The sequence below is a fragment of the Carcharodon carcharias genome, chromosome 21 (assembly GCF_017639515.1).
Source record: "Carcharodon carcharias isolate sCarCar2 chromosome 21, sCarCar2.pri, whole genome shotgun sequence".
NCBI lineage: Eukaryota > Metazoa > Chordata > Chondrichthyes > Lamniformes > Lamnidae > Carcharodon > Carcharodon carcharias.
This window is the reverse complement of record NC_054487.1, coordinates 52,811,276-52,883,364: the sequence shown is the minus strand read 5'-3', so window position 1 is coordinate 52,883,364 and position 72,089 is coordinate 52,811,276. Positions and strand designations below refer to the sequence as shown.

At 41.3% G+C, this 72,089-nt stretch overlaps 1 protein-coding gene and 1 long non-coding RNA gene across 5 annotated transcripts; both read right to left on the bottom strand.

Moving 5' to 3' along the window:
• Window positions 1-18,584: 18,584 nt before the first annotated feature.
• On the bottom strand, window positions 18,585-28,377 carry LOC121293027. The gene is made up of 3 exons (XR_005946436.1): window positions 28,317-28,377; window positions 24,700-24,832; window positions 18,585-18,701 (listed from the first exon to the last, which is right to left on the bottom strand). It is a non-coding gene; the product is annotated as an uncharacterized LOC121293027 (long non-coding RNA).
• A 9,162-nt stretch (window positions 28,378-37,539) lies between these two features.
• ifrd1 (interferon-related developmental regulator 1) lies at window positions 37,540-68,730 on the bottom strand. 4 transcript variants are annotated; one of them, XM_041215944.1, is made up of 12 exons: window positions 68,447-68,730; window positions 56,466-56,570; window positions 50,733-50,817; window positions 49,808-49,932; window positions 49,284-49,441; window positions 49,152-49,202; window positions 48,879-49,057; window positions 48,265-48,373; window positions 45,508-45,642; window positions 42,180-42,308; window positions 38,422-38,517; window positions 37,540-38,127 (listed from the first exon to the last, which is right to left on the bottom strand). In XM_041215944.1, exons 1-12 carry the CDS (start codon window positions 68,484-68,486, stop codon window positions 38,038-38,040), a joined length of 1,302 nt encoding a protein of 433 aa, XP_041071878.1. In that variant the 5' UTR covers window positions 68,487-68,730; the 3' UTR covers window positions 37,540-38,037. The 4 variants fall into 4 exon arrangements, with proteins under 4 accessions (XP_041071878.1, XP_041071880.1, XP_041071881.1 ...); XM_041215946.1 differs by having other exon boundaries at window positions 68,553-68,730; XM_041215947.1 differs by lacking the exon at window positions 68,447-68,730 and adding an exon at window positions 67,773-67,793.
• Window positions 68,731-72,089: the final 3,359 nt, after the last annotated feature.

Genomic DNA, 72,089 nt, shown 5'->3' with positions numbered 1-72,089 from the left:
AGGCCAGTATCCCCCATGGTTCAAGCTAACAGTGTAGCCTTGCAGTGCAGGTTAGGAGAATGCCCACAGCAGAGCTGAGAGCACAGCATGCAGTCCAGTGGGCAAAACTGTCGCCAATTGGTTGGGTGGAGTGGGGTTTCACGCAGCCATCCAAGTGGTGGTCAGCACTCTCCTCGATGTGTTAAGGGGCTTTCACATTTAACCAGGACAGGTTCGTAGTACACCCATGCTACCCCACGTATCTCTCTCTTTCATCCTGCAGGCGGAGTACATCAGGGTCATGAAGCCTGGTGAGCCAGCTGTATGCCTTGTGGTGTACAGAGAGCAAAGGCGACGGAGAAGAGAATGACTGAAACGCCTGGCTGCGCAAAGGGAGGAGCAGCAACCTCTGGAAGAAGGGGTTGGCTGGGCTCCTGCGCACGCCACCAAAGAGCCAAAGTGAGCCATCGCTGGTCGGTGTCTAGCTAGACCCAGGGTTTATAGACACCGCTTTTCGTTCCTGCAGATGACCAAAAACCAGTATCGCCAAAGACTGCGCATGTTGAGGGAACTGGTTGATCACATCTGCCAGCTACTGCAGGATTTGGTGCCACGGGGATATGGAGGCCACCCACTGCCAGTGGCCGTGAAAGTGACTGCAGCGCTCAATTTCTACGCCAATGGCTCCTTACAGGGCTCCATAGGTGACCTCTGTGGGATCTCACAAGCCTCCACCCACAAATGCATCCATGAGATCACAGATGCCATCTTTGTGAGGGCACACAACTTTGTGCATTTCGCCTGGGACCAGGACAGCCAGGATGCAAGAGCAATTGGATTTGCCCAGATCCCAGGTTTCCCTCAGGTGCAGGGTGCCATCGACTGCACCCATGTGGCACTCAGATCTCCGCCTCAACAAGCAGTCAACTGCATCAACCACAAAGTTGCAACTGGTGTGCAACCACCATAAACGCATCCTGCAGGTCTGAGCATGGTTTCCAGGAAGTGTGCACGGCTCCTACATTCTCAGTCAGTCACAGGTTACTGACAAATTCCAGGGTCCACAGAAGCTGCATGGTTGGCTCCTCAGGGACAAGGGCTACACACAGAGGACGTGGCTGATGCCACCCGGGAGGCAGCCTCAGACTGCAGCAGAGCGAAGGTATAATGAAGCTCATGCTGCAACTCGCAACTTGGTGGAGCAAACCATCAGGATGCTGAAAATGAGGTTCTGGTGCCTGAACTGGTCTGGCGGAGCCCTGCAATACAGTCCACAGAGGGTGTCACGCATCATCATCACCTGCTGCGCCCTTTACAACCTGGCGCTGCAACAGGGAGAGGGGCTGGCTGAGGAGGAGAAGGAGGAGCTGGAAGTCTCCTCAGATGAGGATGCCAATGGGGTTGAGAATGAGGAGGCCCTCAAAGGCGGCGATGACAAGGATGAGGCCCTCGCACTGGCCAGATGAGGCAGGCACGCTCGGGAGGCCGTCATATCTGTTAGATTTGTGAAGGATAACGATGGCATGCAGTGACATGACCCCATACATCCTCACTTTGTATCTGTGAACGTTTGACTCTAGTCCAGCTTATGGCGGCGCGCACACCCTCTGTGATAATGCTCTTGTCATGGAGGCGCAGTGGGGACTCATTTGCAGAAGGATGATGACAACATGCAGTGAGGATACTCCATAGGCCTTTACATAGCCTCTGAAAATGTCTGACTCCTGTCTGGCTGAGGGCAGCTCGCTTGTGCTCTGTGATCAGGGTCATATCATGGAGACACGGCCATGAAACTTTAGAAGCACCTGATCCTTTGTCCGCCTTCAGCACCTGAGCCCTTCAGGAGCACAGTGTCACTGGCAGCCCACTTGATGGCAACATATCCACAAACATTCACTCGTTCCACCGACGCACAGTAGCAGCAGTGTGTAACATCCACAAGATGTACTGCAGGAATTCACCGAGGCTCCTTAGACAGCACCTTCCAAATGCACAACCACTACTATCTAGAAGGACAAGCACAGCAGAGACATGGGAACACCAACGCCTGGAAATTCCCCTCCAAGTCACTCACCAACCTGACTTGGAAATATATCGCCGTTCCTTCACTGTTGCTCGGCCAAATCCTGGAACTCCCATCCTAACAGCACTGTGGGTGTACCTACACCAATTGGACTGCAGCGGTTCAAGAAGGCAGCTCACCACCACCTTCTCAAGGGCAACTAGGGATGGGCAATAAATGCTGGCTTAGCCAGCGAAGCCTACATCCCGTGAACAAATAAAAAAAATGCTGAAGAGATGGGGTGGCCAGTCCCGCCTTAAAGATGCTGAGAGCTCACAGAGAGAATGGTGGAACTCTGTGACACATGCCCACGACATTCTGACAGCAATGAGGAGCACCGTCGAGGTGCAGGTATCAGTAATGTGTCCCGGGAATGTGAGGCCAGACCATTACTTTGGTCTGAAGGCTGCACAAAGCACAGGGAAGAGGCCCTGGACTGAGACACCTGCCTTTATCTTGTGCAGAAAGGTTTCACATCTGAATGACATGAACACTATTCATCAGAACAAGGAGCCATAGGCCGGGAGACATTCTTGGGAATCTATTTATAATAGTGAACATTATGTACAAGTGATCAACACCCATCCCCAGGCAGTGCAACTACATCCTTCTTAACTTTCCTAACCCTACAGCTATGTCTTGGTGCTCCTGCAACATCCACAGCAGAGATGGAGACAGCCTGCTGACTACTACACCTTGTCTGTGATGACATTGATGGGCGTTCTCTGGAGGGCTGAGACCTGGAGGTCCCCAGCCTACTTTCAAGGTCCTGCTGTGTGGTAGGAGCACTTTCCTTGGTCTGTGGAGCTGGAGCTGCTGGGATCACAGGAAGGGGGGATCGGATACCCAAGTCACCTGGGTGGATGGCCCCAGTGTGTGCACTTTCTGATCTTCCTCCCTATGGGTGCCCGAGGGCCCCTGGCTGATTCTTTGAGGAGAAGGGGTAGATCGAGCTTCCTTGCACCCCTCTCGCGTACACACTGTTAGAGGCCAACAGTGGCATCAGCAATGAAGTTTAGCCTGTGAAGCAGTGCTGGACTGATGTCTTGAACCAAGGTCTTCATGGCAGCTGCCATTCTACAGTGTTGACCTCAGTGCATTGGCATGACGGTGCTATCACCTCAAACTGAAGGCAGACAGACTACTCCATCATGCCTTGCAATCTGAGGAGTGCAGTGGACATCCCTTCCTGATGTTCCCGAGCTTGCCTTTGCAACTCCACTAACTGTGACATGATCGAATCCAGAGGCTCATCATCTGACTCAGACTCAGCAACGTTCTGGCCTCCAGCAGTCCCTGAGTGCTGGAAACCTGGGAAGACCCTGCCGTCATCTGCTGCAGATCAGACAGTGCGACGTGCTCACCAGATTGTAATCCCGAGGCTATTCTAAAGCTAGGTCCCACTGAGGTCTGTGTCTCCACACTGGTGGAGGGTGTGGGTGAGCGCTGTGACAGGGCTTCAAGGAGGGCGCCTCCAGATTCCTCTTCAGAGGTTTCTTCGGGGCTTGATTGGAGGCCCTGGATGTTGCACTGCTGGATCCTCCCTTGGTGGAGCAGCGCCCACCTCACCATCAGCACAGGAATGGTCCAGATTGTCGTCGGCCAGCTGGATGGCTCTGTTTTCAAAGTCCATGAGGGCTTTGATTTCAGGCATTCTGCCACTGGTCTGCGACGTCTCCCTCTTGTTGTGTGCCAGCTTGTCCTGCATGAATAGAGATGGAGAAAGTGTAAGCAGGACGCCTGCCAGGCCAGATGTTAAGTATTCCTGGCACATATGGGTGGTGAGTGGTCCCATAGATGGGGTGAGGACAATGACGGCGTGTGTGAGAGAGTGAATGGTGATGTCCCTTGAACTGGCAGTGAGTGAGGGCCCTCTGTGGATGTGTGATGGGTTTGTGAGTGTGAGTTGAGTGATGAGAAGAGTGACTTTCCTGACGGAACTGAGGAGATCATTCATCATCTTGCAACACTGGGTGGCTGTCCTCTTTTGAAAGGCATTGGCACTGACCACAGCTGCCACTGCCTCCCAAGTCTGGTTGGTCAAGCCACTGCCCATCCTGCGGCCAGAGTGGCAGGCTTCCATGGTATCTAAAAGGTGTTTTGGGATGATGTTGCCAAAGGGCACATTTAGATGAGAAACAGGAAGGGGTCAATGATAGATCATTGAGGGACAACAAGAGATAATGGTACAGGAACAGGAAGAGAAACAATTGCAGGTGATTCCCTGTCTGCGACTGAAATGATAACAATGAAACCAGTTGCATGCAGCCTCACGCAGCCTCACAGCAGTGGAGCAGCATTGGAGAAGAATTACATGTTCAACCATGCCAAGGTTGCAGAAACGTCACAAAGGATGAGGAGGAATAGCTCACATAGAACGTCATTTGTGACTTTGCTAAGTGCCATTTTGGTACCATGAATTGGAGGGTTTCAGATATGAAATTCCAAGGAAGGTCGAGATTGATTTGGGAGCGACAACGAGTTTGAGAACTTTGGAGAGGAATGGGATGTTAGAGATGTGGGACAGAATTTTCCATCCCCCAAGGTTTGTAGGCAGTGGGTTGTCGTAAAATTCTACAGATGCCTTCCCTCTGGGCTCTTGTCCAGCCCGACCCCTCCGCAATTTTACAGTGGAATGGGTGACGCCTAGACTGCACACCACCCCCTGCCCCCACCATGTCCCAGCTGAGGCCCTTCTCTGGCCAATTAATGACCACCAGAGATAATGGTACAGGAACAGGAAGAGAAACAATTGCAGCCACAGCCCAGCCTCAATTTTTGCACTGATGGGTGGAGTTCAGGAGATAGGGGGAGATACAGAAAGTGACCCTGTTCAGGCCTCAGGTGGGAAAGGTGGAAGTGATGTGGGGGGGGGGGGGGCCTCCATCAACAGCCTCCTTTAACATTGGGCGCACCCCCCCGCCCCCCCAGCAAAAGGTCTGGCCCCTTTGGGTGCTTCCTACCCCCAACGGCATCTCTACCCCCACACCCGTCTGCCCACCCTGCCCAACCTGAGCCTCACCTATCCTCTCCACCCTGAGATCCCCAAAACTTACCTGGGACTTAGACTCTGGAGGCTGCTTGTAGTCAGCATTGCAGCTTCTGGCATTGACAGCTGCCAGCTAATCAGATTAACCAGTGGATCTCTGAGATGGCTGTTCCTCCCGAATGAAGGAACAGTACTTGAGGGAAGACAACTGTTAACAATATCGGTTGGCATAGGAGACAGGAAGGGAAGTTTGGTGGTCAGCAGTTTTGTAGAAATAGGATCAATAAGATGAGATCAGAGAGGGCATGAGGAAAGTTTGGAAAGAAACTGGTGAAAGTTGTGAATTCAGGGTCAGGATTGGGGGAATCTTAGAGGAAGTCTGTCTCAGTGAGCTAGGGAAAGGGAGGGAAGCAGTCAAGGCAGCTGGTCAGGAGTTTGCGATCTTTGTAACAAAAATGTTCACAAGCTCCCCAAACTTATTGGAGGTGAGGGTGGAGGATGCAGTGGAAGGATGATATAAGATGGTTTGTATAGACAAGATACACTGAATGTTAGCTGTTTTCACAGAAAATTTTTGAATATTGGGCACTTTTAGTGATGGAGGACAGGACTTGATAATGCTTTTTGTGATCTAGCCAGATCTGGCAATGGATGATTAAACTAAGTGTCCGCTAGTTGAAATCTACATCTCTTTGACCTAAGGGAGTGGTGATGGAGGTATACCAGGGGAAAACCTAGAGTGAGAGGGTGTAATGGTTTTAGTGGAGACAAGGGAATTGAAGCTGGTGGAGAATGGGTGATTTATGAAATGAGTAGCTGCAGAAATGTCAAGGTGAATCACAGGCCAAAGGCTCATCGGGCATTTGAATATGCAGTGGTAAGAGACCTGAGGTAGAGGTTTTTTCCAGGGATGGACACAGAAAGAAGAGAAGCAGGGAGGAGGAAGAGGAATATGAGTAGAGAGTAATCTAAGGAAATGATTGGAGATTGCCTTATCAATGATAGTTACAATGGCAGTAGTGAGGCCATGTGAAATAATGAGATGAGGTGGGTGACCATGTATATGGGTGGGACAGTTTATATAGGAGAAACTTAGGGAGAAAAGGAGGGCAGTAAACTGAGGTAAGAGCAAGTAGAGTTGAAATGGAAGTTGAAATCATTGAGAAGAAGAAGTCACTTATTGCAGAGGCAGAAGAAGGAAAGCAGAGAAGTATACCTCAGTGAAGAGCTTGGTGTGATACTTGGGTGGGCAATACTGAGCAAGGATTTTAAAATCCTTGATACTCTGATCCAACAGAGGGTGGTGGTGAGAAGTGACTGAGAAGCATTCTGGCAGAAGTCAGCACAGTCATCACAACTCAGAAGAGGATCGAGGAGGACCCACTGTCAAAGAACGGAACTTCAACTATCCTAATATCAACTGGGATTCAAACAATATAAGGGACACTGAGGGAGAAAATTCATGCAGTGCATCCAAGAAAATTTTTTCAACCAATTAGTGACAAACCCAAGGAGAGGAGATGCAATTCTAGACCTAGTCTTGGGGAACGAAGAAGGGCAAATGAGAGAAGTGACAGTTGGCGACCATATTGGAGACAGTGATCAAAATTCAGTTAGATTTAGCATTACCATGGAAAAGGACAGAGATAAGGCAGGAGTAAAAGTCTTGAACTGGGGGAAGGCAAATTTTGCAGAAATGAGAAGGGACTTGGCTGAGGTGGACTGGACAGCACTGCTGGAGGATAAAACAGTGGAAAACCAGTGGGAAGCACTAAAACGCAAGATCCTAATTGTACAAAGTAGACATGTCCCCGACAAAAATAAGAGTGGTACTGCCAAATCTAGACACTTCTGGTTGTCTAGAGGAATACAGGGGAAGATCAAACAGAAAAAGAAAGTGTGCAATAGGCACAAAGAACTAAGCACTGCAGATAGCCTAAACGAATATAGGAAGTGTCGGGGCGAAGTAAAAAAGGAAATAAGGAAATCAAAGAGAGGACATGAAAAAAGATTAGTAAGTAAAGTTAAAGATAACCCAAAGATGTTTTACCAATACATTAATGCTAAAAGGTTAGTTAAGAAAAAAGTGGGACCTATCAGAGATGAAAATGGAAACTTGTGTGTAGATGCAGAGACTGTGGGAAGGGTCTTGAATGAATATTTTGTCTCCGTGTTTACAAAGGAAAGGGATGATGTAGATATAGTAGACCAGGGGGAACACTGTGAGATATTGGATGGGATAGTCATAAAGAGAGAGGAAGTACTCGAAGGGTTGAAATCCTTGAAAGTTGATAAGTCACCAGGGCCAGATGGATTGTTTCCGAGGCTGCTGAAGGAAGTCAGGGAGGAGATAGCAGATACTCTGAGGATGATTTTCCAATCTTCACTAGATACAGGGGAGGTACCAGAGGACTGGAGAAATGCAAACGTAGTTCTATTGTTTAAAAAGGGATCAAAGGAAATGCCAAACAATTATAGGCCAGTTAGTCTTACATTGGTGGTGAGCAAATTAGTAGAATCAATCTTGAGAGATAGGATTAACTGTCATGTGGACTAGTCAGGGATGGTCAGCATGGATTTGTTAAAGGAAGGTCTTGCCTCACATATGTGATTGAATTCTTTGAGGAAGTGATGAGAAAGGTTGATGAAGGTAGTGCAGTGGATGTTGTGTACATGGATTTTAGCAAGGCATTTGACAAGGTCCCACATGGCAGATTGGTCAGGAAAGTAAAAACCCATGGGATTCAGAGTAATGTGGCAAACTGGATAAAAGGTTGGCTTTGTAACAGGAAACAAAGGGTAATGGTTGATGGGTGCCCTTGCGAATGGGAAGTTGTCTCAAGTGGTGTTCCACAGGGCTTGGTGTTGGGACCGTTGCTGTTTGTGTTATATATTAATGATTTGGAAGTGAATGTGGAGGGCACGATTGGGAAATTTGCAGATGACACAAAGATTGGCCGAGTAGTGGATAGTGCAGAAGATAGCCATAATCTTCAAAATGATATACATGTGTTGGTGGAGTGGGCGGTAAAGTGGCAGATGGATTTTAACATAGAGAAGTGTGAGGTCATATATTTAGGGAGGTCAAACAGTTTACACAATAAATGAGTTTATAGTAAGAGGGGTAGATGAAGTAAGAGATCTAGGCATACAAGTACACAGGTCCATGAAGGCAGCAGTTCAAGTAGACAAGGTTGTAAAGGAGGCAGGTGGAAAGCTCTCCTTCATTGGCAGAGGTATAGAATATAAAAGTAAGGATATAATGTTGGAATTGTACAAAACACTGGTGGGGCCACAACTGGAGTATTCTGTGCAGTTCTGGTCACCACATTACAGGAAGGAGGTAATGGCTCTGGAGAGAGTGCAGAGGAGGTTTACAAGAATGTTGCCAGGGTTAGAAAAGTGTAGCGGGAAAAGTGTAGAAAAGAGGAGAGATTGGATAGGTTGGGGTTATTTTTCCTTAGAACAAAGAAGGCTGAGAAGTGACTTGATTGAGATTATGAGTGGAATAGATAGAGTGGACAGGATAAAATTGTTTCTCTTGGTGGAGAATTCTAGAACCAGAGGACATAGATTCAAGATAGTGGCAGAAGGTGTAGGGAGGACATGAGGAAGAACTTTTTTACATAGAGGGTAGTGGGTGTCTGGAATTCGCTGCCCCAGTTGATGGTAGAGGCAGAAACTCTAAACTCTTTTAAAAAGTACCTGGATCTGCACCTTAAGTGCTGTAAGCTGCAGGGCTATGGACCAGGTGCAGGAAGGTGGGATTAGAAAGGGCATCTGGGTGTTCTCAGGCTGGCATGGACAAGATGGGCCGAATGGCCTCCTTCTGTGCTGTAACTTTTCTATGGTTCTATGGGTGGAATAAGGCAAAATGCTCAAAGGGCAAGAAGTTGAGGAGTAGGGAAGCAGACCAATCTGTGATGTAAAGACAAGGCAATCCACCACCATGGAAGTTTGAGAGGGGCAATTGATAGGAAGTATAGCCAGACAAGGAAACTTCATTGAGGAGAACGGTGTCATCAACCTTCAGGCACTTCTCAGTCAAAAAAGGGCAGAAATTGCACAGGTGCTGGGCACAATCTTACAATCCTCCATTGATACAGGGGCAGTGCCAGAAGACTGGAGGATTGCAAATGTTGTACCCTTGATCAAAAACGGTGAGAGGGATAAACCTGGAAAATACAGTTTAACGTCAGTGATGGGGAAGCTTTTAGAAACAATGATTCAAGAGAAAATTTACAACCACTTGGACAAGCATGAGTAATAAAGGAGAGTCAATGCTGATTTGCTAGGGCAATTAACTTGATTGAGTTTTTGATGAGGTAACAGATGGTGAATGAGTACAGTACAGTTTATGTTGTGTAATCAGGACTTTCAAAAGACTTTTGATAAAATGGGAAAATTGAAATCTATTGAATAAAAGGGGATGTCACAACATGGATTTAATTTAGGCTAAAGCGTAGAAAACAGTGGCGTTGAAAAGTGAGTTTTTGAACTGGAATGAGATATACAGTGATTCGGGATTCAGTTCTAAGACTGCTGCTATTTTTAATGAGTTTCACTTGCACAATTTTGAAATTTGCAGATGATATGAAACTTGAAAGTGAAGTAAACAGCAAGCAGGAGAGCTGTAGGGAGGAATGCTATGTGCTCGGCGGGGTGCCCAAATCTGCAGTGAAAGCTGATCTCCTGGAGCCCCAGTGGAATCAAGTTCCTAATTGGCAGTGGGACCCCTTCCTACTGTGGGACTGAAACCCCATCACTGAGAGCCGCAGGCCAATCAGAGTCTGGCAGTCTGTAGTACCAGCAGCTCCATGGGGAATGGTGTCTATTGCCAGTATTGCACTGGGACCTACGCAGAGGATCATTGATGCATCCCTCAGGTAAGCGGGGTTGGATGGAGTTCCCAGGGAGGGGAGCACTGGCCAGGGAGGGGGGTGGTGGGGGCAGGGGGGTTGACAGAAATGGGAGGGGGTGGCTTCCTGGAGGCCTTCCTTCCTGCTGCTGGGTCCATCAACCAGGCACAGAGGATCCCCGCCACCCCAGAAGGCCATAGGCAAGCCCAACAGTATTTGCTGGGTGGCCTCCCTGGATGGCGAATTGAATGCCAGCGCCAGGTGGGAAGGTTACCCGTAATCCTTCTCGCCCTGGGCTTAATCGGAGGAAGGGTTACAGAGCACAGAGCTGCCTCAGGGAGATGAAACGGTTTTAAAAAGAAAATAAAGAAAATAAAAATGTAATAAAATATGCCCCCACATGTGACTCTCTCACATGAGCAGGGATGGATTATTATTTAAATTTTAAAACTTATTTTATGTTTATTTGGTTTTGGAAACTTCATCCCGCCTGTGGGTGAGGTTGCCAAAAAAATGCAAAGGCTCCTGCCCGCCAACTGTTAAATTTTTTGCTGCCCGAGAAACCTAAGTTAATTGATTAGTTACTTTAATTGTCGGCGGGCACGCTGCCGACTCCAGGGTGTGCCTGCCGACTGAACTATCGCATAACTGTGCATTGATGTTGGCCCATTCAGTTGACGTCAAAGCGTGTCATTTCATGCTTGAGCGGTTCGGGCACGCGCCTGCCCGCCAAGCGAAATATTCTGCGCATTATGTCCAACCCTGGACATAACACTTTAGGAAGGCTTAGGAAAAGGTACAGAAGAGATTAATAAGAATGCTTCAGGAATGAGGGATTACACTTACGTGGAGAAACTGGGGTTGTTCTCCTTAGAGCAGTGAAGGTTATGAAGAGACTTGATAGAGGTATTTAAAATAACAATGGGCTTAGGCAAAGTAAAGAAACTGTTTCCAAAAGCTGAAAGGTCAACAAAGAGAGGGTACAAATTTAAGGTGGTTGGCAAAAGAAACAAAGGGCACATGAGAAAAACATTTTTTTCCTGAAACAAGTGGTCAGAATTGGGAATGCACCACCAGATAAAGTAGTGGATACAGATTCAACTGTGACCCTCAAAAAGAAATTAGCTAAATACCTGAAGAAAAAATGCAGAGATGTGAGGAAGAGCAGTGTGTGGGACTAACTAGATTTCTCTTCAAAAGAGCCAGTACACACTTGATGGGCTGAATAGTCTCCTCGTGCACAATACTATTCTCTAATTCTGTGATTGCAACCGAGCACGTCTCTCATGACCTGAAAGAGGAGAGAAGCCTAGGGAGTTTTGGGGTGTTGAGAGGCCAGGGTCTGGCAGTATTAGGAATCGCTATGACCTGGTAGTTTTGGTAGGAACACAATTGGCAAAGTAAACTCAAATTCAACCCAAACTGCATTACAATACATTGACTACATATGACCTGTGCCAGAACCTGGGTTAAAAAAATTTAATATGTAAGAATGACATATATGAGCACATGTTAATCAGCAGAGAGTAAGAGGCGTTAGTGTTGGAGTGAGAGGCATGGTTCTAATGTAAACATCAAGAAAACTGGCAGAAAGTAATATTTAATAATCAATAATTAATCTTAGCAAATTATTATTCAATTTAATATCAACTTGTCTGTTAGGAAATTCATTCAAATAAACATCAAAGATGATAGCCGACCTGGTACAGATAGATCAGAAATCTGTTCCACAGTCAGTGGGATAGGTTTACAGAATCAGTTTTCATTAGAACATTATTTAATAAATCAATTCTATTCTAAAATTATAAACAGGGAGATGATATGTTGCTTACCGAGCCAGCTGCTCAGTTTACCTTGGGCAAAAGGAGCCAGAGGCAGCCAAGCACAAGTTAGAACTCTAGTGCCAGTGAGATCGGGGAGGAAATTTTAAGGCTTGCCACCCAGAAATGGAGGAATAGCGCTCTGACACGAATAAGGAAAAACTGACAGCATGTTTTCAACATTGGCATTTTCCCAGGGTCCTTGGAATAGGCAGTTCAGCTAAATTAGGTACCTAAAGCAGGGTCTCATGAAGTCATTAGGACCTCAATGTCACTTCAGAACTCAACTGGACACCGCTTGCAACATGAATGCTTCATCTTAGTATCAGCTGGTGGTCCAGCCCAGAGGCACCTTTATTTCGTGTGTTGGGCCAGAAGCTCCTTAACTGAGTAACTCATACCATTGAACCTGAGAAGGTATCTACAATGGACCCAAAATTTGTAACACTCACCAATAAAAAAGATAGCAAGCATAGCAAGTACAAAGCTGATCAGCAGAAGTACTATTACTGCAGCAAATAATAATATTTTCTTCAAATGCCAAAAGTAAGATGAAGGATCAGTTTCTGTAGATTTAATTGTTTCTGGATCTGAAAAAATAAAAACACATTTTATTGAAATTAAAATATTAATTTAGAATTGATAATATTATTGTAAAATTGTGGTTTCAGACCCCTCCCCTCCCCACCCACCACACCCCACCATGGCCCTTTCTTAAAAATTGTATTTTGCTCCTTTGTTATGACTCCGCAATCCCATGCTGTTGGTTGGCAAAAACCTATAAATATACAATTGTTCATCTGGCTCAACCAGTAGGACAGTAGCCTGGAATTATTTTAACTTTTATTATCCCTTCCAACATGGAAGAGGACCTGGTTCACCCTCCCTTTATTAGCCATTCGGGTATAAAGAATTAACACGTAGACTTACTGACATAAACATGTGTTTTGACAATCTATGTATGCAAATGGCTGTTATTGTACCGTGGCACCACCAGACTAGCCATTTATTATAAAGGTTTTTAATCATGCAATGTTGAATGACTGTCAGAAAAGTCATCCAATTACTAGTATTTTATTAGCATCCAAATTAATTTTGGTAATTAAGTAAAATATTAAGGAATCTGCTTTCTCCATAGTGGAAGTTATGGGTGTGTAAAATGGCAGTCTTACTGCTTGATTTTTGTCTCCTTGTCTTCAATGATCCTCCACTGCCCATTTTCTGCCATGATAATTTTAAAATTACATTTAAAACTGTTGTTTAAGCATTCACAGTCCTTAAGAACATAAGGCAACAGAGAAAGAAGACCATTTAACCCACTGATTATTATCCTTGCAACAAACAAAATACAATTCACAGCACCATGGATTTTCCCCTCAAAGATTTGAGCAATCTGTAAAATCTACAGGAAGATACAATTGTGTCAGTTAGGTTTAGCATAGTTATGCAAAAGAACAAAGATAAAATAGGAGTGAAGGTTTTAAATTGGGGGAAGGCCAATTTTACTAGGCTGTGAAGTGATTTAGCAAAACTGGGACTGAAAACAAGTACTTGAAGGTAAATTGGTGTAATGGAAGGCAATAAAGGGATTCAAGGTAAAGGTATTCCCACAAAGAAAAAGGGTGGGATAGGCCAAATCAAGATGCCCCTGACAATTTGCATAGAGGATAAATAAGATAAGGCAAAAAGGAAAACTTAAGGCAGACACCAGGAGCTTAATACCATAGAAAGCCTAGAAGAGTACAGAAAGTGTAGGGGCAAAATTAAAAGAGAAACTTGGAAAGCAAAGAGAGGGCATGAAAAAATTACTGGCAAGTAAAATTAAGGAAACCCAAAGATGTTTTATAAGTACACAAAGAGCAAGAGGGTAACTAAGGAAAATATAGGGCTGTTACTGACCAAAAAGATAACTGTGTGTGGAGGTTGAGGATGTTGGTAAGGTTCTTAATGAATACTTTGCAGCTGTGTTCAGAGACAAGGGGGCCAATGATGATGTTGTTAAATAGGAAGTGTGTGAAATATTGGATGGGATAAACATTGTAAGAGAGGAAGTATTACAGGATTTGACACTTTTGAAAGTAGATAAATTGCCATGCCTGGATGAAATGTGTCCCAGGTTGTTAAAAGAAAGCAAGAGGAAATTGTGGATACTCTCTCTGATCATCATATTTCAATTCCCCCTAGCTGCAGGAGTGGTGACAGAGGATTGGAGGACTGCCAATGCTTAAAAAGGAAGGAAGGGATAATCCAAGTATTTATAGGACAGTTAGCTTAACTTTGGTTTCGGGCAAATTATTAGAATTAATTCTGAGGGACAGAATAAATCTTTATAAAGGCATAGATTAATCAAGGACAATCAGCATGGATTTGTTAAGGGAAGGTCACGTCTGACTAGCTTGACTAATTTTTTGAGGAGGTGACAAGTACAGTTCAGAGGAATGCAGTGATGTAGTCCACATGGATTTTAGTAAGCATATTGACGAAGTCCCAAATGGCAGGCTGGTCAAAAAAGTAAAAGCCCTTGAGGTCCAAGGAAGAGTGGAAAATTGGATCTAAAACTGACTTATCGGCATGAAGCAAAAAGTAATGGTTGACTAGAGGTTGTTTCCAGTGATGCACTTCAGGGCTCAGTACTTAGTCCCTTGATTTTTGTAGTTTAGATTAATGATTTAGACTCAAATGTAGGGAGCATGATAAATAAGTTTGCAGATACAAAAATCAGCTGTGTGATTGACAGTGAGGAGGAAAGCTTTAGACTGCAGGAAGATATAGATGAACATGTGAATCAGGAGCTGGAGTAGGCCACTAGGCCCATCGAGCCTACTCCACCATTCAATAAGATCATAGTGATCTAATTTTAACCTCAACTTTACATTTCTGCCTATCCCCAAAAACCCTTCATCCCTTTGCTTATCAAGAATCTATAAAGACCCTGCCTCAACCACCTTTTGAGGAAGAGAATTCCAAAGTCTCATAACCCTCTAAATGAAAATGGGTAACTTTTTATTTTTAAAACAGTGACCCCCTAGTTTTAGATTCTCCTACAAGAAGAAACATCCTTTCTACATCCAACCTGTCAAAACCCTTCAGGATCTTGTATGTTTCATTCTTACTCTTCTAAACCCCAGTGGATACAAGCCTGGCCTGTCCAGCTTTCCCCATAAGACAAGCTGCCCATCCCAGGTATTAATCTAGTAAACTTTCGCTGAACTGCTTCCAATGCACTTACATCTTTCCTTAAATAAGGAGACCAGTACTATACACAGTACTCCACATGTGATCTCACTAATACCCTCTTTAACTGAAGCATAACCTCCCTACTTTTATATTCAATTCCCCTCGCAACAAACGATAACGTTCTATTAGCTTTGCTAATTACTTGATGCACCAGAATACTAACTTTTTGTGATTCATGCACTAGGACACCCAAATCCCTCTGCATCTTAAAGCTCTACAACCTCTCACCATTTAGATAATATTCTTTTACAACCTCTCACCATTTAGATAATATGCTTTTTTATTCAACCTGTCAAAATGGACAACCTCACATTTTCTCTCATTATATTCCATTTGCCAGATCTTAGCCCAGTCACCTAACCTATCTATATCACTTTGTAGACTCTTCACCTCCTCTTGACAACTTACTTTTCTACCTATCTTGTGTCATTTTCCCCCACTATTTAATTTAAAACCCTTACTTCCCTAGTAATGCTGGTCCCAGCACTGTTCAGGTGTATACCGTCCCAAAAATACAGCCCTCACTTTCCCTAATACTGGTGTCCATGCCTCACAAACCGGAACCTACTCCTCCCACACCAGTCTTTGAACCACATCTTCATCTCTCTAACTTTATGACCCTATGCCAATTTGCACGTGTCTCAAGTAATAATCCAGAGATTATAACTTTTGAGGTTCTGCTTTTTAATTCGGTGCCTAGCTCCTCATACTCTCTATGCAGAACCTCTTTCCTAGTTCTACCTATGTTGTTGGTACCTACATGAACCTAGACAAATGGATCCTCCCCATCCCACTGCAAGTTCCTCTCCAGCCCTGAGTAGATGTCCCGTCCCTGGCATTGGGCAAGCAACACAGCCATCTCGCTCTTTGCTGCAGAGAACAGTGTCAATCCCCCTCAGTATACCGTCCCATACTACCACTACATTCCTTTTTGCTTCCCCCCACTTGAATGGCATCCTGTACCATGGTGCCATGGCCAGCCAGCTCATCCACCCTGCAGCCCCCCACCCCCATCCAAACAAGCTGAGAGAACCTCAGCTTGAGAGAACCTGAAGAAAAATCATATGGACTTGTAACGTTAACTCCCTTTCTCTCCCCAAAGATGCTGACAGACCTGCTGAGTTTTTCCAGTATTTTCTGTTTTATTTTATATTATATGAGAGAACCTCAGCTGGTTTGGTCAGTTGGGCAGAAAAATGGAAAATGGGATTCAAGCCAGAGAAATGTAAAGTAATGTGTTTTGGGAGGTGCAACAAGGCAAGTGAATCCATAATAACTGAGAGGATACTGAGTAGTGAGGAGGAACAGAGGGACTTTGGAATGGATGTCCACAAATCCTTGAAAGTAGCACCACAAGACAAGGTGGTTAAGAAGGCATATGCCATGCTTTCCTTCATTAGTTGAGGTATACAATATAAGTGCAGAGAGGTTATGCTAGACCCGCATACAACACTAGTTAGACCATAGCTTGAATAATGTATACAGTTCTGGCCACCACATTACAGGAAAGAATGTGATTGCACTGAAGAAGGTGCAGAGGAGATTTGTGAGGAAGTTGCCAGGATTGGAAAGGTTGGCTAGGGGAGGGTTGTTTTCTCTGGAACAGAGGAGGCTAAGGGTTGACTTAATTGAGGTGTATAAATTATGAGGAACCTAGATAGAGTAAACAGGGACAACCTATTTACCTTAGCAACAGGGTCAAAAAGCAGAAGGACTAGACTTGAAGCAATTGGTAGGATTAGAGGGGAGACGAATAATTTTTTTTTCACCCAGAGGTGGGTAGGGCAGGCAATGCCTGAGAGGATGGTAGAGGCAGAAACTTTAACCACATTTAAAAAGTACTTGGATGTCTACTTAAAAGAACCATGACCTGCAGGGCTACGGACCGAATGCGGGAAGGTGGGGTTAGACTGGGTAGCTTCTCATCAAAAGGCAGGGATAGAATGGGCTGAAGACTGCCTTCTATGTTGTCAATTTTCAATGATTTCTATAATTCTATGATCCTGAACTTAATTGAAAGAAAATTCCAGGATACAAAGCTAATGCTACAAAAACCTTTATCATTCAACTCTTGTCTGGTTGCTTTAGAACAGTTGACATTCCCACGGTTTACATAAAACTGGAACCTTTTATGTTGCATTGAATATTTAATCATGTATGCACATACGTATCCTTTCAATCTTCAGTCATTTTCTTAAACAAATATTTGTCCAGTTCCTTTGAAAACAGATAATCATACAGCATTAACTATTTTAGATAGCAATCTGTGAGGATAAGCTTTTTGTATCTTGGGTTCTGCCATTATTGCATTTATAAGATGTAATATAGTAATACTTTTTAAAGAAGACAACTTGTTTACCTCTACATTCAGCACATGTTTTAACATTTTAAAAATCTGAATTGTGATCACTTCAACCTCTAACGAAGCCAGTGCAGAAAAGGAGGACATTGGGGAGGGCACTTGAGGAGGGGAAGGATAGCATTTGAGGGGATATTTCACAGGATGAAGGAAAGCAGGTGGATGAAATATTTCATGAGGTAAGAACTCTAAGCAGATGAGACAATTAGGGATTAGAATTGGAATTAAAGCATAGGGATTAATTTTACACTGCTAGCAAGGAATATTGCCTGCGTGAAACCAATATCAATATCGGTCTGTGATTTTGCAGCCATTTGATGGTTGGAAAGTTGTGGTAATGTGTACCTGTGCTTAAACTAGTAAGTCTCCCCTTCTGTAAAGTCACTTCAATAGATTACATTTACTATCAAGTAGCTGACCCATTGGTGAATACACTGTGGACGATAAAATAGTTTAGTTGTGGTGCTTTAGCAATAAATGATAATCTATTTTTCATATGTATGATATCCTTGACTTTACCTGAAATTCATATTTTATGTATGCTTGTTATTTTATTAGTCTGCAGTTATTTATCATTTGCAGCTAGATTTAAGAGGATCATACGCTCTACAATGAATATTTAAAAGATACAGCAGTTTGAAAAATTGAAGTTTCACTATTAGTGCCAGAGAATGCTGCTCTGAGTTTAAGGATTTGGCATGCTGTCAGGGCTGTAAAAACAGATCTCCATTACTCCAGCCTGTCCAATACTTGTCTGTGGAGCGCTTGAGGTTAGGTGCATGATAGAAAATGCACATTTCATCTCCATAATCTTTCACCTTGTCCAGCAGTAAGTATAAATAAACACACAGGATAAGTGCTGCCAATAAAACATTCAGAAAATACCCTTGATTCTCATAATGAATGGACACTGCAGGTTCCATATATCACCAGTGATCCAAAATACAACCCCAAATGTAATTTTTAAAATAACAGATTTTGAAATATTTGTACATTAAAGTGTACACGCTAATTCCTTCTCATGACCACTGAGTGGTTTTAGCTTCTCGCATGACATCATTAAGATAATTTTGTTTGAGGAGTTACACTATTAATAACACACCACTGAGGGCAAATCATATTGATAACAATAATTGATAATAATTCATATTGCTAACAATACTTGCATTCATGTTAGAGCTGTGTATTTAATTATCTGTTTAGGAAACTATTTCAATGACATGTCCATAACCAAAATGCACAAGTTGTAGCTCTTTTTTTTAAATTTAAACTTGATCTGACCATTTTGAATTGTTGTGCCTCATACCAGCTTTAGGTTCCTTCTTTCCATTATCTTTCAACAACTCCTTCGTGGGCACTTCAGTTTCTTCAGCAACGCTGTCACATTCTGCTGACTCTATGAGAGATTTATAGAGCAATAACTTGACACGAATCAACATGTTTAAATTACTGTGCTGCTGGGCCACTTCAATAATTTCCAGCAAACCATTGTGTGAAAACTTACAAAAAGGAATGTGTTAACTAATTCATTGTTTATGTTGCCCCACCCCCCCAGCCCCCCCCCACACCCCCCCCCCCCCCCCCCCCCCCCCCCCCCCCCCCCCGACTGGAGATAGGAATGACATTTCCTTTTTGGATTTTCAGGTTAAAACATTTAAAAGGAATTCAAGTATTTTATGCATCATGCTTGCTGGATAGATCAGTGTGTCAGACGTTGTCAATTGCTTTGCAGCCACGTTTTTTTTAATATATTTGATACAAGAGCAATTGAAAAAGAGACATGTGTTACATGGTGATTGATGGGACTGAATACAGATGCATAGTAATGTATAGAGTCTTATCGGCTGAGACTTCTGATTTGGTTTTGCTTATTTGCCAAATGATGATACTATCGGAAACCTCGAGGGAATGAAAGTGGTGATAGCCCCTGGAATATAATGGTACCAACAAAAGTATCTTTGGAGAGGAAAATTGAAGCATTTGTAAGCAAGTTGCAGCTTCTTTAGGGAAATGGTTTCAGGACCACTGGTCCTGTACTGAGGATATCAAGTAGAAAGCACTTAAGGGGAAGTGGCAGCAGCACCTTCAGTTCAGTCATTTCTATATTAATGCCGGAAGTGGCAGCGGCTTTGTGAAGGTTAACATTAAGGTTGAGGGAAGCATGAGGGATGGAATATAAGGCTTAATGGTAAGATTGGCTCTAACTATATCCACAGGGGGATACCACATACCAAACAAATCAGTTGCCGCTCCTTTATCATTTGTGGGAGGGAACAATTATTTTATTATCTCAATCAAGAATGTTTATTTATTTAGCAGCTCATGCTTATTTTATTTCTCTACTTTTTTTCTGCCTCTTTTCCTTAAGTTGCTAACTATTATTGTTACATGATTGCACAAGCATCAGTTGTCCTCAATTCCTTAGATAAAAGCAAAATACTGCGGATGCTGGAAATCTGAAATAAAACAGAACATGCTTGAAAAACTCAGCAGGCCTGACAGCATCTGTGGAGAGAGAAACAGAGATAATGTTTCAAGTCCATATGACCCTTCTTCAGAACTAAAGAGAAATAGAAATGAGATGAAATTTATACTGTCTAATGGGGGAGGAGCAGGTGAAGCTGAATAGAAGGTCAGGGATAGGTGGAGTCTCAGAAGAGATTGACAAAGATGTCATGGATCAAAAGACAAAGAGTGTTAGTGGTAGTGATAAGGGCTAAAGAAGGTGCGGGTAGTGGCATAAAGGTAAGAATGCACCATATGTTAATAGCAGAACAAGGGTCAGCACTCTGTGAAAGAACAACATAGCACAAGTAACAGATGGCCCTTTGGAGTGGGGTGGGGGTAAGAGGGTGGTGGTTGGGGGAAAAGCAATAGAAGAAGGAATAAAAAAGGGGATAAAAATGAATAAAAATATAAATAAATAAAAATAAAAATAAATAGATAAAAAATAAAAATATATTTTTACAAAAGAGATTTAAAAAAGGGTGAGGATGTTGGAGAGAGTTCACGATCTGAAGTTGTTGAACTCGATGTTAAGTCCAAAATGCTGTAAAGTGCCTAGTCAGAAGATGAGGTGCTGTTCCTCCAGTTTGCGTTGGGCTTCACTGGAACATTGCAGCAAGCCAAGGACAAACATGTGGACAAGAGAGCAGGGTGGAGTGTTGAAATGGCAAGTGACAGGAAGGTTTGGGTCATGCTTGCGGACAGACCGAAGGTGTTCCTCAAAGTGGTCACCCAGTCTGCATTTGGTCTCTCCAATGTAGAGGAGACCACATTGGGAGCAGTAAATGTAATAGACTAAATTGAAGGAGGTGCAAGTGAAGTGCTGCTTCACCTGAAACCTGAGTGTTAGGGCCTTTGGACGATGAGGATGGAGGAGGTAAAGGGGCAGGTGTTGCACCTTCTGTGATTGCATGGGAAGGTGCCCTGGGAAGGGGATGAGGAGTTGGGAATGTTAGAGGAGTGGACAGGGTGTCCTGAAGGGAATAGTCCGTATCAAATGCTAAAGGAGGGGTGAGAAGATGTGCTTGGTGGTGGCATCATGCTGGAGTTGGCGGTAATGGCAGAGGATGATCCTTTGAATGCGGAGGCTGGTGGGGGATAAGTGAGGACAAGGAGCACCCTATCATGGTTCTGGGAGGGAGAGGAAGGTGTGACGGCAGAGGCACGGGAGATGGGCTGGACATGGCTGAGGGCCCTGTCAATCACTGTGGATGGGAAACCTTGGTTAAGGATGAAGGAAGACATGTCAGAAGCATTGTTTTGGAAAGTAGCATCATCAGAACAGATGCGACAGAGATGAAGGAACTGAGAGAATGGGATGGAATCCTTACAGGAAGCAGGGTGTGAGCAGCTATAGTCAAGGTAGCAGTGGGCTTGTAATGAATATTGATGAACAGCCTATCACCAGAAATGGAGAGAGAGGAGTCAAGGAAGGGAAGAGTAGTGTCAGAGATGGACCATGTGAAGATGGTAGAGGGGTGGGAATTGGAAGCAAAATTGATAAATTTTTCCAGGTCCAGACAAGAGCATGAAGTGGCACCAAAACCTTCATCAATGTACTGAGAAAAGGGTTGTGGGAGGGGGCCTGAGTAGGACTGGAACAAGGAATGTTCCACATACCCCATAAAGAGACAGGCATAACTGGGGCCCATAGCCATGCCTTTTATTTGGAGGAAGTGAGAAAAGTTAAAGGAGAAATTGTTTAGTGAGAGACCAAGTTCAGCCAGACAGAGGAGAGTGGTTGTGGATGGGGATTGTTCAGGCCTCTGTTCAAGGAAGAAGTGGAGACCCCTCAGACCGTCCTTTTGGGGATGGAGGTGTAGAGGGATTGGATGTCCATGGTGAAGAGGAGGCAGTTAGGGCCAGGAAACTGGAAATTGTTGATATGATGTAGGGCATCAGAGTAATCACAGATGTAGGTGGGGAGAGACTGGACAAGGGGAGAGAGGATGGAGTCAAGATAGGAAGAAATGAATTCCATGGGGCAGGAACAGGTTGACACAATCAGTCTACTGGGACAGTCCTGATTATGGATTTTGGGGAGGAGGTAGAAGCGGGCTGTCCAGGGTTGGGAGACTATGAGGTTGGAAGTTGTGGAGGGAAGATCTCCAGAGGAGATGAGGTCAGTGACAATGGCTTGATGTTTGCTGGTGGGGTCATGGTCCAGGGGGAGGTAGGAAGAAGTGTCTGAGAGTTGGCACTCAGCCTCTACAAAGTAGAGGTCAGTACGCCAGACAACAGCAGCACCACCCTTGTCAGCAGGTTTTATAACAAAGTCAGGGTTGGACCTAAGAGAACCGAATGCGGCAAGTTCAGAAGGAGACAGGTTAGAGTGGGTGAGAGGAGCAGAGAAATTGAGATGGCCAATGTCATGCTGACAGTTCTCAATGAAAAGATCAAGAGGAGGTAAGAGGCCAGAGGGAGGGGTCCAGGTGGAGGGACAATACTGGAGGCGGGTGAAAGGATCCTTTGAAGGGGTGGGGGGGGGTGACTCCTGCCCAAAGAAGTGAGCACGAAAATGAAGGCGAAGGAAGAAGCGTTCAGTGTCATATTGAGCCAGAAATTCATTGAAGTGAGGGTGTAAGGGTATGAAACAGCCCTTTGCTGAGAACAGAATGTTCAGCATCAGAGAGGGGAAGGTCAGAGGGTATGGTGAATGCACAGCAAGGGCTGGGATTAGAAGAGATAGGATCTGGGGGATGAGAAGGGGTGGAGGAGGGGTCAAGATGGGCGTTGGTGTCAATAAGTTGTTGGCGTTTACGTTCTTTAACACCTGAAAAGAAGAGAAAAGGTTTCTTGTTAAGGTGTCAGATGAGACAAAGAATAAAATGAAACTGGGGACAAGGACAGCTTTGAGATAGGATGAGTCAGTGCTGCTGGAGAGAGATTTCGAGTATGTACATATGGCGGCGCATGGCACTGAATGTGGATCTCAGGATGCGGTGAGAACAGCAGTCTGAGGAATGTTGTATATCCCAGAGGTTCCTGTAATCCTGGGTGGATTCAAAACATGAGGGTTAGACCTTCAGTTGGAATCCAAGTGGGGTAAGTCAGAAATGGAGACAGTCACTGAGGAAGGAAATAAGGCTGTGAAAGCAGGTTTTGATAAACACCTTGTTTACCAAAACAACCTGTTTACCAAAACACATTGTGCTTTCTTACCTTTATGCCACTATCAGCACCTTCTTTAGCCTTTACCATTACCATTAACACTCCCTTTGTCTTTTTGTCCATGAGATCTTTGTCAATCCCTCCTTAGCCCCCACCTATTGCTGGCCTCCTATCCAGCTTCACCTTCATCCAGCTTCAACCCCCACTATCAACATCTTAGGGGTTAACATTGACCAGAAATTGAACTGGACTAGCCATATAAGTACAGTGGATGCAAGTGAAGGTCAGAGGCTAGGAATCCTGCGACGAGGAGCTCATCTCCTGACTCTCCAAAGCCTGTTCACCATCCACAAGACACAACTCAGAAGTGAGATGGAATACTCTCCATTTGCCTGAAAGAGTGCAGCTCCAACAACACTCAAGGAGCTTGACACCATCCAGGACAAAGCAGTCTGCTTGACTGGCACCACATTCACAAATATTCACTCCCTCCCCCACTGACGTACAGTAGCAGCAGTGTGTACCACCTACAAGATGCACTGCAGGAATTCTAAGGTTCCTTAGACAGCACCTTCCAAACCCACGACCACTACCATCTAGAAGGACAAGGGCAGCAGATACATGGGAACACCACCACCTGGAAGTTGCCCTCCAAGCCACTCATCACTCTGAATTGGAAATATATTGCCATTCCTCCACTGTCGCTGGGTCAAAATCCTGGTCCAGCCAGCAAAGCCCACATCCCCTGAATGAATGAAAAAAACCCTGCTCCACCCACCCCCTTAAAGAGTGTGAATTTCATCTCATTTCTATTTCTCTTTAGCTCTGAAGAAGGGTCATACGGACTTGAAACATTAATTCTGTTTCTCTCTCGACAGTTGCTGTCAGACTTGCTGAGTTTTTTCAGCATTTTCTGTCTTCAATTCCTTGCCTGTGTAGCCATCCTTTATAGGAGCCAAAACAATGAGTGTTGACTAAGTTGAACCTCGCAAATCAGTCTAATCCTGTTCTCACTCAGCATCCACATAAGCAAAATTCCCAGGTGGATAAATGAATTGGAAACTCTGGCTGATTTCTTTTCCTCTCTAGACAAGGGACATTGAGACCTGTTACCCTTACCACTGCCCTGATTGCGATAAGCTAACTCAGTATAGACGAGTCAACCATTTTTAATTTTAATTATTTATCATTGTTATTTGATATAATTGCTCTACATCTTCAATAGTGCAAGGAAAGGGTCTGAGAATATATTACATTTATGACTTAGGAATTTCTAACTATGGAAAACTAAGAAAAAGACTGGCATTAATATAGCACTTTCCATGAACTCAAAATCCCAAAGCACCTTAAAGTCAATTAAGTATTTTTGAAGTCCAGTCAATGTGGAGAGCCAAATTATGCACAGCAAAGTTCCACAAAAAGCAATGTGATATATAACCATATAATTAGTTTAATGATTTTGGTTGAGGGTCACTGTTGGCCAGGCAACCAGGGAGAACTTCCCTGCTCTCCTTGAAATGGTACAATGGGATCTTTTACATCCACCTGAAAGGGCAGATGGAGCCTCTGTTTAATGTCTTATCTGAAAGGCAACCCCTCCAACAGTGCAGCACTCCTTCAGTAATGCAGAGAAGTGTCAGCCTAGATTTTGTACTCAAGTCTCTGAAGTGTGACTTGAACCCGCAACATTCTGACTCAGAGGTGAGAGTGTTACCCATTGAGCATACATCAGGCAAAGAAAAAATATTGTTAAAATGTTATTTTGCAGTAATACCTACTTGAAGATGGGTCATACGGATCTTCACAAGTATTTGCCCTGTGCAAATTGTTTATCGAATCAACAACATAGAGTTTGCTTTCACCATCCAAGTCAAAAAGGGCTAAATCCTTGAAGCTGTTCTGCATTTTCATCTGACATAAAAAGAAAATTATGCAGCAATCTAAATAATAAATTTGTAGTAGTTTACCGTTGATACACAGGATTCTAATTCACAGCGGGGGCGGGGGGGGGGGGGGGGGGTGGCGGGGTTTACACTATTTCTGTACACATATTATAATATTCTTTCAATTATAAAAAATAAGGCTGAGAGAGGCATCCAAGTCTCTTAAAAATCAACGCCATGATAATATGTATAGAAGCAAATTATTCATCTTGAACTGAAATGTAAAAGTGACAAATTTCAAGCACGAATGGAGATTAGAACAGTTTTGTTCCCAACAAAGAGATATATGCAATAGATTTTCCATCAAAAGTAGATAAAAGCGAAGGAAATCATGGGAGGGAGTATTTTTATTAAAAAGTAGCCCAACTCCTATTCAAATAAAGTCAAGTCATTTTTTACAAAATCTCTTATTTTTATTCGTATTTTCCAGTCCCCTATTGGGGAGACTGTAAGATTATCAGTGGGCATTCAGGATCCCAAAGACTGGCATCAGGAAAGATCCTCAATGCCAATCATAAGATGGTAAAGCCAGGAAAGTTAGGCCTAACATTTTACAGGTTTGCACATAAGTGAAAGTTTTAGTTTAACTGCACTACAGCCAAAAAGGAGAATTCAGAATATATATATGCAAAAGTCTAAACAGAAAGATGCTTCTGAATTTTACTGTTTTTGCAGATTTTGTAAGTCTTATTTTTATAATTTTTCTCTTATTCCAAGCTCTCCCACCACCACCTCCCTACTTCTATCTTATCTATAGCTGTGACACTTAAATAAGGGCTGATTCTCCAACGAGGTGATTCTGACAAAATATCTCAAAATTGCAAGCTCACAGCTTTGATGTCCTTGCCATTTCCTGAACCTTTATATTTCTATCTTAGTCCCTTACTGCTAAGTACAGAGATCCTCTTGCTGATATTGACAATGCACCTTTCTATAGTTATGACACAAGATGGTTTCAATTAATTCTAATTTCCTTATAATGCTTAAATCAGTAAGTTTTCTATCCTGTTTTTTTTAATTCATTCCTGGGATGAGAACTTCTCTGACATTTATTGCCCATCCCTAATTGCCCTGACCACCACTGCCTTCTTGAACTGCTGCAGTTCGATGTAGTATAATTGATGCAACTGAGTGGCTTGCTAAGCCAGGGCAGTTAAGAGTGAACCACATTGCTGTTGGTCTGGAGCCATGTACAAGCCAGACCAGATAAGGATGGTAGCTTTACTCCCCTGAAGGGCATTAGTGAACCACAAGTGGAGTTTTGCAAACATTATTAATGAGACTAGCATTTTTTTATATTCCAGACTTATTAATTGAATTTTAAATTCCCAGCTGCTGTGGGCTGGATTTGAGCTCCTGTGTCTGGACCTTTAGTCCAGGTTTCTGGATTAGAGGAGTAGCCAGTAACTTTACCACTATGCTACTATTCCCTTACAAGAGCCCTGTTAATATCATCAAAACTCACTACTTAGACCATTGTATTTTTGAAAAACAGCAATAGTGATACAAATTTGTAAGGATCTTGACTTTCTGATGTGGATCTTGAATTTAATCTCTTCCTGTAAGGGAGATAATTTCATGAAAACACAATGGCACTGCTCCCTCCTGAAGGTTAATAATTTTAATAATAATAATTTAAAAAGTAAATCAAGCTTACTTTTCTTTTAAAAAAGAGGGCTGAAAGACCAATCTTACTGCTATTAAATTAGCTATTCAAAACCATCAAATTCAGTAATGGCTAACAGTATTACATATTTTGTTCTATTCCCCCTACTTGAGCACAATCCAATTATCCGTCCACCCTTGAACCCTGCATAGTCTGAAATCTGTACTTGGACTCAACACCTTGAGCTGGATGTTACATTGGGGCTGGTGGTCCCATCCCCACACATAAAATCTGGGGGCAGTCATTAATGACCGACTGGCTGTTGATTCCCTTAAGGTGGGACTTCTACCCCCTCAGTAACAGGGAGTTCCACCTGGGACAGCTGCCAATCAATTAGAGGCCAGCACTCTCCAGTACCAACAACGCCACTGGGAGCAGTGACCTCTGCTGGTATTTCAGGCTAGCAGACCCCAGCAAGGTGGAGGCAGGGGGGCGGAGGGGGGTGGGGAGCGGTTGCAGGGAGGTGGGGTGGCCAGGGTAGGTAGGCTAAAGTGGAGGGAAACTGGGCCATGAGTGAAAACTTTTGGGTGGGCCCAAGGGACTTGTTAAGTGGGCGCCACCCCTACATTGCCCGTTACAGCATGCACAGTGAAAGCTTACCATCAATGGCAGGATTAGACCCTTAGGTAACCATTAATCACTTAGTGGCCTCAATTAGTCCACGTGCGGGCAATGACCTAACTGATACCCAACAAGCCAGACCAGATAAGGATGGTAGCTTTACTCCCCTGAAGGGCATTAGTGAACCACAAGTGGAGTTTTGCAAACATTATTAATGAGACTAGCATTTTTTTATATTCCAGACTTATTAATTGAATTTTAAATTCCCAGCTGCTGTGGGCTGGATTTGAGCTCCTGTGTCTGGACCATTAGTCCAGGTTTCTGGTTCTGTCAAAGGGTCATGAGGACTCGAAACGTCAACTCTTTTCTTCTCCGCCGATGCTGCCAGACCTGCTGAGTTTTTCCAGGTAATTCTGTTTTTGTTTTGGATTTCCAGCATCCGCAGTTTTTTTGTTTTTATAACTGATACCCACCGCTGGTAACATTGCAGTGTGGCTGGGCGGGCAGATAGGATTGTGCCAGAGCACTTATTGCAACCCTCTGCCAACCTACTGCCAGGGTGCCATCAAATCCAGCTGCACATTTGCAATGCCGCACGAGATCAACCAGTTATACAAAATAGTTTGTTAAATTATCCACACTTTACATGTCTTAAGAAAATGACTGCTGTTCCAGCAGCTCCAGTTGGGCCATAAAAGTTTCACCATTTGTATTCTGCGGAAATTAGAGCTTACTTGACAGCTAAGTTTAACCCTCTCATTTGATTATTGCTCTTCTATTCTGGGTCTAAATAATTCGTGAACTCACAGCAGTGAGAGTTTTAATTAACCAAGAACAAAATTTGAACTTTTCCATGACATAAAGCTGAAAGCATTACCTGATTGGAGATTTTTTTAAAAATATATAAATAAACCCATATGGAGGCTTTGGGGAATCACGAGTTGGGAAATTTTAAAAAAATACATACTGTGCTTATTAAAATCAAATTTAACAACAATTTCCAGAGTCACTGTCCTAATCTGTATGCTTCAGGACTTTTGCTCATTTTAAATTCTTGTTTTACTAATTAACTTTGAGTAATCTGATATTAAATTGAAAATTAATGAACCAAAGTCTCGGTTGCCGTTTAGTCTCCATTTGTTACGTGAAGGATAGTTAAGATCCAGCGTCTTAATTATAGCAGTCACTACTCACGCCACTGTCACCAAAAATAAAATTTACTTACCAGGCTTTATTATGAATCTAATGAAATTCTGTGAAGCACAAATCAAACCAATGGGTTATTAGAGCTACCCAGGAAACTTACAAAATTGAGGCAATATTTTAATTTAAAAAGCATACTACTTGAAATTCCCTTCACTGAAACAGAACTGCATCAGACCTGCTGTGCAATTCAGGAAAGCAACTCTCAACAATCTAAATATAGCTCTGACCACATTAAGTACTCAGGTTTCCAAATTTTAAGATATCAAATTGACATGGGAATATCCACTGAGAGTCATTTTTGCAGCATATAATTCTATATAATTTATCATTAAAAAGTTTTTAAGTGCAACTTCTGATTTTATATAAAATAAAAATTAATGACATAACAGCTCAACGGCATCTTTGTGTATAACTACATCTCAAGGGAAACTGTGACCTGTACTTTTACCAGAAAGAAATATTCATCTTTTAATGTTGTTTGCTGATTCCAAAAGTCCCCCAAGTCCGATGTGATTGCACTGACTGGCAAGCTAATGATTAAAAATATGTTTTAAGCAGAATCAATCAAACTAGTCACAGAGATTAGACTTATTGGTGAAATTTTGTTTTATCACATTGAACTGAAAATTTTGTTTTATCATATTGAAAGATAGTCCCATACAGCCAAGCCCATTTTAGCCCCAATTTTCAGTCTGATCACAGCAGGAACAAAGTGATGATGCACAAGACCACTGATCCCTTCCTGCACCACTTGTCACTGTTTCATTTAAAGCCTTCACAAAGTGGGAGAGTAGAGGCAGCTGTGTGGAATGAAAAGTTAGGAAGGCGCACTCGGAGAAGGTGGTTGTTATGCAAGTGTTAGGATGTGACATGAAATTGTTTTTAGTATTGGTGTGAAGGTGGTATGTTTCGGATGAGAAAGGTTGGTGTTGCCCTTTTGGTTGGGTGCTGAAGTATATGATCGAGGGAGGAAATTATTGGAAGAGAAATGGTAGTGAAAGGACTGTTGGCAGGTGTCGTTGAAAGACATGGAGAGATGAGCTGTAGTCACTCTTGAGATCATTGAAGCTCTTCCTACACTAAACCCAGTCCCCTGGGGGCAATGCAGCATCTCAGGCCAGCCTGCTAGTTAGTTGCACTGATGATGATCCTGCAGTGAAGTGTCCCACTCCTTTCCCTGACGTCTTTCACCGTGACCTCCAAGGAGGTATCTGAAAAATTTGGAGCAGCCCTCCAACTCTTTACAATTGACAGAACTCTAGCAGTGTTGCCATAAAATTTGACAACCAGGAACACAATCTCATTTTAAGAAATGCATTCAGGCTTTAACTCATCCTCATGTGACCCACTTTGAAATTGCACTGCAAAAACAGGTAGGCTGCCTGTTTTCTGATATGATCAGATGGGGATCCCACCAATCAGATTAAAATGAGGTCCACTCGTTAATTCACTTGGCCTTCACACTGGCATTACAGGACTTGTCACTTTCCCAACCTGCCCTGTGTTTAAAACAGAGATTTAGGATTCAGTGACGAGACAATTTTCCACTTTGCATTCGTTGGATGGATGGTGGGCAGAGAACTCACTACGTCCAACCAATGGCAGCAGGAGGCCCAAACTACTTGCTTTGTCAGGCTTCATTTGAAATTTGGGGAGCATTGCCAGTACTAAACGTACCCCCATTTAGGCAGCTTGCCCAATGGACAGGGGTATTCTTCATCAGTCTGCTGCTATTGAAAGGTAGCCTGTTCCTCTAAAATGGGTTGGAGCTTGAATTCAAATTCTGAGGAGATAAGCAGCCAGGGACCTCCAGCTTTTCAGATGGTGCTATGAAAGGCATTTGGTGAAACAGGTGAACAGCAGGACAGAGGCCCTGTTCCTCTGGGCCAGAGCTCTAGCCAAATAGACAGAAAATCTCAGGTAGAAAAAAAGATAAATTCTGATTTTTAACATCCAATGTTTCATGGGTCAGAGCTAGGTATTTACACCAATTCTAACAGCTTTAATGGAGAATACAGCACACAGGGATAGTGCAGTGTGTACCAATTCATGTGCACCATGGTATTTGTTGAGTTCACAATTCAATGAGTGGGCAGAGACCAGCAATACATGGCTGGAATCAAGGTTGCAGCAGCTTAAATAGATTATGGCCAGTGGCGAGGCATCATTGCAGTTTAGGGAGAAATTAGTGGTGAAGCAGCTACGAAGAAAAACAGCCATGGGTCAACAACATGGAACCATTCAAATAAAAAGCACAAGCCTTAAAACCTAAAATTTATTAGAATCCCTGAAAACATATTTTAAACCTATGAGTCATGAAAATCACACACTGTTTTACTGGTAAAGATGCTTGGCATACTTGCTCATAGAGTCAATTAAGCAGCATATGGCTGCACGTATAAGTTAACAACAAAGTGGAGATCCAGCAGAAGTTTAAACTGAATTTTTAACTTTATAGCTCAGACTGCAACTGATTTACTGTTGGACTGGCAAAGGACATTTGTTTAGAGTGTTCGACAGGCAGTGTTGTCTCCATGACAAAGGCAATCAAATTTTTTTCATAAACAGAACCGGAAAACTGAAGCCATCAGCTATTTTTATTCAACTGACCCAACATGAAATTGTTCATTTGGTCTATTTTACACATTGACTCCTGGCCAATCAGTAATCCACGCACAATTTGCACCTAAAATTGCACCACCGGAAGGTTTTCTCATGCATCTAAATTACATGATGCAAGATGGCTTTCTGAGAAATCAGTATGCTCCCCTCTAGAATTGCATGTAGTTGCATTGCTACAGAAGTGGAAACTGCTTTGAAGTGTTATAAAGTTGATACCTACATCCTAAGTTAGCTAATTCAACAACAATAATTTACATTTATATAGCACCTTTAACATATCATACATACCAAGTGTTTCACAAGTTCTCAACCAAAATTTTCAGCAAGTCAGAAGGGGATATCATAACAGATGACTAAAAGCTTGGTCAATTTTAAAGAGTATCTTAAAAGAAAAAAGGTGATAGAGAAGCAGAGGTTTTGGGAAAGAATCCTGGAGTTTTGGGGCAAGGGAGCTGAAAGCACAGCCACCAATGGTGAAGTGATTAAAATCAGGGATGCACAAGATGCCAGAATTGGGGAAGCACAGAAATTCAGAAGGCATGCAGGGTTGGAGGAGGTTACAGAGATAAGAATAGGTGAGGCCATGAATGGATTCAAAAACAAGAATGAGAATTTTAAAACTGCAGCGTTCCCAAGCTGGAAGCCAATGTAGGTCAGCAAGCACAGGCATGATGGGTGAATAGGATTTGGTGCATGTTAAGTTGCGGACAGTAGATTTTCCAATGAGCTCAAGTTTATGTAGGATGGAAAATAGGAGGCCTGCCAGGAGAGTATTTGAATAGTCAAGCCTAGGAGGTAACAAAGGCATGGTTGAGTGTTTCAGTAGCAAGAAAGTTAAGGCAGGAACAAACAAGACCATCTGACTCAGCTTCGCACAGAAAGAGGATAGAAATCTGGGACCAGGAAACAGTTTGTGGAGGGGATCAAAGACAATGGATTCAGTTTTAATATTTGAGAAAATTTCTGTTTAACCAGTACAGAATGCCAGACAAGCAGTTTGGCAAATCAGACAATGTTCAAGCGGTGGAGATATAGAGGCAAGTGTCACTAGCACGTGTCGATCCTGATGTGTTTTCGGATCACATTGCTGAGGGGTAGCATGTAGATGAAAAACAGAAAGCGGCCAAGGATAGATCCTCAAGAGACCGAGGTAACTCTGCAATTCTCTGGCTGATTCAATGGAAAGAATGAAATTAGGTAAGGGGAATCCTACCTCACTGGACAATGGAGAAATATTGGAGAAGGATGGTATAGTCAACCAAGTCAAAGGCTGCAGATATGCCCAGAACAAGGAGAATGAAGTTTACCATGATCACAGTTACAGATCAAAACGCCTGTTTAAATACTGTGGCGGGATAAGAATATGACTGAGGTACCAAACAGAATAACAGGAAAAATAGGCATGGACTCAAAAGGCAACAACATTCAAGGACTTAAGAGTTCAGCTCACGCAGCATTGGATATTGGCACTAAGGCCCATTGGTTTTTCGAAGATTCTCAAGAGATTCCTTCCAAAATATCCAGAGAAATACAACAGAGTAGTTGCACTTTGAGTACTAATATAGATTGTCTATTACTTAAAATTACATTGGAGCAATAGGCCAAAATTGATATCATCTCCTTGTGACAGTGTCAAAAAAATCCAGTTCTGATGAAATGCTAGACCAGAAAAGGTTAACAGCTTCTTTCTCCATTAATGTTGTTTGAGCTGAGTGTTTCCAGTACTTTGCAGTGAAAAAACACCAGACATGTGCATTCATCATTGGAAGTGTTCCAGCAGTTACAAGAAAATGTGGATTTATGTTCCAATGGAGCAACTAAAAACTTGTTGAAACTGCATTTTGTACTTCAACTGACAAGAATTGGAGTGCTGCAGGACCAGCTATAGCTACATTTGGATGCAGAGCACAAAACATTGTGTGTATGTTTGAAGGTTGCCTTTTAAGAGAATACCTGATACTTTTAATATATAAAAACCTTTGAAAACCTGAACATGGTCAATTTTAATTCTACTCGAATTGCTACATAAATAAAAACGTAGTTTGGGTCAGTTAGGATTTACAATTAAGTAGTCAGGGAAGAGGGGAAAAAGGGAGCTTGGTATGGATTAAACAACAAAGGCCAGTTAGACTAGTGATTTACCAACAGTTTAAAAGTAGCAGCACAGAATTAGTGGACACTTGGAGAAAACAAGTGAAACAAACTGGTAAGATTTCTAGAAGGTAAGCCATTTTTGACCCACTTCATAGAAATGGCTGAAGAAATAAGGATAAAAGAGATACAGGGTTTTTTTTTAAAAAAAGGTTTAAAAAAAGACACCAATAAGTCAGCATGCAAGAGGAATGTTGGGCGGAGGAAGAGAGAAAGTGGGGGTAAAGGGAAGTTTTTTTTAAATCACTGGGATGTGTGATAGTCCACATGCTGTGTTGAGCTGTTAATTATTGGAATCATAAAAAATGCTGGAAATATTCAAGCAGCATTTGTGAAGAGAGAAACGGAGTTAGTGTTGCAGGTTGATGACCTTTCATCAGAACTGGGAGAAGTTAGAATTGTAATAGGTTCAGTCTGCAAGCATGACCGAGTTTCCAGTGGTCTTATTTTAATTCAACACCCTGCTCCCATCTGTCCTTGGTCTACTGCACTGTTTCAGTGAAGCTCAACACAAGCTTGAGGAATGCCACCTCATCTTTCAATAAGGTACTTTTTCAGCCTTCTGGACAAGAGTTCAACAATTTCAGGCCATAAATCACTGCCCCAATTTATATCCTTTTGCTAGTTTGTCTCTTATTTTTAACTTGGTCAGCAGCACACCTGCTCTAGTCACACTTTCTTATCCCATCACCATTCCCTCTGGCCCTGGATGAGGGTCTTTCAATCTGTCTTTCACCCTATTACAGACCTTTTTATCTTGGTCCCACCCACCATGCTCAAAACCTATTATATCTGTAACTTTTCTCAGTTCTGATGAAAGGATGTAAGCCTGAAACATTAACTTTTTCTCTAAGGATGCTGCCTGACCAGAGTATTTCTAGCATTTTCTGTTTTTGATTTCCAACAAATGTAGCATTCTACTTTTAGAATGACAATCACATTTAGAAATGAGGGAATATTAATTTTGATAAATTGGTAGTTTAACAAATGTTAAAAAAACTGACAAAGTAGAAATGTAAAAAAAGTGAAGCAATATATTAATATTGGAATAATGAAATGGCACCTTAAAAGGCACTATATTAAAACAAAGCAGAGGAATTTGTGTTCTGTCTAGGATTCAGTTTACAAAAGCAAGCAGATAAACGTCAAAAACTTGTACAAGATCTTTTAGTTGTGCTATAGTGGAAGATAGCTTGCAATTCTAGACGATATAAAGCCAATGAAAAAGACGTGCAATTTAGTTTAACTCGGATATTTTTCATCATTCTTTCACAGGATGCCGTTGCCACTGGCAAGGTCAGCATTTGTTGCCTATCCCGAACTGCCCTTGAACTGAGTCACTTGCTAGGCTATTTCAGAGGACAGTTGAGTCCTTGGAGTCAAGTGGGCTAGATCAGGCAAGAATTGCAGATTTCCTTCCCTTAGGCAGCATTCGTAAAGGAATGGGTTTTTAAAATGACAGATCAACAATAGTCTCAGTAATGGTGAGTTATCTTTATTCTCCAATTTAATGGAATTAAAAGTGCATATGCTGCCATGTTAGGATTTGAATCAGTGCCACCAAAGCATTAGCCTGGTTCTCTGACTTACAAATCCAGTGATTTAACCACTATGCCACCATCTCCCCAACCAACCAGGATTAAGGATATAGTTATTGATAGGGATTGGAGAAGTCTCAGCTTTTTTCATTAAACTGCAAAGTTTGATATTACCTTCCCACAATCCTTCATAACAATATGATCGAGATCAAAAGAGGTGGTGTTAGGCATCTTGAAGAATATTAAGGTGGATAAGTCTCCAGGGCCAGATGGGAACTACCCCAGAGTACTGAGGGAGGCAAGGGAGGAGATTGCTGGGGTCTTGACAGAAATCTTTGTATCGTCACTGGTAACAGGTGAGGTCCCAGAGGACTGCAGAATGGCCAATGTTGTTCCATTGTTTAAGAAGGGTAGCAAGGATAATCCAGGAAATTACAAGCCAGTGAGCCTTACATCAGTGGTAGGGAAATTATTGGAGAAGATTCCTCGTGACAGGATTTACTACCATTTGGAAGCAAATGGGCGTATTACTGAGAGGCCGCATGGTTTTGTAAAGGGGAGGTTGTGTCTCACTAACTTGATCGAGTTTTTTGAGGAAGTGACAAAGATGATCGACGATGGAAGGGCAGTGGGTGTTATCTACACGGATTTCAGTAAGGCCTTTGACAAGGTCCCTCATGGCAGACTGGTATAGAAGGTAAAGTCGCACGGGATCAGAGGTGAGCTGGCAAGATGGATACAGAATTGGCTTGGTCATAGAAGAGAGGGTAGCAGTAGAAGTGTACTTTTCTGAATGGAAAGCCGTGACTAGTGGTGTTCTGTAGGGATGAGTGCTGGGACCTTCGCTGTTTGTAGTATACGTAAATTATTTGGAGGAAAATGTAACTGGGCTAATTAGTAAGTTTGCAGATGACACTAAGGTTGGAGGAGTTACAGATAGTGAATAGGATTGTCAAAGGATACAACAGGATATAGATCGGTTGGAGACTCGGGCAGAGAAATGGCAGATGGAGTTTAATCCGGACAAATGCGAGGTAATGCATTTTGGAAGGTCTAGTACAGGCAGGAATTATACAGTAAATGGCAGAACCCTTAAGTGTATGGACGGGCAGAGGGATCTGGGTGTACAGGTCCACAGGTCACTGAAAATGGCAACGCAGGTGGATAAGGTAGTCAGGAAGGCATATGGCATGCTTGCCTTCATCAGCAGGGGCATTAAGAGTATAAAAGCTGGGAAGTCATGCTGCAGCTGTATAGAACCTTGGTTAGGCCACGCTTGGAATATTGCGTGCAATTATGGTCGCCCCATTACCAGAAGGATATGGAGGCGTTGGAGAGGGTGCAGAGAAGGTTTACCAGGATGCTGCCTGGTCTGGAGGTTATTAGCAAGAGGAGAGGTTGGAGAATTAAAGGGCAACTTGATAGAAGTTTACAAAACTATGAGTGGCATGGACAGAGTAGATAGTCAGAAGCTTTTTCCCCAGGGTGGAAGAGCCAATTATCAGGGAACATAGATTTAAGGTGAGAGGAGAAAATTTTAGAGATGTGCAGGGCAAGTTTTTTTTTTTACACTGAGGATAGTGACTGTCTGGAATTTGCTGCCAGAGGTGGTGGTGGAAGCAGGTACGATAGTGGTGTTTAAGAGGCAGCTTGACAAATACATGAATAGGATGGGAATAGAGGGATACAGACCCCAGAAGTGCAAAATGTTTTAGTTTGACAGGCAATATGATCGGCGCAGGCTTGGAGAGCCGAAGGACCTGTTCCTGTGCTGTACCTTTTCTTTGTTAGTCCATTTTGAACAAAAGCATAATGCAGTGCAATTTCCATAATTGAAGTTGAAACAAGAAAGTGATGTTTAAATAAGTGAGTTTTATATAAACTGCTTGTGAAATGTTATACACATTTAAACAAGCTGAAATCATAGAATTCAAGTTAATTTCGCTTCCATTTGCCACTGTATAGAAGCTCCAATTCTTGTCCATTCATATCAAATTACACCTCAAAGCACATTCCAGAAAAGTACAGGTGTGTGTGTGTGAGAGAGTACTTGCGACTGGGTTGTTTAATGACCATGGCCAAGGGTATTCAACTCCTAAGGAGTCCAATTAGGTGCAAAATCTCCTGCAACTCATGACTAATTCTCCACACCTAAATTAATGAGATTGGATGACAAAAAGCCTGTTGTTCTCGGTTACCTTTTCATTCATTTCCCTATTGCAAGTGAAATGAATAGAGCACAAATGCATGGCAATTTTGGTCAGCCCATACTATGGCCCTTCATTATCATTAGAACTATGCTCATGTCAGTTTAACTTAATACATCAAATCCTCATTTGAAACAGAATTAATATACTTGTAAGGCTCTAAACCTTTACCTAGCTCATCTTCCCCTCCACCTCCCAGCAAAAGACTGATGGTAGATGCTCACTTAATGTTAAGATGTCAGTTAAGGGGGCTTTTCAATTTCACCTAATTTACTGAACTGGATTTGTAACATGCCTACTATTTTATCCAAATAAAGGTAAAACACAGACACTCAATTGCCACTCACTACAATCAACACTACATTTTTGTTCTCTGCTGCTGGAGATGCTGAAAAAGCTACATTTACTGCCCATTCCTCAACCCTTCAATGTAATGGGTCTTCCTAAAATATTGCAATCCTCAATGGTGCTCAAAAGGCAAGTCAAAGACATCAGCCCAGTAACAATGAAGGAATAGCAATATGTTCAAGTGTGCCTTGGAGGAAATGTCCCCATGACATTACAGCTATTGTCCTTCTCTATAGTAGGAAAGTACATGCGAGGACAAGATTTTTCAGAGATAGCAACTAGTTTTCCACTAAAGAATGAATGCATTTAATGGGTTTTCCAAAATCTTTCAATTTATGAAAAAAAATTTAAGTCAGTTGAGCAGCACAATTGCCAGTTTGTTTCAAATGCATTTATTGATCAAATAGATATCACAACATCAGCATGAAGTAGTTGCTTTACTTTATAAATTTAAAAGTCTGATCACATTAAACATGAACATTATAGCATTTTATGGTACTGACTAAATCAAGCTAGAGTTACAAAAGTTTGCTTATACCAATTAAAGTCATGTACAAATTAAGTAGCATCATTCTCATCTGTGCAAAAATCAGTTACAAAATAAATAGAGGAATCCATTATATCTAGGTTCAGGTGGTTAGTTGATATTTAGAAATGATGATTGGAAACTTAAGCATGACCAAGTAAACACTTGCAACCCAGTTACAAGTGGGGCTGAAGACAATGAGAAAAAAAAGAGAAAGGCGGGGGGAGAAAAAAAGAGGGGGGGGGGGGAAAAAAAAAGCTTTCCTCAATTTGCTACATCTAACAAAAGATTAAGTACAATAGTTGCACATAGTCCAGAGGAAACCTCCCACAAAATTCTGTCAAGAATTTAAACGTATTCTCCAATGTCCAATCTCTTGTCACGGAATTTGTTCCTGGCCTTTGTTCTGGCTTTGCAAACAGCAGCATTGTAAAAGTGCTGGAAGAGAGCAAAAGATAAAAAATTAAGGCCGAAAGATACTCATTAGTTAAAATAATAGATTTAGTTTTAAAAAGTATCATTTCATGATTGGCAAACAATAGGATTACTTCTTTTAATCAGATATAATTAGTTGGAAATATACAGGTTGATAATCACGATCAGAAAATCTAACATTTCATTGCCATCCAGTCAACTCCTCTTTCAAACGCTGACTTACTCTGCATTCCATTTTCTCCAATCACACCCTTAATACAGGTCTATTTTCTAGTGTGGCTGCATTTGTTGCCTTACCCGTTCAATGCGAGAAGTTTTGGCTGCTTTGAGTGTAGCAGCATCAAGCAACAGTGGTGGTCCTAGCTCAAAGACACTGCGCACAAATTCATTAGCCTGTTTAACAAAGACATTAATCAAAAGCTTTAGCATCCACAAAAATAGTCGTCATGTTGACCAAACAAGTCACTAGGTTACCAAGATTAAGAAAATTTACAATCACCTCATTCTCTCAAGAGCAGCTTACTAATTCCATTTGTGCATAGTGAATATAGTGCAAAACTTGACTTTACAAAACAAAAAGTAACAATTAATGTTCATCAATCTCATTCCCAAAAGATATTCAGGGGTATTTGCAGAGCAAAATAAATTCAGGTTTTCTGGTTCTCTTTTTGTGGATCTCTTTACACCAACTGAGTGAGTAACTAGGCAACCAACTGTGAAGCCTCTGCCAATTATACAGTTGCAAGGAGCAGCTGAGTCACATTTTTTCTGAAGAATGTCAGAACTCCACTTGAGCCATTTATAGCTTCAAAACCAAAAACTCAGTATTAAGTGATTAGGACAAGGTGGTCATTACACCCGCAAACCTAGCTTCTACCACTCAGTCCATCCTGGTCACAATTTTCTTTCTCCCAATAACTCTAAAAAGAATTCTGTAATTAATTTAATCTTCCCTTCCTTAGCTTCTGATTGTTGGTCACTGATTCCAAGTGGAACATCTAAGCTTGTCTTCCATTTTAAAACAACTCACAGCTGATCAATTCCTATGGGATCACGCCAATACTACTTGGTCAAGAGCATCTGGCACCTAAAAACTGTACTGTATTAGCACCATTGAGAAGTCAGCAGATTTAAAAAAGGGAAGTGTAGAAACAACATAATGCAAAGCTGAGAATGTGCAAGAGGAAAGTGAAACATTTAAGTGTAGGCATTAAAGGAAACGTTGATAAACAGATGAAGATAATAATATGATCAGTTGGCCTGAATAATGCCTTGTCGTACTCCTCAAGGGGTCAAAAAGGTCAAATATGTAAAAAGAAACTGCATGTTATTAGCAGGGGTGTGACATCATTGATAACAAGTTGGTTAACAGGACAGCAAATAATTGAACTGTTGTCTGGACAGAAGGTTATAAACAGTTTCCACAGGGTCAGTAACTAGAGCATTAATTTAGGATCACCAAACACACTAATGGTAGCAGAGTGGCATTAAAGCTTTTAAAGAGTGTTTTGGCACAGTCAGTCAGTCAGTCAATGGTAAGTGCTGAGTTGGTCAAATCCCAAAGGGAAACTTGAAACAACTGCTACAACTTATTTTGCAATTTGTATAAATTTCAAGATGCATGTCTTGAATTCAGTAGTAATAAAGATTCAAGTCTATGTTTAATCTAGCTTTGTAAAAACCTATAAGAAATAGTTTTAAGCACATACCTAGATCTACAAATTACTATAACTTCTAAATCCCCTACTTACTGTTGCCTCAAGTGTAACTGGGAGTCAGATTAAGATACAGATGTTTAAAATGTCCAGGCAAGGTGACAATACCCTGAACCAGTCAAATTCAGAGTTTTTTTAATTTCAGTTCTTTGAAGGCAGCAGCTTGAGGCATAGATGCTGAAGGCTTTTCACACTTTAGATCTTAAAATGCCTGCCTTTAGACAGCCTTCGCTCCTTTATACATATTTTCCCCTTTGAATGCAAATTCCCATTGTTTCACTATGTCTTTGGACTTTACCTTTTGGATAAAAATCTCTCAGTACTAAGTTTTACCAGTAACCTTTGGGGAAAATAAAATTCCTAAACCTCACCTGGCTCAGTGACACATTTCACTCACTTTTGAAAATAATTTAGTCTGGTTTATTTAAAATGCAAATGTTCCCGTGACACCTATGTTTATCTACTTAACATTTCAAACCTAGCTCATCTTCTAACACAACCTAGCTCATCTTCTACCACAACAAAGTCTTCAGACCAACTACCTTTAATCCAATTAAGTCTCATACACAGATGCCACCATTTTACAATAATTCTTAATGTTATTAGAATTTACTACATCTTCCTGTCAAGAGAATTGAGTAAATAAATGTAAAATGAAATTTGAAAAGAGTATGGGAAAGGGGCTGTGGGCAGCTCAGAACTGGAGTAATCAGTCATTTCTGCAAGCTTTGGTAAGCAATAAAACAAACATTCAGGCTACCCAAGAACTAGCTTGAAGAAGGCATCAAAACCCAATGCTGTTAGTGATCTCAGCCTACAAAAAAAAAAAGAGTGCTCACTGTTGTCTTCTGGGGCAGATTAATTTTGTCCTTTTAACTGAATCATACAAGTGGAAATACTTTTCTATTGTAAAAGGTGGATTTGGATTTTCTCCATGCCCCAATTTATCCTATCTTAGCTTATTTGGTGAGGCACTCAACCAAAATATATTTGCATTGTTATGGTAAAAAAATGATTAATGGGCCAGATTGTGATCAGCAATGAAGAATCAGTGCTTGCTACTGTCTGAGGAAAAAGATCGAGCAATCTGTGACATGGATTTCCCCCCAGTCCTAAGTGCAGTTTAAATCTGGCACTAAGTCGAGGGATCTCCAGGGGTTCAGCAGTAATGTCAGCAAGCAGGGTAAGAAACCAAATCACTGAAGTATATTCACATAGGAAACAAGGATGTTAAAATTTATCCTTCACTTACTTAACAGTTCAATTCATGAAATCATTTGATAATAGAAGCTAAAATAAAGAAACTTTAAAATTAAAAATGTGGCATTTATTAATGGATAAATTTGACATTTCAATATAAAAATGTTAGTACCAGTACAGGTGATTAGCAGTAATTATGAGGCACGATCTAAAAAACCCAGTTATACCTCATTCAACAAGGTTGATTTATCAGTTTTTAAACAAAGGGGCCAACAGTGTAAAATTGGAAATTTTCAATCTGTTAATTGCTTAGGGTTTGCATTTTGTTGGTCCTCACGAGTGCACCTTCTGGAATGGCAGAGAATCACTGACTGCAACTTCAGAAGTTTACACGTGTAAAATGCGAAAATCCAGAAGTTGCTGTCAGTTTTGATGGAGTAATGACAGCAAATGTTGACAGTTTTGCCATCAATGCAAATTCTGGACCATTAAAAACATAATTTATGATGTAGGCTAGGCATACTTATGGCAACCAACCATGCTCAAATTGAGTTTTATTGGACAAAATATTGCAATTTAAGGAAGCCACATTCAAGGTGCTGGACAAAGTAAAATGGTATTTTATCCAGCTAAAAATCAGCAGTAGTGGATTCAAGGCCCACTCCATGGTTTGAGGATACAATTTAAGCTGAAATTTGTACTGTATCAAGGAAAACTTTGCTGCCCAAGTCTTCACTTGTACTAAGTCCCATTCACCCATCACTCATGTTCACTGACCTACCTTGGCTCCCAAACAATTCAGGTTTTAATATTCTCATCCTCGTTTTCAAATCCCTCCAAGATCTTGCCCTTCCCCAACTCTAACCTCCTTCAGCCCAAAACCCTCCAAGATGTCGGTGTTCATTTAATTCTGGTCTCTTGAGCATCCCCAATTTTAATTGCTCTACTATTGGGACTATGCCTTCAGCTGTCCAGGTCCCAAGTGCTGGAATTTCCTCCTTACACCTTTCTTTCCTTCTTTAAGAGTCCTTAAAACCTCTGAAAGCTTTGGCCATCTGCCCTAATATTACATGTGGCTCAGTGTCATACTTTGCATTATAAATGCACCTTAGGACAATTTAACACATTAATGACACTAACCTGTAGATGGAACCTTACACCAGATGCAAGCAATTCCTTGAAGGTTTCATAGGTACGCTTTTTAACCCAGCTATCAATATACATGCATTCAGGGCCAAATGTAATAGTTTCAGGGTCAAAGTCTCCCTCCTGTGAAAAGCAAAAAAAAGTCTAGTCAGACACTTATTACAACATTTTGCATACTTCATTCTGCAGTTCAGTCTTGCCTGAGCAAAAACTCAGGTCCTCTGGAAGGTTAAGAACTCCAGCAATTCAGAACATGCTAAAATTTCCTTCTGCTCCTGCAAGTCAAGTTTAAACAGACAATGAATGCTTTTGACCCAATTATACTAGAATATTTGCTTTTATTTCCCCCTGTCCCTCAAATGACTAGTGAGAAATTTCTTGGCTAAACAGTCACACTGGTTTCCTCAGAACAGCTCAGTGGGATTTGAGTGCCTTCAGAAACAAAACACAGTCTGATAACTGGAAGTGCCGTGTTGGTGAGGGGACAAAGGAAATGGTTAAAAAGACTACAACTTATGTTTTTCCCCAAAGTGATGACATTCAATGTGACTTTTTTCCACCATACAGGAAGCTAAGCAACAGCTTGCCATTATGTACTCATCCACAAAACTGATAGTAAAAATTAACAGTATTAGGAGCACTAAAATAAGTTTGAACAAATGCTGCTTAAAAAAAGGGAGCAAATGCATTGTACAAAGTAACTCATTCTGAACTTTGAAACAGCCAATAAGTCCCAATTCACTCAAGTACAGATCAAATACAAAAATAAGCACTTGCGAACAAAGTATCCAACATTTCATTTGCTCGCAATTTTCAAATGGACATTTGGTGCATCCAAGTAAAAAGTAAAATTTCCTGCAACCACAATTATTCTTGAACTACTAAATATTTTAAACATTTCAAAAAAAGCTTTGGTCAGGCAGGTTCCTTGATAAGGATAAACTATACAATTGTAACATTGGATGCAACCTATTTCCACTAAGCAGCATACAAGTGTTGTCATTTACAAAATGTTCTTGGATAGATTAGATTGTCAAACTGTTAAAACTCAAACACTCAGAATAAAAAATTATAATGACCTGTAATCATTGCACACAGAAGTGAATGCTTGAAAAAAATATTGCTGATATGTTGCAGTAATGCCCTATTTGGCAACAGATCATTTAACTGCATCTGCCATTAGGGAGACATCTTCTTGCACCACACATGCAAGTTGTTAAAAGTGTAAGCTGTTAAATGTTACACTTCATGCTGGAACTGTATAAAACACTGGTTAGGCCACAGCTAGAGTATTGTGTGCAGTTCTGGAATCTGCATTATAGGAAGGATGTGATTGCACGAGAGTGCAGAGGAGATTTACTAGGATGTCGCCTGGGCTGGAGAGTTTTAGTTATGAAGAGAGATTGCATAGACTGGGGTTATTTTTCCTGGAGCAGAGATTGAGGGGGGACGTGACTGGAGGTGCATAAAATTATGAGGGGCATAGATAGGGTAGACCAGGAAGGAGCTTTTCCCCCTTGGTGGAGGGATCAATAACCAGGGGCATAGGTTTAAGGTAAGGGGATGTGAGGAAAAATTTTTCACCTAGAGGGTGGTGAGAATCTGGAACTCACTGCCTGAAAAGGGTGGTAGAGGCAGAAATCCTCAACATTTAAGTAGTATTTGGATGTGCACTTGCGATGCCATGGCATACAAGGCTATAGGCCTACTGCTGGAAAATAGGATTAGGATAGTTAGGTACTTGTCTGACTGGTGCAGACTCGATGGGCTGAAAGGCCTTTTTCTGTGCTGTAGGCCTCAATGACTGACTATGGGCATCAGGACCCAAGTGAACAGAGTAAACAGGTGCATCTCAGTCAGATGCAAGATTTCTGACATGGCTTAACTGCACAAGGACTTAGAGGCATAATTTAGAGTCAGTTGAGCTCAATGTCAAATTAAATACAGAAAAGAGCAAGGAGGGAAAAGAATTTACAAAAATTAAAAACCTGAAGAAATGAGACTCCACACCTCTATTCAATTTTCAGTGGAGAGGTTGTTTGGCAGTAATTAAAACTCATGTCATTGAAAAGATACTTCATCTGAAATGGACAAAACTTTCCTTTCTGGGGAATCTACTTCTATTTATTGCACAAAAGAGAAACTTCACACTGTTCAATGCATATCAATGATGAGGCAGCGAGATGCCTCAAAACTAATGTCAGAGCAGCACAACTTTTGGCTATCTGCTTTTGAACATTATATCTGCAAAGCAGCAGAGCAATTTTGGACAAAGGGCAGATCAACCAGCCAGCAAAATTAGTATTTTACTTTAACAGCCAATTCAGGTCCAATATTATCCAACAATATATTCCAGCTTGTGACAGAAAAATGATTGCATTATGACTATGTAATCCCAAAATAAGAGTTCAAAAGCCAAGTGATTTAGACATGCTTCCATTTTCTTTTCTGCCCAGGCTCCCCTCTTAAATACAGGAATCTTTACAGGACAGAATAGGCCATCATCAACAAAAACAGAATTACCTGTAAAAACTCAGCAGGTCTGGCAGCATCGGCGGAGAAGAAAAGAGTTGACGTTTCGAGTCCTCATGACCCTTCAACAGAACTAGGTGAATCCAAGGAGAGGGGTGAAAAAAAAAACCCTCTCCTTGGATTCACCTAGTTCTGTTGAAGGGTCATAAGGACTCAAAACGTCAACTCTTTTCTTCTCTGCCGATGCTGCCAGACCTGCTGAGTTTTTCCAGGTAATTCTGTTTTTGTTTTGGATTTCCAGCATCCGCAGTTTTTTGTTTTTATCTCTATTATTATATAGGCCATCATGGGTTAATCCCATGAGTGATTCTTTTATTCTACTTTGTTGGATAAAGATATACAATTTCAATAGAAATCAATAAAGACTGTAGCCATAGTAGATTTACAAAATATCAAGAAAGAAAGCAGACCAATTGATATAATTTCATAGGCCATTAAGCACAGTACAAACCAAGGCAGATATATCTGGGCCTAACTCCAAAAACTGGCATCAGCAGAAAAGCTCATTTGAAAATTCTGAATGTCAAAAGATGAACTACATTTTGGTTATTAGTGACAACATTAACTTCCAGACACTGTGCTCCTCATTTTTTAAAAATTATATACAGAAAAGCTTGCCAAGTCTACAGACAGCATTCATGTTGAACAGCACATATGAAGTATTGCTGCTAGCAGTGTCATAACTGGCTCAAATGAAATCTAATGAATCTTCAGCAGAGCTAAAAAGCTTCAAAACACCAACAACTGAAATAAAAGTGAAGGCCTCCAAGTTATTTAAATAGAAATATACCTCTACAGTCTTCAGGACATCTCTAAATACAGAGCGTTGTTTCTTCCGGTCTGTTTTAGCTCGATATTTGTTACCATCTGTAGCCAGACTCTTCAGCTTTCCACAGAGAAGTTCCATATCCTCATATTCAAAATCCTGTTGAAAGATGTGTAACCTTTAAAATGGAATATCCTACAATGCCTGAATTTGAAAAGTTGAAATTATGAAATTCAAATGAAAAATATATGTACTTCAGTAAGATCAATCACAATGGTTACAGCACAGAAAGCCATTTGGCCCATTATGTCCATGTCAGCTCTCTGCAAGAACATAGCTAGTCCCACTCTACCTTTACCCCATAACCCTGCAAATTTTCTCCACACATAATTGAAATAAATATTGAATCCTTTAGCCACTATGCCACAACCTACATTGAGCTAGGAGGTAAGTGTGCATACAGAACATGAGTCCCATTAACAGCTATGCATCCCATCTTTAAAGTTTATTGTAATAAATGTCTGTTGTAACTAAGATCATTACAGACAAGGGAGCCAGTTTCTGATGAATATTGAATGCTTCAATCTTGAAAAGTTCTATAACAGTCAGGTAAGATGGTTCACTTGTTTTCTCACACGCACAAAGTTTGTGGTTTGTACAAGTTACACAATTTAAGCCTTCCAATAGAGTGTTCTGGAAATCAGTTGTAATTCCCAGGAGTTTCAGCATTTCTCAAATTTCTCCCTCCCCCAAGGCACAGGTTCCATAGTGCAGTACCTTTGGTACTTTGTCCAAGTTGTCATTATTCCTTTGTGAACTTTGACAACAAATATCAGTATGCAATTTGAAGGCATGGCTATCATAACTAAGATCAATCAATCCACCCACTACATACACACACAAAGCAAACAAGATCACTAGTCATTCTACACCCCCGCCCCCATCACTAAACTAGAACACCAAAGTCAACTATGTATAGTGCTGCTGTTGCCAAGATTAACTACCCCAGCAAAATCCAGGAGCCTTCTCACTCCACTATACAAACAAATTTTACAGCTATTAACTTTCTTTAAATAGAAAAAGTTATTCTGGTAGACCTCAACCTGGCCACACATCCCAGTTTTGCAGTACTGTCATTACAGAAACATTGAACTTATGGCACAGGAGGAAGGAGGTCCATTCGGCCAGTTGCAGCCACAACAGCCGAGAAAGAGCTATCCAGCCTAATTCCACCTTCCTGTTCTTGGTCCATAGCCCATGTTATTTATTTCAAGTGTATACTCAAGTTGTTTTTTTTAAAAAACGTGATGACCGTTTCTGCCTCTACCACCCTCTCAACTGCGATACCACACTTCCAAGTGTCCACCTGTGCTTCAGCTCATCTGCCTTAGGTCACTAGTTGGGAATACTTCACTGCAAAGTCTAATCACTGAATCACTCCCTTGTTGTCCATTTTCTAGCCTGTTTCTTCAGCCTTCCATGCTCACTAATTCTGCCTTCAATTTCCAGCTTTGCTTCTTTTCCTTCTGAAAAGATGTTGCACCCCCTACTGAGCTAGTTAAAAATTCTTCCAACAGCACTGGGAAACCTACCTGCAAAGATTTAGGCCCAGCCCCTGCTGAGGTGTAACCCATCAGGTGGATTGTACATATCTCAACCCCAAAACTAAATTTCTGGGCATTCAGACCAAAGTTCTGTCCAAACCATCTCTCCAGTCACACATTCAGCTGCACTATTCTACTGTGTTTGTACAGATGTGTGCAAAGTACACTGGAAGGGTTAATTTTCTATATCAATTGAGGGCCAACACACTTTTAGGATAAAATAAACATACAAATTCTCAAAGGCAGCACAGAAGCAAATAAGATTTACAAAGTTGATTGCAGAACTGAGGGACTATAACTATCGAGACAGACGAAACAGGTTGGGGTTTTATTTCTAAAGGGGAGAAAAAGACCAAGTGATGTCCAAACAAAAGTCTAACATTTAAGGGCTTGATACAGAAAATGTTTTACTTCTTGGGAAGTCTAATCTATGGGATATAAATACAGGATTGATCTAATAAGAGATCCAGAACAAAAATTTAATTAAAGTTGTTAGAATGGAAAACTTACTACAACATGGGGCAGTTGAAGCAATTGGCATAGATGCATTGAAGAGGAAGCTAGAAAAGTATGAGTGAGGAAAAGAATTAAGAAATATGCTGACAGGGTTAGATGAAATAGGATGGGGAGAAGCATGTGTGGAACATATACACTGGCACAGGTCATTTGACTGAAATGGCCTATTTCCTTGTAAATTCTATGTAATTTTAAGTTGCAGAAGGCGGGAGGTTTTTTCTAAAGCTTACATTTTGCATGAGTGGAGCTGCTCAGCAAGAGTTAATTTGCTGATTCCTAACAAGAAAATGTTTGAAACCTACTGCACTAAAAGAGCCTCATGGCTTTGCTTTACAGATTATCCAGAACTTTATGGCTAAAGTGAACAGAGAAATGGTCAAGATACTATATTGTTCAGGTTACCTATCAAAAGAGCATCATGCTTAACTTATAAATTGTCACAAATGCTGGTCATTCAGGAACCTGTTAAAATCTCTTTAGTCCAATGTCCAGACATAAAATACTTCTATTATCTTGACTAAGCCAAATATATTTGCCAATATAGTTACAAAACAATTTTAAAATCACAAAAAGTGACCATTCAGGTTCTACTTCAGTGGCACACAATATTCTCAATTCCCATGATCTTTCCATTCTCCACTTCTACCAAAAAAAAACTTACATCACACATATCTCTGGCCAACTCAAATAGAAGTGCCATTGTCTCTCCAGCTGCAATTCTCATGTTCACATCACCACAAGAAAGGAGGCTGGGAAGTTTGGTCAAATGGCTGAAACACAATTCAATTGGTAAGCATTATGATGCATATAAATAATTTTCTCAACAGTACAAATCCTTTAATTTCTATGTACATAAATTCAGTAATTCTTATTTACAAAACATTTGTCGCCAAGGTAGGTCTGCCATCAGGAAATTAATTTATATTTTAAATGGCAGTTATGATATAATTTAAAAAGTTCTGATTGGGCACTGGCTTGCAATATTTACTAAACCAAAATCAACCAATAATATTCAGAAGAATGTTAACTATACACATGATTGTCCTACATCAGGAATGAGTAACTGAGATAATTCCAAATGTTATTACCAGCATGCAAAACAATCAAGTCTAGGAACAAAATAATTGATATTCTTGGCTGGCTGATTTTAAACCATCAGCTGGAAGGCAAGATTCCCTACACAGAATTAATTCATCTAGGGTACACAGGACAATTTTTTTGCTTACTTAATCCAGGTAAATGTATCATTAAACTACTGCATTTGAGTGAACATACGTTTGAAATATTTTCTTCATTAATGAGGGTGGACAAATGGTTAGCAGCAATGTCCATGCTACCAAAGTGCTGATGCCCAGAGTTGTAGTTTGGGTGCTGTGAAAACAATCTGTCTGATCCTCCTTTTGATAAGATGTAGTGAAGACAGTCTCAAGGTAGGTCATTGTCAAATGCAGATCCTGTTGGTAATCAATTTGGTACTGTAAGTTTCTTGCAACATTCTTTAAAGATCTACTTTGCACCATTTTTTAGTAAAGCTACAGGTATGCTCACCTCAATATCATCAGCTGCAACATAGCAGCAAACAGCCAAACTGGTAGCACACTTGAAGGAAAGCAAAAAAGTGCAGGTTAGTAACAGAGAAGATAATTACCTAACAGACATTCAAAAACAAAGTCTACTTACAGCTCTCCGTGTCTGTACACTGACTGATTCATCAAAAAGGATGGTCTTGAAAATGGGCCTCAAACTTTTGAAGACCTCTTCACTTTCAATGCTAGATCCCAGCTGAATGCAAAGAAGAGAAGCAACGTGGGCAGCAATACATTGTTCTTCACTTTTTCCTTTACATGGTTAAAAAAAAGGGTCAGTTATTGTTTCACATCAACCTCATTAGTAGCAGCAGCTGAGCTGTGTATTTACCAAGTTAACTGTAGTTTGGGCACCATTTTTATAATTATACCAATAAATACTATTACCGCAACGGTTACAGGAGCAAAACAATTACACAATCATCAGTAACTAAACTGAAAAAGGCTTATAGTTTTATGCCAAGTGCCAAACTCAAAAGCTCAGTTAACAATGTTGTACTAGTTATGTTATAATCAGTGTTAAGATTACCACTGATCTTAAATAGGAGACAGCCAACTTTGATTTCTTCAAACATCACCTTGCTTAACAGAAAAATTAGGAATCCCTGTATCAATTACCTTTTTTCAGACAGCGTTCAATGCTGTCTGTTAAGGTCACCCTTCTTTCCAGGATAAAATCATAAAGGATTTTAGAAGAGAAGGCAGACTTTAGTCCCTCTAGAGCAGACAATCTGACCTTTGCACTGTTGAAGCAATTATATGCAGTTTAGTGAAAAACATTTGAGTTCTACAATATCCTTATGAAAGTTGTAGCAATGCCTGTTGGAACATTAATACACAGTACTGTTGGGTATAATCATAGCATTAAACTCAAATGGTACTACAGAAGTCATTTACTTCCCCATAAGGAAGTCAACCTTGGGTGTCACCTGAGAGACTCTGGAAGGAAAAATAAGTATCACACTCCACATGTAAGTTACCAGCTGATAAATTCTCAAGAATTCAAAATTTCAAGCTATTTCAGTAACGCAGCCAGACTGGAATACTGTATGACCCAAGCAAACTTAAGTCTTCACAATGACAAGTTCACTAAGGGATTTAAGAAATAACAACTGGTCTGGTTGCAGATCTAGAAATCAGTACACCCAATATCTGCATTTTAATGTTGAAACTAAGAGGTAGTACATGTCACTAATTCTGTGTCCTTTAATCTTTTGTCATAAATTCAGCAGTAAGCATCAGTACCACTGATCTGAGTGATCAATACAAATTAATTGAATGCTCACCTACTTACTTTTAGGGAGTGGGGTGGGGCAACACCCACTTCTCTTTAGTTCCTCCCCAGACAGGTTCCAACTGATATTTAATTCACCGTAAAAAGAGTGTGAGGCTCGAGTTTGAGTCCTACCACAGAATAGGCTAAACTGCTGAAGCTATAATCTAAATGTTAAACTAATTACTGCTTAGAAAATAAATCAGCTTCTACCTGTGACAAAAATTAAGCATGAAGACTTAAGTCACAATGATGCAAGGGTGAGTTCACCTTTTATCAAGAGTGCTGTCAATAAGTCCTCTCAGTTTATATTCATAATCCTCTTGGCTTGCTTCTTCATCAACATCGTCAACCACTGGAAGACAGATTGCTTTTAGGTTAGAGGGCAAGTTGCCATTTTGGTCATTAAGTAATGCTCATGGATAGTTTGTAGTCAAATGTCGACGCTGCTGATTGAATGTGTAAAATAAAATACTCTTACTGAAGTCATGTTAATTTCACCAAGGAGATATTATAGTCAATGATCAGTGACCTGCTCCACCAGGATCTTGATAGGCAAAAATCCAACAAAATAATTTCCTGACTTTGCTTTCCATTAAATAGAGAATTGACAAATTTTCAACAGCTGCTCCCAGTGTGGCTCCACTAGTTTAAAAAAGTTACTGTGAACTGGAGAATCTCAGGATCCAAAAATTAGTGCAGCCTAGCCATGATTGCAGTTCAAGTTGAATAAATTGGATGGCTGCAATGTCCATGTGGAATTTGTATGTAATTGAATAAGGAATAAAGATGCAGGAACTGGAGGAGTGGAAATCAATAGTAATATTAAGATGTGGAACCTGTTTGGAGTTGAAGTTGTTGGGATACTTAGGAATTCAATTGCACTTGCAGAGTTACCTCAAGAATTTTTGAGATGATCAAAAACCACAAAGGAACAATGGGTGACCTTTAAGGAAGAGATGTTACAGGCACAGGCTAAGTACATTCCAAAGAAAGGGAAACCCAGGGAACCCAAAAAACTAGGGGGAACCAAAACTAGGGCTCCTTGGATGAAGAGAGAGTGTGCAAGATGCACATTAGGTGAAAGAACCAGGCCAAATGCAAGCGTGATACAATTACAAGGGGAAGTGTAAAGGAAAATAAGGCAGAGTAGAATTGCAGTTAACATGAAAGGTAACTCAAAAATTGTCTACCAGCATGGAATTAGTAAACTGGTAAAAAGAAGCAGGGTGTGCGCTATTAGGGACAAAGAAGGTGACACATGCATAAAGGTACCAGGCAAGGCAGGAATAACAAAATATTGGCAGAAGTAGACATGTAGAAGTAATGGTTTGGTGAAAAATCGAGGGGAAGGGTGTACTGAAAAGGCTGGCTATCTGGATGGCTTGCATCACAGGTTGCCAAGGCTAGTGGGGGCTGGAAATAGCAGAAGGGCTTGCCATAATCCTCAAATTTCCCACAGGGCAGGTTAAGTCTCAGATTTGGAAAGGTGCAAATGTGACTTGTTTAAGAAAGGGTGGAAGAACATTTCTGGTCACAAAGGCTGCTCAGTTTAATCAGTAGTGGGTAAAGTTTGAAAAAGAATAACAGGGACAAAATTTACAGGCACTTGGAAAATTAAGTTAATCATGAAGAACCAGCACAGATTTGAAAAAAGGCAGATTCTATTTGAGTTTATGGATAAATAACAGAAGGCTGATGAAGGCAATGCAGTGGATATTGTCTATAAGGATTTTAAGAAAATGTTGACAAAATACTACACAGGTGACTGGTTATCAAAGAGGCTCATGGAATAGGAGGGCCAGTATCAACTTGCATTAAAAAAATTGTCTGAAAACAGCAAGCCTTGGATTGTTTCATATACTGGGGGATGACAGACAATGGTTTTCCACAAGATTTAGCACTGGAACCAATGCTTTTTTTGATATACACAAATGACTCAGATATTGGGATAGAGAAAAATTTCAAAATTTACCAAATGGAGGTGCGATTAAGTGAGAACATCCCAACCACCTGTAACAGGTCATAGATATGCTAGCAGAACAGTCAGGCCAGCGGCAGATGGAATTTAATAGAGAAGTGAGATATGATACATTTCAGCAGTAGCAATAGTGAGGCAATATATACTTAATGTCATGGTCCTAAAGAGTGTGCAGGGAAAGAGGGACCTGGTGGCTCATGTGCATAGATCTTTGAAGATGGCAGAAGATATTGAGGCAGTGAATAACAAGGTATTTGGGATATGGCTACACAGGATGTATTGAGCACAAAAGCAAAGAAGTTATGCTGAACTTTTATAAAGATCCCACAACTAGAATATTGCATCCTGTTTGAGTCACCACACTTTTGGAAGTATGTGAAGGCCCTTGGGAGGTTGCAGAGGTGGTGTACAGGGTAAGAGAATTTAACCACAAGATTAGGTTGGAGAAACTGGGTTTGTTCTCCTTGGACTAAAAATTGGGCAGAGATCTTAGTGATGTACAAGATTATAACAGGTTTAGGTAAGTTAGACAAATAAAAATTTCCCATGACCTGATGATACAAGGACTAGGGGACAGATTTAAGGTTTTGGACAAGAAATAAAGGAAGTTTGGTTGGTTGGTTGGTTGGGGGGGGGTGCGTTGGATGTGTGGGATAAATTAATGATTTCCAAGGAAAATTGAATAGGCGCTTTAGGGAAATAAACTTCCAAGGCAACAAGGATACAGTGGAGAATGGGACTGACTGGATTTCTCAGAACTGGCAGACACTGAGCCAAATGACAGTATGACTTGGTTGAAAACATTGATCAATCAATTAACCAATTCAAGATACAATATCCAATTTCTTTTAGAACAGTAGCCTGGATATCACCAGGGACAAGTTTTTACATTAGAGGGTGCTGGGAAAGGGAGTTACAGACAAAGTTTCTCCATAGCATGCATCTTTCGAACCAGACAGGTTCCCTGCCTGAAAGACAGGCTTTGTTCCAGTTGGATGCGGAGCACTTTGAAGCAAGCCCACAGGACCAAAGGTTTGATCCCTGGAAGGGAGGGGGGGGGGGGGGGGGGGGGGGGGCGGTTAAGGAAGTTTGGGAGGCAGCCCACCTAGCCCAGAAGCAGTATTGTATCCCCAATGCTGCCCTTGCCTCACTTCAACTGAGAGATTTCTTGAGACTTGAAGCTCAGCTGCCCAATTTAACAACTGCAAAGCAAGTTGAAACAGAAGCTGCCAGTCTCAAACATTTAACTTGCCAACCTGCCTCCTGGGAATGGATTGTCATGCCCCTGCAGTACCTGGAAATAGGCAGTTTGGGGTCATAGTTCGAATTTTAAAAAATGTTAATAATGCACTTCAACTCAATCCACCCAATTGCATGTGCCAACATTCACCCAATGTTACAAAAATGGAAAAAAGCCCTCATGAATGTACTATCTGCATCGAGCTACTTCAGAAACTGCAATCACAGTACAACATTTAACTGTTTATTTCAGGATTGAATTACAATCCCAATCACAATCATGTAGAGCACAGGAACTGGTTAGCAAAACAAGGTCATAGGAACATAGTACCAGTAGGCCATTCTGCCCTTCAAGCCTGCTCTGCCATTTAATAAAATCATGGCTGATCTGACTGTGGTCTCAACACCTTTCCTGTCTGCCACCATAACCCTTGACTCCTTCGTCGGTCAAAAATCTAGCTCAACCTTAAATAAATTCAATGACCCAGCTTCCACTGCTGAGGAAGAGAAATCCACAGCCTAATGAGCCTCAGAAATCCTCCTCATCTATGTCTTAAATAGAGACCTCTTACTTTTAAGCTATGTCAGAGTTTTAGTTTCTCCCACAAGATGAAGCATCTTCCCAGTATCCACCCCTATCAAGTTATATCATTCCATAAGAACACCCCTCATTCTCCTTAACTCCAAAAGATACAGGCCCAGCCTTTCACAAGACAACTCCTCCATCCCAGGAATCAGTCTAGGGAGCCATCTCTGAACTGCTTCTAACAAGAACCTTTTTCAAGTAAGGAGGCCAAAACTGTACATTACCACTGATGTAGTTTCATCAGGATCCTGTATAGCTGCAGTAAAACTTTCCCCCACATTGATATTCCACTCCATTAAACAGATTCCATTTGCCTTCCTAATCACTTGCTGTACCTCCATACAGGACACTCAGGCCCTTCTGCAATCTGTACATTTAAAATAGTATACTGCTTCCCTAATCTTCCTACCAAATTGGACAAGATCACCTTTTCCCCGCATTATGCTCCATCTGCCAATTATTTTTACCCACTCACTGAATATGTCTATATCCCTTTGCAGATTCTAAACCTCCTGACAACTTACTTTCCTAGTTATCTTGGTGTCATCAAGAGATTTAGCTCCATACACTCAGTCCCTTCATCTAAGTCATTGATGTAGATTGTAAACAGTTGAGACCCTAACATTGATCCCTGTGGCACTCCAATAGTTACAGCTTGCCAACCTGAAAAGGACGCACTTATCCAGACTCTATGCTTCCTGCCCACTACACCATGAGCTCTAATTGTGTAGAAACCATTAATGTGACACCTTATCAAAAGCCCTTTTGGGAATCCAAGTTTTACTTCTACAGGTTCCCCTTCATCCATGTTGCTTGTTACTTCCTCAAAGAATATTAAAATTAGTTAAACACGATTCCCCTTTGACTAAACCTGTTATCTAGTTTCCCCAGTTCACTTTAGTGAAATCTGCTTTCACATCCTTATAACTTTTATTTAGTTTTAAAACAATGGTCTTTGACCCACACTTCTCACTTTCAAACAAAGTGAAACTCATTAAGTTAAGGTCGCTGTCACCTAGGGGCTCCTTTACTACAAAGGTTTATTGATTAATCCTGTCTCATTGCAGGCTACCAGGTCTAAAATTGCCTGTTCCCTGGTTGGCACTAAAATGTACTGCTTTAAGAAATACACTAATCAACTCATTTTCCAGGCTATCTCCGTCAATCCATGTGTAGATTAAAATCACCCATGATTATTGCAGTTCCTTTACTCACCCCATTTATTTCTTCCCATTTACTGTCCTACAGTGTAACTATAGCTAGGGGCCTATAAACTACTCCAAGTGACCTCTTACCTTTATTTCTTATCTGTACCCAAACAGATTCTACATCTTGGTCTTTCAAGCCAAGGTCATCTCACTAATGTACTGTCACCCTTAATTAGACAAGAGCTATCCCACCACCTTTTCCTAGCTACTGTCATTCCAAAAAGTCAAATGCTCTTCAATATTCAGGTCCCAGCCTTGTTTACCATTTTGCTGTAATAGCTCGACATACATATTTGTGTTAACAATTTATCCATTTTGTTACAAAAGCTGCTGCATTCAGACACAGAGTCTTTAACTGTATCATTTTTTGCAAATCTCTGGCCTTCTGTGCATGCAGTCTTAAGTTTCTATGCTCTGTCCCTTCCTGGCACATTGGTTATCACTACCCAAATTGCTACCCTAGGTCCATCTAGTCTGCCTTTTACCATCCTGATAGTTGCATAATAGAAAGATAAGATTGATTGCTATGATTAGCAACTTCATGTTGATTACAGTAGGTAGACAAAAGGCCCAGATATAAAACCAGAAAAACACTTAGTGGAGAGCTTTGCAAACCACAGTTCCAAAGTCACTTTCTTCTCAAAAGCATTCTGCCTCCCATGTGCCAAGTCTTAAATTGCTCATAACAGTAATGCCAAAATGTTATCTGAAAGAGATCCATCTAATTTGCATTTAAATAAATGCATACTAACTGCTTCCATAGTCTCTTAAGGCAGCCTGTACCACAGGCCGATCACTTGCACAACGAATATTGTTTCCAAACATTAGTTCAGAATCTTTATCTACTTGAAGCAAATGTCATGTTGCCTGCCCTGGAAAACATGAAATAATTGCAGCAGTTGCAGCTACTTATGATGGATATTGGATCTTTATAGCAAGCCTGAACAGAAGGACCACCAATAGTTCCATTCTTTGATCAATTACTCTACCTTCATCAGCCAAGCTGGTTGAATCACTAAAGCTGCTGCAGCGGCTCATTGTTTCAATGGATGCATCCTCATCACTGAAAGGCTGCACTGCTTGGTGCTGTCTACCTGCAAATGGGGGGGGGAGAAATAATTGGTTAGTGTCCAAAAATTGAAAATCACTTCTCTAATAAGCACTACAGAATACACATCTGATAGTTAAAATCCTTATATATTTAAAAAGGAAATCACAAAAAAAACTGGTTAGCAAACTATGTAATTTGATAAATGTTGAATGAAAGGAAATTCTATTGTGCATCTCTAATCAGATTACTAGGATTCACCATATTCCATGTTTTTTCATTTGTTTTTCAGTTGAGTGTGTGGCTGGCAAGACCAGCAGCTATTGCTCTTCAGGGGTGGTGGCAAGCCCACGTTCTTGAACTGCTGCAATCCATCTGGTGTAGATGCAGCCAGCGGCATAGAAAGGGAACTTTTTGACCCAGTGACAGTGAAGGAACAACAAAATTCCCAGTCAGGATTGTCTCACTTGGAGGGAGAACATGCTGGGGGCGTTCCCACATGCCTCCTGCCCTTCTAGGTGGTAGAGGATGTAGGTTTGGAAGGTGCTATTAAAAGAAGCCTTGTTATACAAATTTGTCAGACAGCTCCCCAGTCAACAAATTAAAGAATGTTGTAGTAATATACCACATTTATGAAACATTTTATGCAAATTAGCATCTCTTGACCATACACAAAAACCTTTCTACCCAATTTCATCAGTACCTGACTACCCAGATTTGGGGGGGGAAAAATATTAGCTAAAAGCTAATCAAGACTGGTTATGGGTCAAGGTTAAGTGTTGGAAAAGAATCTCTCCTCTGGAATCCATGAAAATTGCCCCATCGGCAAGGTTGGGCAATTGAGCTCCAATGTTATTCCTATATCCAATTCAATTAAAATTTAGAACCTGAATTCTGATGGAACTCTTGCCTCGATTCAAATGCAGAATTCAAAACTCAATCCAGAACGAGCACATAATCTAATGACATGTCACTGTAATACCAAGGAAGTGCTGCATTGTCAGAAGAACTCTCATTAAACTGAACGTCCACCCCCAGCCCCCATTTCACTGTTCAAGTGGATGTAAAAATATTGTGGCAACACTCGAAGAGCGGGGGAGTGTTTTCAATCTACTAGCCAACATTTGTCGGTCAAGAGATTAACTGGTGATTTATCTTGTTTGCTGTTTATGGAATCTTGCTGTGCATAAAGGCTGCATTTGCCTACAATCAGTGATTAAACTTAAAATTAATTCACTTAAGCCTTATGGCTTGCAATAGGCTATACAAACAAGAATCCTCCAAGAGCAGTACTTCATTGTTTTCAGACAGAGGAGATTTAAAATAATTTAGGTGCTTTGGGAATTGGTTTCTTTAAGAGTTTACAATGTGATTTCTTAATGAGTCATGAAACAAAATTGATTTTCAAAATTCAAGCATTATTGCATCTGCAATATACATGAATTCAGCATACAATTAAATATTACAAAGCCAATATAAATTCAGATTTCAACTAGCCTTCAAATTTGTCATCTCCTTCAACCTATAACCTACAGGTCTTACAACACAATCTTGTCACTTAAACCACTATTTCCACCCAGCCTTCTCACCTACATGATCGTGACCCAAACATTAGGTCTTTGCCTTTCACCCACGTTTTGAATTTGACTGAACCACTGCTTTACAAAGGCTCATAATAAATTGCTTGCTCTTGTATTCTGCCTCTGTCAAGCCCAGAATCCCATGTAGACTTTTAAACCGCTTGCTCTATTACTTACAAATGATTTATGCACCTATGACCCCAGGTCCTCATTTCCACATACCCTTAGTTTCTATTTTTTCCTCCAACAAAAATCATTTCATACTTTTCTGCATTAAATTTCATCTATCACATATCTTATCCCCAACAATTCCACAAGTCTTTATCCTCCTGAAATTGATTATCTTCAAAGTTCACAATACTCCCAAATTGGTACAATTTCAAAACTTGCAGGTGACCTGTGCACCCAAGTACAAGTCATTAACATATGAGGGAAGTAGTAGTCCTAGAACCCACATTAAGAAACCCTGCTATATAGCTTTTGTTAAACCAACCAACTATTCACCACTACTGTTTCTTGCTCCTCAGGTAACAGCATGTCTATGCTGCCATAGCTTTTTCATCCTTTTATGGGTAATGGGCATCCTGTTGCCCATCCCTAATTGGGCTTAAGCTGCCATTCCAGAGATCATTTAATAGTTAACCACAATGCTATGGACCTGGAGGCCAGCAGATTTCCTTCTTTAGGTTCCAGATTTATTAACTGAAGTTAAATTCCACCAGCTGTCACAGTGGGATTTGAAACCATGTTCCCAGAGTATTAGTCTGGGCTATGGTATTACTAGTCCAGCGACATTACCACCAGGAACATAGGCCTTAGGAAGAGTATGCCATTCAGCCCTTTGAGCCTGCTCTGTTATTTGCTATCATTGATGATCTGGTTGTGGTCTCAACTCCATTTTGTTTGCTCACCCACCTCACCCGTAACCCTCAACTCCCTTGTCTATCAGGAATCTAACTCGGCCTTGAATAAATTCAATGACCCAGTCGCTATCGCTTTCTGGGGGAGACAATTCCATGGACTAACAGCCCTCAAGAAAAAATTCTCATGTCTTAAAAAGGAGACCACTAGGCCATCATCTCCCTTTATTCCACTCCACATGAATACAACACAGATTAGTGAAAAACAAAGGAGCAGCACACTGCAATAGGAATGAGATGTTTCCTCATCTGGAGTAGAACAAGAAGCTCAACAGCTATTGGATCTTGTGGAGCTGAACTGTTGTTGCTTCAAGAAACCCAGCCACTCTTAGTTCAAAGCAATACTGATAGCCTAAGAATAGAAACAATCTAATGCAGTGTAACTTTTAACTACCCAAATTAAGCCAGAAGCCATGCAAAGTTGGCACCGATAAGCCACAGGGGTGTCACAACCAGTACTGAAACAGCACAACACCTTTGCCCAAATTTCAAGTTTGCCTAATCCATTATTTTTGATGACAGTGAACCTCTCTAATAACACCAACATTAGCTGAGAAGAGCCACATTTCCAACAATGCTATCCTCAAACTTACAGTGTCACAACAGTAATCCTGGGAGATCATGAGGTTTTATCTTTACTCAAATAGTTCATGGCCAAGTGCTCATTACCAATCATAGCAACAGTATCCAGAACTTAGCGAACAGCATTTATTTACACACCCACTCAACGGCACAATGCACATGCTCCTACACTGCACAACCTTCCTTATGGCAAAATTCTGACCATTATGACCTACAACACATTTCTAGCATCGAGTTGTAAAGAGGTCAAGTCCTTGCAAAATATAATCCAAGAGATAGCAAAAATAAAATATTTGCATCAACTTTCACAAGGTCTGGGGAGAGCCAACATTGCAGAAAAAACTCCTGCATAATTACGTTGGAGTTACAACTTTAATAAAGCTAGCTGCACACAAAACTTGCAGTGCTGGCAAGCATTATTGTACAATACGTTCTGTTCACATCAAAAAAACAAATTATTTAAATTAACAATTCACAGGTGGTTATTTACATTTCAAATCAAAGGTAGTTATTTTCCATATACAATCACATTCTGCAAGTTAGTGTTTCTGCCAAACCAAAATGTCTCCTGAAAATATACAACATTTTACTCCCTTACCACAAACAGCAAGTCAGCTGCCAGGCATTCACGAATTCTTGCCAAAGTAATTTACTTAATGCAGCAAGTGTTTTTTATCGCTTGCATTTTTGAGACAAGGCATTAAGTGAGGGTGATCAACACTATCACCTTTCCACACATTTTGCTGCATAATCTGCAGGGTTACGATAGACCATTACAGCTCAAAAAATATGCTGACTGGTGATTACTTTTTAAAGAATCTGTTGATAGGATGTATCACTGACAAGGCCAGCATTTGTTGCCCATTCGAGCAGAAAATAAGCAACTATTAATGGCAAACCAAGCTTAAACTATGATACCCATTGGCCAAAAGCAGCAAGATATCAAGGAACCAATATTTTACTTCAGCTGCCATGAGAAGTTGGGACCCAAACGGGATCTCAGCATTTATGCTAACAGCAGACGCATTGACCCACAAATATTATAAGTCCCCTCAGTATGAGTCACGACTGGTCCAGTTTGTAGCCGCAAATCAAGGATGTGTCCAAATTAAGACTGGAGATCTAATACAAAAACAGAATTACCTGGAAAAACTCAGCAGGTCTGGCAGCATCGGCGGCGAAGAAAAGAGATGACGTTTCGAGTCCTCATGACCCTTCAACAGAACTAGGTGATTCCAAGGAAAGGGGTGTAATAAGCTAGTTTAAGGTGTGTGTGTGTGTGTGTGTGTGTGTGTGTGTGTGTGTGTGTGTGTGTGTGTGTGTGTGTGTGTGGGGGGGGGGGGGTTGTAGGGACAAACAAGCAGTGATAGAAGCAGATCATCAAAAGATGTCACAGACAAAAGAACACATAGGTGTTGAAGTTGGTGATATTATCTAAACGAATGTGCTAATTAAGAATGGATGGTAGGGCACTCAAAATATAGCTCTAGTGGGGGTGGGGGAGCAGAAAAGATTTTAAAATAATGGAAATAGGTGGGAAAAGAAAAATCTATATAATTTATTGGAAAAAAACAAAAGGAAGGGGGAAGAAACAGAAAAGGGGGTGGGGATGGAGCAGGGAGTTCAAGACCTAAAGTTGTTGAATTCAATATTCAGTCCGGAAGGCTGTAAAGTGCCTAGTCGGAAGATGAGATGCTGTTCCTCCAGTTTGCGTTGGGCTTCACTGGAACAATTCAGCAAGCCAAGGACAGACATGTGGGCAAGAGAGCAGGGTGGAGTGTTAAAATGGCAAGCGACAGGGAGGTTTGGGTCATTCTTGCAGACAGACCGCAGGTGTTCTGCAAAGCGGTCACCCAGTTTACGTTTGGTCTCTCCAATGTAGAGGAGACCACATTGGGAGCAACGAATACAGTTGACTAAGTTGGGGGAAATGCAAGTGAAATGCTGCTTCACTTGAAAGGAGTGTTTGGGCCCTTGGACGGTGAGGAGAGAGGAAGTGAAGGGGCAGGTGTTGCATCTTTTGCGTGGGCATGGGGAGGTGCCATAGGTGGGGGCTGAGGAGTAGGGGGTGATGGAGGAGTGGACCAGGGTGTCCCAGAGGGAACAATCCCTACGGAATGCCGACAGGGGGGTGAAGAGAAGATGTGTTTGGTGGTGGCATCGTGCTGGAGTTGGCAGAGGATGATCCTTTGAATGCGGAGGCTGGTGGGGTGATAAGTGAGGACAAGGGGGACCCTATCATGTTTCTGGGAGGGAGGAGAAGGCGTGAGGGCGGATGCGCGGGAGATAGGCCAGACACGGTTGAGGGCCCTGTCAACGACCGTGGGTGGAAAACCTCGGTTAAGGAAGAGAAGATTTAATGGAGATCTAATGTTCATTCTAGGAAGCATTTCAGGGATACTGAAACAGATCACAGCATTCTTGACCACAGAACTCCCAGCATGAAACTCACTGATATCATCAAGCTGTCCAAGCAGTCAATCACATTAAAAGGATTTTCCACAGAGCCTTTGAATAGTGAGGAAATAGATTTCTAGACTCTATAAAGGCAAAGGGTTTGGGGAGAGAGCAGGAGTATGGCAGAGTAGGCTTGAAGGGCCTCATGACCTATTCCTGCTTTTTTCTACGTTTCAACCATGAAACCAAAACAGGGTGAAGACAGAAGCTAAAATATTCTGAAAGATTTCTTCAACTAAATGTTTTCAATTTATCATTTAGTAGTCTACTTTTTCATGGCCAGTTCAGCCATTTGTCGAATGTCATTAATCACAGATGTAACTGAGTTTTTAATAATTAAGTGAACCAGATGCAACTTTCTGGGGTTTCGAACAGCAACATGGGAGCAGACAAGTTGAAGTTCTGAGTTCAATAATTGCTGGCTCTGGGGTTGGTGGGTCACAGCACAGCCAGTGACAGAGAATTGAGTGGCAGATCACAAGTTCAGGATTTTCATGCTAATCTGTACAGGCCTGACATTGTGTGGTCAGTTTCAGATGGGTATTGACACTGACCATTAGTTGTCAACATTATTCTCCACACAACCCGGCCCTTGAGACATCTGGCACCATTTAGTTCAGGACAAACAAATTGTCACTGCAATCTCTCCCTTTTAAGGGAAGCACTTCCTTAAACCTACATCACTACACATCAGAATAAAAAAAACGAGCTGATCATAGTTTTAGAACTTGCATGTCATTTCTTTTATGGCAACTTAGTAAACAGGAAAAAAAATTGCTGAAATGTCATCAAGTACCCTTACAATAATTGTAAAGAGATTTCTCATCTAAAATCAGCCCAGTAGCAAATATAATCCACAAAGTCAAACAGGGAAACACCTCTGCAACATACAGTATAGCTTTACTAATATAATCAGTGTCACATACAGGCCTCCCACACAATGGGTCATATTGAGATAAGATGCAAGTTCATGGCATTAGCTGTACTAGAACATGGTGTGGCTCAAGGTAGTGAATTTCTCAAGTCCACTAAAGATATGTGGGTAATGAATAATGAGGCAGGCTTGGATAAAAGTTCAATAATCCGTCAGGGAACAATGATCATAATACAAATCAAATTCAACATTGGATTTGAAAAGGAAACTTTGTAACATTTTTGCTTGCCAAGGATATTAATGGATATAGAACCAAGACAAATGGGAGATAGAATACAGATCAGCCATCATCTCATTTATCCTCCCATTCAGCAACTTACCTCACCCCCAAAACCCTTCTCCACTCCAGCATTTTTCATGTTCTATTTTTGATAATCAAAAACAGAATCAGACTTCAAATAATTCAGGACTATTTGGATCTCAGCCGACTGAATGCCAATGGATTTAATCAAACACCACCTGGACAAAATACAACAAACATCCTTCAAGGACAGAACAAAATATAACCCTAATAGACTAGCCAAACTAAATGTTCATGTGTCATGGAATCAGATTTTCATTGTCAATAATTGACAGTATCTAGCGTTGCCCAATCATAAGAATCTCATACAAAGCTTTTACATTTGCTTGTAGTCTCAAGTAAACACGTGTTTGATTATCTTATGACATGTACAATAATTTTCCATTGCTAGACCCTATTTAAGTGGAAATGGTGGGTGAAGTTTGATTAAGTGCAGGAAAATCTGGTGTTTTACTAGTCCATAACCCCCCAAAAAGGGAGAACTTACAATTTACAAAAATTATCTCCAACAGGTGAATCTAGTACTTCAAAAGTAGGGCACCAATTAATGTAGTATTTCCCCCACAGTAGCTAACTGAAAAAAAGGCATTGCCCAGTGGGGCAGAATTATAAAGAGCAGAAGATCCTGGACATTAATACAAGTTAGAAGGAAGCTAACATTTTGCATACACCAAAATGCACTCAAAGTAATGGGAGCACAACATCTGTGAAACTGCTCAAGGCAGTGAGTTACAAAACCAGGAAGGCTAATTAATGTTAAACTTCATGGAACAATTTTCAACCTACTGCCAAGAGCACAAAACTGGCAGTGCCAATCAGGCACCCATTACAGAACCCATCCAAGTTATACAATGAACACCCCACTGCATTGGTTTTAGGCTGCCAAGTTGAAAATTACATCTGTATTTTCATACTTCCTCCTTCACTGCACATATCTATTTTTTCTGTCTCTTAACATAAGTACAAGTGAAGAAAACTATTTGGTTCATCTTTGCTCATCCACTCAGAAAAATCTTGGGAGTCAATTTTGAAATAAGTGTTAAAATGGAGTAATTGAGCAAAACACCTCCAGTACTATTCCATGCATCGATCAGAAAGATTTAATGATGAACTTAACGTATGCTGGAATAAATCTGTCATCTTGTACTAATCTTAATTCAGTTAGCTTTTTCCATTTTTAAAAAATTCTTTCACAGGATGTGGACATCAGTGGCTAGGCCAGTATTTATTCCATCCCCAATTGCCTTTGAGCAGGTGGTGGTGAGCTGTTAGGCAGGGAGTTCCAGTATTCTGACCCAGCAACAGTGAAGGAACAGTAATACAGTTCAAAGTCAGGGTGGTGCATGGCTTGTAGGGGGAATTTGCAGGTGGTGGTATTCTCATGTATCTGCTGCCCATGTTCTTCAAGGTGGTAGAGTTCAAGAGTTTAGAACATGCGATCGTAGGAGCTTTGGTGAGTTGCTGCAATGCATCTTGTAGATGGTACACTGCTGCCACTTCGCATTGGTGGTGGAGGGAGTGAGTGTTGAAGGTGGTAGGTTGGGTGCCAATCAAGCAGGCTGCTTTGTCCTGGATGATGTCAAGCTTAAAGTGTTGCTGGAGCTGCACTCATCCAGGCAAGCAGAGTATTCCATCACCCTCCTGACTTGTGCCCCAGATGGTGGACATGCTTTGGGAGTCAGGTGAGCAAGTTACTCTCCAGAATTCTCAGCCTCTGACGTGCTCTTGTAGCCAGTTTTTTTTTTAAATGACTGGTCCATGGTAACCCCCCCCACCAAAGGATGTTGATAGTGAGATAATTCAGAGAAGGTAATGCCAATGAATGGGAAATTGCTGGATTGGAGATAGTCATTGCCTGGCACTTGTGATTTGCCATTTATCAGCCAAAGCCTGAATGTTGTTCAGGTCTTTCTGCACATGGATAGGAACTGCTTCAGTATCTGTGGAGTCACAAGTGGTGCTGAACACTGCAATCATCAGCAAGCATCCCCATGCCTGACCTTATGATAGAGGGAAGATCATTGATGAAGCAGCTGAAGATGGTTGGGCCTAAGACACTACCCTGAGGAACTCCTGCAGTGATACCCTGGAACTAAGATGATTGACCTCCTTTGTGCTGGGTATGACACCAGCAAATGGAGCTCCACTGTAACCCCCACCCCAATTCTTACTGACTCAAATTTTGCTAGGGCTCTTAACGTCACTCAGTCAAATGCTGCCTTGATGTCAAGGGTAGTCACACTCACCTTTCAGCTCTTTTATCAAGGCTATAATGAGAACAGGATTTGAGTGGCCCTGGTGGATCCCAAACAGAGTATCAGCAAACAGCAAGTGCCACATGATAGCACTGCTGACTATTCCTTCCATCACTTTGCTGATGGAGAGTACACTGATAGGCCAGGTTGGATTTGTCCTGCTTTTTGGGGACAGTACCTACCTTGGCAATTTTCCACATTACCAGGTAGATGCCAGTGTTGTAGCTGTACAGGCACAGCTTAGCTGAGGCATGGCTATGGCTAGTTCTGGAGAACAAGTCTTCAGTACGATTGTCAGGGCCCATAGCCTTTGCAGTATCCAATGCTTTCAACTCTTTCTTGATATCATGTGGAGTGAACCAATTGCTGAAAACTGCCATCTGTGGTGCTGGGGGCCTCAGGGATATACTGCCTCACCTATATTACATAGGATTGAATAACCACTGATCAGATGCCTCCTTTCCAGACTAAAAACACTAGTTTCTCCTACCTTTCCTCATTAGTGTGCCAGTAGTGATCAGCCTCATTGACTTGGCAACAAGAACATGACAATGTAAGGTGTAGTCTGAGTGGAGCCCTACAGAGTCTTGGTCATGATTCTCTAATTTGCATTCTATACTACTTTGGCTATGCTGTTCAACACTATGGACTAGTTATCTTTTAGGCTTTATTTTCTTTTTATGAACAAAGGATAAGGTGACATGTATCCATTACAAAATGCACATGTAGTCAGCTTAGTGCAGTTGAGTCTTCTGATCTAACGTGACAATGCACATGTTTGAGCCTGGCACATGATAGCCACTTCAACAAGGTGCAAACAACTCAAAATCCCAGAAAGGATTCAAAAGTCATTGAGGAAAAGTTAAGTGAAAAAAGATGTGAAAAATAAATTTTGAATTGCAATGCAGTAAATTGACAGTTTATTTGATTTCATAAAGCAGTAATTCTGTTGAATGTTCTTTCAAATATCCTATCTCACAACATCATAACAGATGATATGGGCCAGGAAAGCTAGTCATCTTATGTTAGATCATTCACCCAGAAAGGACCTGCAACTCCCCCTCACCTACTGCTAACCACAAAACAAAAACACATTCACCTTTTTCCTCAAATTATTCCAGGGCTGGTGTCTCATTCATTTTGAATGAAATTTTCATTTTGCACATTGATCACAAGAATGATGTTGGGAAGTTATCTCAAAGTTTTTCCATTAACCAATTTGAACCCTTAGTCTCTTACCCTGTTGTCAGTGTAGACAGAAGCATTGTTCTAAACTTACTTTTCCTTCACATGTAGTGAATCACCACCTGTCAAAGTTAAAAGTGCTACATTCCACTGGTCCTTTTATAGAGTGGAGTCTTCAGACATAAGGACCAGTCTTGTGGTTGTTCTTTGCACCAGCTCAGTCTTAAATGCCTCCCAGGGCATGCTACCACCAAGAACTGAACACAATATGTAATTAATATAGCTGGAACAAATTTAAGCTTGACTTTGACCTGCATTCTGATGTTGTCTATATAAAAATCAGCAACTGATTTGGTTTGCCGATTATTTACCTATATTGATGAGGCAGTACAAGTGCTTTTACCTTATTACTCATTTAAAAGACAAAGGAGATCATCCATTCTGTAGCCCTGCATTTACAAGGCATTGGCTGAGGACACAAGTAAAACGCTCCTATTGTTACAAGATCTTCCACATAGTAGTTGCTAGCTGTGCCTCAGTGGAACACCTTCAACTTTGACCAAAGTTTGAGAGTTTAATCCTACATTTTGTGCAGAAAATCAAGACAAACAATCCAGTACAGTGCTGCAACAGAGGTCTCAGTTCAGATGAGATGCCAAACAATGTCATCCTCCTGAATGGCTATAAAAGGTGCTTTGGCACTACTTGGTACAGCAGGGAATTTCCCATCTCCTGGCCAGTATTTATTATTTAACCACCAACACTTTAAAAAAAGGTTTACTAATTATCTCCAGTTCTCTGCTGTTTGTGGGACAGCACTGTACATAAATTACTGGCACATTACCGCTTTGCAATAGAGGCCACACTTTAGAGAAGTAATTAAATTGGCGGTTCAGCGCTTCAGGACCTTCTTGGTGGTGAAAGGTGCTAAAAAAATTGCAAGCTTTTGTCACATCAGAAGTTTAACATTTTCAACCAAAATATGGTATTCTAACAATGGCACTCAATCTGTACTGTGTCTCAGACTAGATTACCTAAGAAAGCCTAGAATGGCCACCGCCTGACTCTGAAGCAAGTGTGCCACCACCCAGCCAGAGAAGACACGTTTCAAATCTGTCAATCTAATCATCTCTTGCAATCTGAGGGGGTGTAGAAGAATTCAGATTTGTGGCATTCCCGCGGTAGAGAATGGTCGTCACAAATGACAGCAGTCCGCGCTTTGAGCCACCTGTTGCAGAATAATAGTGTAAGGCACCGATGCCAGTGGGTGAGGGAAACCAGGGCCGTTGCTAGGAAGAGCAACCAGCGCCCGAGTTACTGGAAATGTCCGCCTCGCCTAAAGGGGGCCGGGCTGCCTCTCCACCACCGGCTGCGCTGTGTAGTTCAGCGTTTCCATTTCCAAAGGTGGCCAACTTCAGATCACTGGCCGGCCCCGGCGGTGAACATGGGCTGAGCGCCAGGATCTGGCAACAGCACACGTGGCCGCTCTATAGTACAATGAGCGCCCAGCGGCCGCCGCCAGCTGGATCCAGCCCGTCGCCGGTGAGCCAAGCTCGTCGCCCGCATTGTAGGCTGGGAGATGTAGTCCCACCGCGCCCTCCGTCCCAGCAATGGCCGCGGACCATACACGAAACACAAACTACAACTCCCAGAGAGGAGTGCGGCGCCGCGCAAGCTCAGTCCCCCTCGCATTCCCCCATCTCCTCACCTCCGCCTCCCTTGTTGTTCCGCTTCTTGGATTTCGGCATTTCCCTGTCTCCCTCTCTCGGGATTGACACGTCGCAGATTATTAAATATCACTCGATTAATATTACCGATCAGCCGATTGAAGAACACTTTTTACTGTAGCGTCTTTCAGGAACCAGATGTGAATCACCAAACGGCAATAAAAAGTAATAAATAATCCTGGTAAATAACGACGAACCAAAACGACTCATTTTATCTCTGCATTAACCAGAGTCAGCGTCAGATTGCCCGCCTCGTCCTTTATATGAGAGTCGTGACGCACGGCGACGTAAGGGCTGCGCGTCATTTGGAACGCGAAGGGCGTTGTCCCCACTCAGCCAATCAGCGGAGAGCAGTCAATGAATGCAGACCAGCTGCTAAGTGACACGCTGGCGGAAAGTCACCATCCCGGGAGAAAGAGAGACGTGTCATTGTATTGACCTCTCCATGGGGTGGCCATAGGTGACTTTCCAAAAAGGGGATGAAAAGTGGATCAATTACCAAGTACAATTCCCAAATCAACACTTGAAAATCTTATGTTATAAAACCTTATTTGGCATAATCATAATAAACCTGTTCATAATAAGTGTCAATATAGACATTAAAGTAATGAATGTGTATTGATAACTTAAAATATTATGTATGCTCTAGCACTGTTATTTCAACCTTTGGCAAATATTATATCTGAACATTTCTTTCTTCACATTTCCCACTCAATTTTTATTCAGTTATGGCTTGACATGATTATAGGCTCTAGCCACTACTATCTCACACAATCAAATTTCTGAACTCTTTCTCCCAGTTCACCGGCCATCTTCTTTTCGTCAGACAAGTAAACTTATTCTTTTTTATAATTTTTTCGCATCTTACATTTTTATATTTTTATTGTTATGACCACAGCCAGTGTTAATTGCTGCGCAAACCAAATCCCAGAGGGAAACTTGGCTTACAGGCCATACCTTTTTTTTTGTATTTTGAAAACGAGGGAAAGACATTCCAATCTCGGCAGTAAGAGGTCCAGTAACATGTTTGGGATTTTAAAAATTAAAAGTAAAAGTTTTATTAACAAGAATAAAAGAAAACAAGCACACGAGATCATAGTTACACAATTAACGTTAGTCTTACAAAATGTTCCCAAAAAACTCTTTACTTTGGGTCAAACCCACAAGTTAACACCTTCTAAGCAACACTCCCTTATAGATGTCTGCTATGAAATCCAGTAATATTACACAAGACAAACCTCTGTAATTTCAGTAAAGGCATACCACATGACATTTACCCTTATACACTCTGCGATGGAATCCACTTCAGAATAAAACTGCTTGTTGCAGCCCAAGACTTTTCTGGCTTGATGGGATGGCAGATTCAAACGGCATCCTCTCCCAGTCCAGAGCTCCAGCTATCTCAACAGCTCAAACAGCTCCAGCTATCTCCAGCTATCTCTATCCTAAGCTCTCCACAGTAACTCTAAAATACCTTTTTCCTCCTTTCATCTCAGGTTCCATTGTTCTCACACCTCTTGAAACTCAATATCCTTCCAAATATAAAATCTTTTATGTCTCTATCTTGTCTTTGCTCTTGGGTCAATAAAATATAAAATCCTCTCTAATATTTCCCTATGGAATCCTGCAAGATGCACACGTTTCTTGACACCTCTGACTTCCTTTTGATATACAAACTCTCAACTTATCGAAAAATATAAATATTAGATCTAACCTATTTACTTGTACCTCAAACTTAACACTTCTATTCTTTTTATGTTTCCAACCCCTCAGACAACTTGAATCCTATCAATCTCTTGCCCAGCCTAATTCAATCATGCACACATCCAGCCTTCTTTACAGAAGAACACAATATTCCCCAAAAAATATTTTTTTTCAAAAAACATCCATTCTCACATTATATACTTGTTGATCTCTCATGGTATTTCAAATCCAATTGCAATCTTTATGGAAATTTAGGTTAGAAGAGAGGGACAATTGGACTACAGTAATCAACGTACAGTACTCCCTGTTTGAAGCCAGCTTTCAATCAGACATCAGTTACTGTGCTGAAACCCATTTGGATACCAGGATGATAATGCTGAAGGATTTTGAAGAGTTAACTATTTTAAGAAGACCACAAGTTTCAACAACAATAACTAGTGTTTATATAGCACCTCTAATGTAGCAAAATATCCCAAGGTACTTCATAGGAGCATTAGAAAATAAAATTTGACACTGCGATACATAAGAAGATGTTAGGACAGGGCTTAATCAAAGAAGGAGGTTTTAAGGAAAATCTCAAAAAAGGGAACAAAAAGGAAGAGTGGGAGGAAATTCCAGTGCTTATGACTCTGGCAGATAAAGGTACAGCCACCAATGTTGGAGTGATTAAAATAGGAGATGCTCAAGAAATCAGAATTGAAGGAGTGCAGAAATCACGGAGTGCTGCAAGACTGGAGGAGATTACAGAACTAGAGAAGGATAGGAAGGATTTGAAAACACGGATGAAAAGTTCAAAATTGAAATGTTGCTTAACTGGGAGTCAAGTAGGTCAGTGAGCACAGGGGTGATGGGACTTGGTGCTAGTCAGGACACAGGCAGCAGAGTTTTGGATGACCTCAAGTTTATGGAGGATAGTACATGGGAGATCAAGCTGGAATGCATTGGAATAGTCAAGTCTAGAGCTAACAAAGTCATGGATGAGAGTTTCAGCAGATGATGATCTGAGGCAGGGGCAAAGTCAGGCCATGTTACGGAGGTGAAAGTAGGCAGCCTTAGCAATGTTATGATACTGTGGTCAGATGCTCAACTCAGCATCAAATATGATGCCAAAGTTGCGAATAGACTAGCATGGAGGCTTCATTTAGGTGAATAAGTCATTATCTCTTATCCAGGTTTCTCTTAAGATTATGATGTCGATGTCATCACCCACAATAAGCTCAAGAATGGCAAGGACCTTATTTACAAGTGCAAGTACACAATGGAAGGAGATTCTGAGAGGGACAAAAATTCTCTGGCAATGTCCTAAGGGTCAACACTGGGAGGGATGAGATGGACACATAGGAGATTGGCAAGATTAGCCCCCAGCTGGTAGGCTAAGTAGGTAGGTTGGCAAGAGAGTAGAATGAGTCAGTTGCTGTTGCTGCTTGTAAGGAGTTGGTGATAAGCATCTCAATTGTCCCTTTAGAGGATGATGCCAAGCAAGGCATAGAGGAAGCTGTAGGCTTACATAAAAGGGAGCCTAGCCTGGGACAGCAGCAGGAGAGTAGAAAGGTTGACGTGTGCTATACAGTTGGGGAAGGGATTTGGGATGGCAGAGTACTCAAGAGACAACAAATGAAAGAGGACATGATGACAGTGGAGAGGGGTTTAAGAGTGGCAAAGAGAAAAGAAGCGAAAAAAGGTAAGGAGAAAAAAGTGGAAATGGAAGCGATGGCCTCACATCTGGAATGGCAGGCAAAATGTGCATGCAAATGGACTCAGTTAAAGTTACATAGGCCTGGTTACATAGCAATCATTAGAACACATATATGCTGGTAGTAAATGGAGAAGAGAGAGGAAACAAGAGGAGGGAGTCCAGAGTTAAAGTCAGAGGTCCACTGGTGAGATATGATGGGGGAAGACAGTGGCATAGTGGTATTG

Coding starts and splice junctions, on each gene's coding strand:
- ifrd1 (XM_041215944.1), bottom strand. CDS start 68,486: ATGCCGAAATCCAAGAAGCGGAACAACAAGGGAGGCGGAG. Junction 45,643..48,264: donor TGGCCAGAGATATGTGTGAT/GTAAGTTTTTTT, acceptor ATCTTTCAACAG/GATTTTGAATATGAGGATAT. Junction 42,309..45,507: donor ATGTCCTGAAGACTGTAGAG/GTATATTTCTAT, acceptor TGCTTTTCACAG/GAGGGAGACTTTGACCCTGA.